The sequence below is a fragment of the Saccostrea echinata genome, unplaced genomic scaffold (genome assembly GCF_033153115.1).
Source record: "Saccostrea echinata isolate AGI-Se365-2 ecotype Australia unplaced genomic scaffold, CSIRO_AGI_Sech_v1 ptg000054l, whole genome shotgun sequence".
Lineage (NCBI taxonomy): Eukaryota > Metazoa > Mollusca > Bivalvia > Ostreida > Ostreidae > Saccostrea > Saccostrea echinata.
In genome coordinates this window covers 7,115,736-7,187,824 of record NW_026889803.1, presented here as the reverse complement: position 1 = coordinate 7,187,824, position 72,089 = coordinate 7,115,736, and the positions used below count along the sequence as shown (strand labels likewise).

General features: G+C 31.2%; 1 protein-coding gene across 1 annotated transcript; it reads right to left on the bottom strand.

The window, feature by feature from the left end:
• Positions 1-20,902: 20,902 nt before the first annotated feature.
• Positions 20,903-29,455, bottom strand: LOC133206419 (D-glucuronyl C5-epimerase-like). The gene is made up of 7 exons (XM_061342401.1): positions 29,341-29,455; positions 24,485-24,573; positions 23,925-24,054; positions 23,597-23,807; positions 23,257-23,434; positions 22,869-23,111; positions 20,903-22,656 (listed from the first exon to the last, which is right to left on the bottom strand). The coding sequence occupies exons 3-7, from the start codon at positions 24,038-24,040 to the stop codon at positions 21,623-21,625; spliced, it is 1,782 nt and encodes a 593-aa protein (XP_061198385.1). The 5' UTR covers positions 24,041-24,054; positions 24,485-24,573; positions 29,341-29,455; the 3' UTR covers positions 20,903-21,622.
• Positions 29,456-72,089: the final 42,634 nt, after the last annotated feature.

Sequence of the window (72,089 nt, the reverse complement as noted above, 5' to 3'; positions counted from 1 at the left end):
AGTGTTCGTGAGTATCTTTTAGTTAAATATGATTTAAAAAAAGTATATAAAAAGTGGATACTGGAAATCTCTATAAGATACCAAATAAATAACTAATAAAATCATGATAGCATCTCATTTTCTTAGAGTAGACCCTTTTTTTTTCAATTTCCTGATTTTAATGATAAGTATCTGCTTTAGTATCTTTATATTTTACATCGAAATTAAATTAAATTTTATTCTATTCCTTAATATGTTGTATAACTAACAGAACATAATGACTACAGCATGCAGGACAAATTCATCTAGTCTTCAAGGTCTAAATAGTTACATAAACGTCAAGGAAGTCAAGTTCAGTTTTTGTTGAAGATTGAAAAGCTTATTTTGCCATGAACTATAGCTAACTCTTTATCTCCTTTAAAAGCTGATACTTAAAGTGCATTTTTATATGTGGTACTTGACTTCTTAATCTGATATAGTACCAGAGATGTTTTCATAACTTAAAGAGTAGAGTGGATAAGAACCAATTTCAGTATTAACTGCTTAATTTTCATGCTTTTCTAAGATAAACAATTATTCAGATCTGAAAGTGTAGAAAAAGTAATTGGACATGTTTCATTCATACAAGTAAAGAGTAAATAACCTCCTCATATACATTAGGCAAAACATTTTCTTTTCACCACAATTATAAAACGCGGAACTTTAAATGTACTATCAATGAAATTCTCCTTTGACCAGTGCACATGACTTTATTTCAAAATTGAAATTTATTTTCTAATAAACACAGGAAGCAAACAAGCATTGTGAGAGTATTGTAATAGCAATACTAGTCCCCTATCGGCAAATGTAATCTGGTTCCCGTTAAAAATTGAAAATGCCATAATTCTATCAAAAATCAATTATACGGAACGAAATGCAAACTTGATCTATAACTCATCAAGGTAAAGTCTCATACCAAAAATCAGTTCAATATCTGCAAGCGTTTAGAAAAAAAATTGCAGAAAACCATGAAAAATTGAAAAGGTTGTAATTCCGTTAAAAATCATTGAAGCGGAACGAAATGCAAACTTGTAACTCATTAAGATACACTCACATACCAAAAATCAGCTCAATATCTGCAGGCGTTTAGAAAAAAAAGTACGGAAAACCAAGTGGGACAGACTGACAAACAGACAGAGGGACAGACAGACAGAGGGACAGACAGCTAGACAGCTAGACGGACAGAATCAGAGGAAACCTATAGTCCCCTCCGGTTTCACCGGTAGGGGACTTATAACCTTATTTAAGCCAATATACATGATTTAGGCAGGATTGTTTTTAAAATGTCTCCTCTATAATTAAGAGTCACGCCATTTATTTAAAAGATTTATTGAGACTGAATATCATATCGCATTATGCTTCAGAGAGTTGGCATAGGGCACCTCTATAACTTTTATCATTGAGGTTTTCACATCAAAATGGCGTACACTTTTCCCCCGCAACATAAACACTTATAAGGATATTGAATATTCTATACAAGATATGAATTATTCATTTTGAGATTTTCTTGAACAATTAGATAAATAATAAAGAGGGTAATAAGATTTTTTATCAATCTTGTTAACATAAAATTCCTATATAAAGGCATTGTTGATGGAGTTTTTTGAAATATATATATATTGCAGTTCATAGACTTTGATTCATAAAACTAAGTTTTTGAGTTCTCATATAACAGCCATTTTTAAGTTATCACATATTCTAAAATGATAAAAACACTTCTCGACCATATCCATTTTCTCTTTATTTAAAAAGTATAGAGAATTTACTTTTCCGTTGGTAAAAATCATTCACTAAAAATGATTGTAATGTTCACCCGTTATATTTTCTTATACTTTCTCATAAGGTCTATTTCTTTCCTTGAAATTTTCTTCAGAATCAGAAAACAATCATTGACTTTTCACATTACAAATTGACATATGGGTAGGGTCACTTGTATTTCTTTTATTACAATCATTCTTTATTGTTGATGTTTGTATATTATACATGTAGGATTTTTTTTCGTGCAAGGCTTATGTTGGCGGTTTCACAAAGTATTGTACGTACATTTATGAATACATACAAATAGATATGTTTTATTGCATATCAATTTAAATATTTAAACTTCTCGTGAATAGGATCAGTGGGGAAAAAATGGTATCATATACCTGCATGAATATTACACTTTTCTTTTTTTACCAGAAGAAATTACCAAACAGTAGGATGAAGTCAGCAGTCATACATCTATCAGGGGTTAAAATTAGGCCAGGTGTGATAAGCCAAAAATTAAGATTTTTTTAGGATCAATCTGAATATGGAATTTCAGATGATTAAAAATCAATGTATCAATCAACTGACACTTGATCCTTGACCTGATTTTTGTATGTCACCTGTGATTACTTATCTTCGACGTCCTTTGATATGAGATTATACTGTATCGGGCTTGAGTGAAGATTTTGAAAGACTTCCTAAGATTTTTTTTAGGTTGCAAATAAGACACCGTTAATGCAAGCTATAAATAATGTATTGATAAATTTCTAAGGCACACACTGTATTTTAAAACATTTAACAAAAACTTATCAAAGTGTATTTTAGACCAGGTGTGTATCAGCCAATACTAAAATGTAAAGGTGAAATCTAGAGCAATACTAGCATCTATTGCTAAAGGCGCGCGCTGGACGTTATGCTGTTTAAAGATCATTTTCTTTAATAGAATAAAAAGTCGAAACTCCTTTTCCCACCCAATGCAGGTTATCTTTTCAATTTTGGAGACAAGGGCATACTTTGTCCTTTATCAACAGAGGGAGGTTTGTTGTTGGAGATGTTAAAGAGGTTCCTTATTTTTGTCAGTTATTGGTCTTTGTAAAGGAAATTTGAATATTCATGCAATGTAATGTCTGAAATTTGACACTTTCGATTGACATATTGTAATTTTTTTTGTCAAATGCAGCAGGTGTTTGAAAGAGCAAGTGAAGATATTTTTCAGCTATTTTTGCGTATTCCTTCTTCTTTCATATCTGAATCAGAATCAATATCACTAATTCATGATCTATGTTAGCTAACAGTGTAAAATTTAACAGAATATTTACAGAATTCTCGTAATGGTCGAGTATAACGCGGATGAAAAGATAACATTTTAAAAAGAATCTAGCTTTTGGGGGAGTTGAACTTATTTTCAGTCTTCTTTGGCCATCACGATCAAGAAAATCACTGCAAATATGCAAATACTTTTTAATAGTTGCTATAAAAAGTGCAAGGAAAAAAAAAAATTCTTGTTTACAAGATCTATTTACAAATTATTTTAATAGTTACTATAAAAGTTACAATTTCATTCATTGTAATCTTTATGTTCACTTTCTCTCTTTCTAAAGATTGAAATACATATACTTGTAAAATTGTTAATTCGTATGTAAATTAGATCTCCAGAAAATTTTCTCGGTTTTGAAAAGCATTTCAACTTATGAATGTAAATTTTCACATCATGCATGCATTTTTTTAAACAATGAAATATGGAGATAACGAACAGTATTCAAGCTCACAGTCCACCTATACAATACAAATAGGGAGCAGAGCAAACACGGACCTCCAAAAGCATCAGTGGTGGGTTCAGGTGCCATGGAGAAGTAAGCATCCCCTGTCGACCGGTCACACCCACAGTGTTCTCCTTGTTCAGGTAAAAACCCCTAGAAATTTAATAGTGTAAATAATCAAAACGAATTTCATTGTCTGAAGATTGCAAAACACTTCAACTCTGAATATCAAAGGAAGAATGTTCCAGCACTTATTCCGGTAGGTTCGCAATGCTTCACAAGAGTTTTACCTTGAGAATACTGATTAGAATTTTAAAAAATTCAACTCAATATGAAAAAAAACTTTGGAGGAATAAAAACCCTCAAACCAATTAGGTACGTATTAATAATACCAGAATAAAGGAAGCTTTGGAAAGACTGTCTAAGATGGTGCCCAAATAAAGATTTTGATAAAAAAAGTTTTTAATTGACATATGAATCATAGTAAATTACTTACGTGCTATTGTCGCCATTTATTAAAGTTTTCAGATATATTTCAGATATAAATGTCGAAATATTCTATGTTAAAATCATCAACATGATAACAGTTGTCAAACAAAATAATCTGACATTTATTTGCTAATGAAATTGATTTCAATATGTGCCGAAATGGTGCAAGGTGACCTCAGCGCATCTTGAACAATATTCAGACACATTTTATTTTTAACTTCTGGGAATATTTTTAAAATTTTATTTTTAAAATAAAAGAAATATTAATTTTGATTTACACATTAAATAAAACGAGGTTGATGACCTTAACAATGGTTTTTGACAATGATAAATGTTTGCTGCAGCAGACCCTGAACTTTGTAAATGTCTCTCACTCCATTTAGAACGTGTCGACCTGGGTGTTCTTCTAAGATCCCTGTTTCTTCAGATCGCCATCTAAAAAAGGTATTCAAATATGTGTACCATAAAGCTAAAAAGTAAATATTCTTTTTTTTTTTTAGAATAATGATTCATCCACGAAGTTTTGTGTTTTAATGTGTTCTTGATCAAGGAAAAGATATATGAATTAACTTAATGGCTTTGCACCACGACGACACAGTTTTGTGGACACGACATTGCTTTCACAGTATTTGTTGCAATTTTGTGAGGAGTGCAAAGATTTTCTATATAAGAAAGTAAAAGTGCCAAGTATATAAAACAAATAGCGATCTTTAGATTTACTTTCTTAGGACTTTTTGATAGTTTTTTTTTTTAAATTTTTTAAAAGTGTCAAGTATTTCATACGAAAGCCGGATAGGCTCATTTTTGACAAGATAGAAAAAAAAATTAACTCCTTATAACGGGATAGTTATCTCGTTATAACGAGATAGTTGTCTCGTTATAACGAGTTAGTCATCTCGTTATAAAGAGTTAGTATCTCGTTATAACGAGATAATTATCGCGTTATAACGAGTTATCTCGTTATAACGAGTTAGTATCTCGTTATAACGAGTTAGTTATCTCGTTATAACGAGACAGTTTTCTCGTTATTTCGAGACTTACTAGCAATAAAGGAATAAAAATGGCTGCAGTTTTAAATGCCATTGAATTTTTAAAAAGTAATTATCAGTCAAATTTAACTTGAACAATTGATAAATTTAAAATTTAAAATTTAAATTTAATTTGCTCTGGGGTTTACTTATGATTAAATCTTGAACTATCTCGCTGTCAATAATCATAGCAACTCTAAGGCGAACACATTTACACATTTTCGTGAACTCCTCCTCAAATTGTTGCATTTTCTTAAAATAATATTGCCAAACATACTTGCTTCAAACTTTGGCAATTTATTTATGACAACTATTTCTGATGAATGACACCATTTCGATATGTTTTGGACGACTTATACACTTTCATATATCAATTTCTATACCGCTAAAATTAAATATCAGAAACAATATAAGTGCAACATATCGTTTATGCAACATATAATATATACATGTACAATTACAGTGTTATACATATGTTACTTCTGAGAAATGTTTTGAAGAAGGGGAATGGTGAGACATCAGCAGTTAGATCATAGGCGTAGTAATAGAGGGGCTTATGTCCACACCACCACTTTTGAAAAGGGGGCGGTCAAGAGTATCTTTGTGCCCCTTCCTCCATATTTTTTTTTTACCTGAGTAAATATCTCCCGAAAATAATGGCGAATACTCGTAGTTGTACGGAAGCCCATTTAGGACCTATCAAAAAATATTTTTGAATTTGATATAACGATTTGTCGAATTCGTTATAACGAATTTAATTCGTTATAACAGTTTCTTTGAATTCGTTATAATGAATTTAATCTGTTATAAAAAAAAATTGTTGAATTCGTTATAACGAATTCAAAAATTTGTTATAACGAATTAAATTCGTTAAAACGAATTCTGAAACTTGTTATAACGAATTAAATTCGTTAAAACGAATTCTGAAACTTGTTATAACGAATTAAATTCGTAAAAACGAATTCTCTAATTTGTTATAACGATTTAAATTCGTTAAAACGAATTCGACAAATCGTTATATCGAATCGAAACATATTTTTCTATAGGCCCCGATTGTTGAATTTGATTTAACGAATTTAATTCGATATAACGAATTGTAGAATTCGTTATAACGAATTATATTTGTTATAACAAATTTTAGAATTCGTTTAAACGAATTTAATTCGTTATAACAAATTGTTGAATTCGTTATAACGAATTCAATAAATTTATTATAACAGATTAAATTCGTTATAACGAATTCAAAAAAAAATGTTATGACGAATTCAATTCGTTATAACAAATTCGACAATTCGTTATATCGAAATCAAAAATACTTTTTGATAGGTCCTAAATGGGCTTCCGTATAGTTGGAATATCAAATCTATTTTTTTTTCCTTTTTACTCGTCAAATATTTTACTTGGTTTACCCCCCCCCCCCCCCCCTTGAACATTGTGACTTAGCTTATGCAGATTGTCCACGATATTGAGGAATAGTGAAGCAAAAATGATATTACATCCTTTTTAAGTAATAAGACGTAAAATCTGATCTGCTGATATTGACATTTTATCTAATATTCTGTCATGATTCACTGTTTATATTTTTTGCGGGGGTGGGGGGGGGGGGTTCCAAGTTGTGAGGATTCACGGAGACCTATTTGAGATTCACGTCTATTTGGCGGATCCTATGTTTACCACATAGTGTCAGAACGTCAAACCAGAGTTTACAAAACAAAAAAAGTTTACAGAGTTTACAAAGCCAGTTCACTTTTATAATCTTTTTACTCAGGATTGATCAATGAATAGGCCTAATACTACATATGTACATGTATATTATCAATTCAACATTGAAGCAATGTCGTTAATTATTTTCCTTATCACAATATTTATTATGTATACTTTACAAGCATATAATTTTTATTTCAAAAGAGATTGATGATTTTTTTTTGGGGGGGGGGGGGTAATAAATAGAGGATATTCAATGTTTTGTAGTTGATATGGAATTTATTTCACAAGTGGGACAGGATTTTTTTTTTATATTTTCATAAGTGCGAAGCATGAGTGAAAATATCAAAAATCGTGTCTCAACATACAATACACATTTCTTGGCATAATTTATGCTTGAAATACACCTTAATTAATGCTTATCATATTGTAAACTTTCATTCTATACCCAAAAAGGATCACATGTCAACTGTTTTTACTAATGCTGACCTTCACCTTTTATTGTGGCTTCCGTAGAATAAAGAGCTCCAAAAGTTTTTTTTATTCTACCACATTGATAATAACGCAAAAAATACATATTGTACATAAGATTCCATGCCAAATTGGTAAATTAAAATGTTTCTTTCTTTTAATAAACAGAAGAAATATATAAATTATTAAGTGATTAGTACAGTATTAGTTCTTGATATTCATCATATTTATTATTGAGAGGAAGGAGTGATTGATGATAAAAACAACGTGAATTTAGTTTTTTGTCAGACATTGAATTTTGATCTTGCCCCTTTAAAACGATAAAATTGAACTGGTATTCCTTGTTAACAGACAAGGAATTATCAAAATATGATCGTTAAAGCCTAACAAATGGTTTCATATCCACATGATTTATTCGGAATATTTAAAATAACGGGATTATTTCTATGCATTTTTTATTGCGACAAATATTACACAAACATCATAATTTTAACAAAATCAAGAAAGCTTGAACAGGGCAGTTAAATCAGCCAGAGTATATCATTTTTTTCTGATCTCCTTGTACAAGTTGACAAAATTTTGATGTTATATACATTCCATTTGAAGATGACACTAATTCTATTTTGCAATTTTAAGGTATAACACAACAACATGAGGCGGTCACAAGTTTCCGTATATTTGTCTTCGGTCTTTCCAATAAACAATACTAATCAAAGGCATAACAAAAAAAACTAGTATGCTGTTCCATAAAATCTTTATCACGCACACTTCAAACAAATTTGATCGACTTGCTTCTTTATATTTCCTATAAATAATGGTCTATTCTTTACTTAGATATATCAACTTTTCTCAATTTTACTCAATTTTTATCTCGTTATAACGAGATAATTATCTCGTTATAACGAGATAACTAACTCGTTATAACGAGATACCAACTCGTTATGACGAGATACTAACTCGTTATAACGAGATAACTAACTCGTTATAATGAGATAACTAACTCGTAATAACGAGATAACTAACTCGTTATAACGAGATACTAACTCGTTATAACGAGATACTAACTCGTTATAACGAGATAACTAACTCGTTATAATGAGATAACTAACTCGTAATAACGAGATAACTAACTCGTTATAACGGGATAAATAACTCGTTATAGCGAGATAACTAACTCGTTATAACGAGATAATTATCTCGTTATAACGAGATAACTAACTCGTTATAACGAAATACTAACTCGTTATATCGAGATACTAACTCGTTATAACGAGATACTAACTCGTTATTATGAGATAATTATCTCGTTATAACGAGTTAAATATTTTTTTTGTTTTGTCAAAAATGAGCCTTTCCGGCTTTCGTAATTTCAGCTATTCTGTAGTGAAACACATATTTTAGATAGTAGATATATTTTGGTGTTTCGATCGTAGTTGACCACACATGTCTATGAAGGTCATTAAATACTTGATATCAAAGTGAATACAAGTTCAAAATAAATACTTATTTTTGGATTAATATGGAAAAACAGGTTACTTTGATGGCTGAGTGTACAGCTACCTCAAATATGGTATTCTATTTGTCTAACATAATTCATTTGAAAAATGTATTTTTGAGAACCAGATTTTAAGGATTTAACTTCAACTATGTCAATAAGCTGACAACTTTGAAAATATTCCATTTATTTATTAAATTTGGCATGTTTAAACGTTACACCCTATTTCAGTTTCCATTAGTACAGGGTGTTTCATAAAATATGTTACATTTTGAATCTTCAATTTGACAAACACAAGAAAAAGATACAGACAAGTGATTTTATCAATTTGATACATGTATCCATAAGATTCATTATGTACAATTACCAACTAAAATATTAAACACTGGACAAAATCTCAAACATTAATGAAAATTGGCAAAATTTCTAATTTACGTCATTTTTGTAACGTTAAATTTCACAACGTAAAAAGCCCACATAACATTACATTGTTCTAAATGATCTCCACTATTTCAACTACAAATGAAAATTGCTTCTTGAAATTTGTATAACCTTGTCACACATTTTTGCTTAGAGACTTCTCATTTGAAGTTTTACGATCTTTTTGAGTTCATTCAGTATCTCTGGTCTAGGACTGTAGATCCTGTTCCTTAAGAACCCCTACAGAAAAAAAGGCCCAAAGATTGAGATTGACAAATGTTGAGGTCAAACTCTTTCCTTTGGGTATGACATTATTGAAAATTTGTACGCTAATAACTTCATATCATATTTCAAAGTCCAATATATGCTGGAAATGCTGATATTGCCAGCATAAATTTCTAAAACATCCATCTGACACTTCTCAGGAGTTTGCTAAATTAAGAGTCTCTACTTCACCAATTAAATCTTCGGCTCTTGAAGTCCGTAGGCTTTCTGAAGCACCGTGTCATTTATCGCATTTTGCCCGTCCCTGTCCTTTAGCCTTCTTACTAGCCTTCTGAATAGCATCCTAGAAAGCTTCCATTCTTTTGGAATATTTCCTTCTTCTACAACTTCTGAATGAATGTTGACGACATGTATTGAAAAAAAATTGCTTTACAATTCAGCAATATGTTGAAAAGTTAAGTCCATTTCGAAAAATATTCAAATTATGACATTGGTATTTATGTCACAATTAATCAGTGTAATACCATGATATCTATGACTTTTTCTCATGGAACAAAAATGCAGAATTTGATGTTTAAAATGATATATATTTTGTACTAGAAATATGATAGGTAAGAAAAATAATTAGATTTAAAAATGTAACATATATTATGAAACACCCTGTATATACACTTGAAATTCTAATTTTAAACATCTTTCAAATGATATTTTTATTTTAAAAATGTTCAGAAATATTCAGAAAAGTATCATGTTGGATAATAATTAAGCATTCAAAACTCGCTGTCAAGCATAAAAAAGAAAATGATAATCCCGATATTGCGTGAATACTGACAATATTTTGTGAAAATATTCATAAGATAATGTCACAGCAAGTGATAATGACCAGGTCAATTTCAAAATGGCTAGATTGTCTGTTGAAGTAAACCAATTTTATTGGCTGGCTATATTTGTATTTGTAAATGAAAATGAACACAGAAAGGAAAAGAAATTGCAAAACTGTTCTTTAAATTGCAAACGCGTAAAATTCATGAAAATGAACTCAATGTTATCATGCACTTTTACTACATTACTCCTCCAAGGCACCTGATTCCACCTTTGATGTTTTTTGAGGTCCGTGTTTGCTCTGCTCCCGATTTGTATTGTTTTAATGGACTTTTGAGCTTGATTACTAGCTGTTCGTTATCTAGAGCAAACGCTTTTACTACTGCGCCATCCGGGCGACCATATGAAAAAGGTGAAGATAACGAACATTGATCGATCTCAAAAAATCTATAAACAATACAATTCTGTGAAGAAGGCATGAAACACGGACCCCTGGAAATTCCAGAGGTGGGATCAGGCGCTTAAGAGGAGTAAGCATCCCCTCTTGACCGATCACATCCGCCGTATTGATCAGGTAGACGGAACATTCCGTGGTCAAATTCAGTATAAAAATTAAGGCCTTACAATTGGTATGTAACAAGTCAGCCAAAATACGACCAATTATATTTGCTAACAAGGGCATTATAACGACCATAGAATTTACGAAATGCAGACTTTAAACGAGGTTATTGAAATCCCTGTAATGTCAACTTATCTGTCAGTAGCCTGCCTCGGTTTAAAAATTGATCGTACTCGGAGCAAGGTCTTGAGTATCCAATAAGTTGGGAGATGTAAACACCATATGCAGGTGATAGTGGGATATTACTACATAAATAAGGAAAGTTGACTGTGGAAAAATTGAAGTCATCTCGTTTGTCATACAATTTAGTTGTTAGTTGGCCCTTATCATCTATAGACATTAAAACATCCAAATATGAAACAGATGTTGCAGACTCTGTGGTCTTTTATTTCAAGTTCACTGGGATATATCGTATCGAATTATGAATGAAAGTAACTATTGTAAATTGATAATGCATCGTCGATATATCTTAATGTCGAGTTGAAGGCCATAGCATGTTTTCTTCTTCTCATGTGGAAGCTTTTGAATAAATTCTGCTTCATACGATTATCAAAAAAAACATCATACCAATTGTAAGGTCATTGTTTTATACTAAATTTGACTACAAATTACTCCGTATATCTCATCAATACATTGGGCTTACGGCAGATGCATGTAACCAGTCGACAGAGGATGTTTGCTCCTCCTAAAATGTAATGGCTTTACACTATATCAATCTTACAGGAACAGATTAAACCAGGATTTGCACACAAAGTATGCTTCCTATGCTTCGGTTTACAATAAATGTATTTCTGTAAACTTTTCTTCATTTTCTATTTACCACTTATTACATCTGGTATATTAGGAATTACTGGATTTTGATATCAACAGTATTCTTTGAAGAAAAAAAACCCACCCTAAACGAGACATTTATACATGTTACTTATTGCAAATTGGATGTATCTGTGCAACTGTAGATTACAAGTACATGTATTATCATAATTTATATGCTAAATTAACCAAACAGCAGGGGCTTTTTAAAGTTCATCAATTTAAATGATAACTGTCGGGTATTTTTTTCCAAATATTTCCAGACAATGAAAAATAAAAAAAAAATGTTTGGCAGTTTAATTTGTGTCGCTTGCTGTGCCAGACAATGTAAGAATTGTACAAACCTGCTTGATGTGAGCAACTGCTAATTCTTGTTAACATCCATCAAATCAGACCAGCAATTGAAAAATTGAATTTTTTAGTACTGAATGTGGGCTTAAAAACAATCAAGTTTTGCGATAAAAAAAAATGTAAAAAGAAAATTGTAAACTGATAAAGAAGCCAGCAGACAATGTTCCTACATATGACGTAGGTGCAGCTGGCATCCGGCTACCGTCACAGCTTGTCATAAAAGAATTTAAAGAAAGTTAGAGGAACTTTACAAAAAAAGGACAAAAGTGTGTCATGCCTTGTTCATCATTCAAATAATACTTTTAACACTATCTAAAAATACATGCTAAAGATATATTGAAACTGCCTGCCATTGTAAAAATTATGGATCTTTCAGTTCCTTTTTCACATGTCAACTCGTAACTTTTTCAGATAAAAAATGTTTTACACTGAACCAGAAAAAATGCAACTGTAATTTAAAAAAAATGACAAAAGTAAATTACCGATAAATAACATGAGTAATATTTAATTATATTATTATTTTAAAACGCCAAATAAAAGTAAATTGCTTCAGTCATGAAGGATTTTCAGTCTTTTCAAGTTTAGGTATACGGAAGTCGGAGTCAAACGCTATAAGTCTAAGTCTAGTGTTGTTTTCTTCTTCGGTTGATTTTACAAGATAACTTTTACACATGAAAACATGTACTGGCCAAAACAAATTTTTTGGAGCTTTTTTTTATTTAAGGCATCTACATTCCTTCGTTATTTTCTGAAGTCCCTCTTTAAAATTTAGTCCCGACGTATAAGTCTTTGATATCCACTCTAAGACATCGTAAAAATTATTCTTGACACTGTGTCCATACATGTTTATGCCTGGTCTGTCTATAACTATTCAAACGAAACTAAAATGTTAGATATCTTTTTTTAAAAAAATAAAAAGAACATGAAACTCTATGTCACACTGTTTACCATATGAATATTATTTTTCTAACTATTTTTTCTTTTATTTTACAACATAGTTTCATCATATGAATATATACCCATGTATTTATTTTGTTTCGTGATAATTAGTTCAATATGGACAATATTTATTGATGTTATTATTAATATTAATGAATCAGATAATTATTATTCTATGACTACATCTGATGTGCGAAAAAGGACAACATGACTTTCATTTACCCCCACCAAAAAAATCATTGCCTTAAATGGTCCTTTAATAAAGATGCAGTGTGTTTGCATATGAAGTTTCAAAAGCAGGCACAAAACCTCACAAAATATATTTGTCGATCAGTTTTGTTATGAAAGGAAATTACGGTCGGTCGTATAAATGATGGCAATACATCTCGTCCTTTTTTTTCGACGAACCATTCATTAGGATCCCTTTTTACTTCAAATGATGTTATCACTGTAGATGAATGATGCATCATCCACGTCGTGCAAAGAGAAAAGAAATCAACCAAGTGGTTTAAGATGGTGGTATCGATTATGATTATCGCACTAAACGACAGGAGAACTCTGAAAGGTGTGAAGATGTTTTGGTTGATATCCAAGGTACTGAATAACTGACAAACTAAATTGGTAACATTTTGGGTAATATTGAAACATTCATATTACAGAGAAATATTTCAAACGGATTTTAATGTAGGCATGCCCAGTAAATTTATTTAAGAAAACCTGTTACAACATTGCAAACACCTTTATCATACCTAAAATCATTACTATTAGACCTTATTCATAGATTCAGGAAATGAGGTATTCTTGCAATGTGTGGTCCGGAATCCCAATGTCACGTGTATCTGATTTAGATAATTACAGAAAACTGTTGAATACATTTGTCACATAGTCCTCATATTGTTTTTTTTTCCTCCTTGGATCTGATATCTGCCAGAAAAAAAAGATTTGGGATACATGAGGACATTTCAGAGATAAAAACTCCTTTTTTGCAGATAACCATGGAACAATGATGACATCTATTTTTAACTATGAACAGAAGCAAGAACTACATCATCGCCTTTATTTAGAGATATTCCTCTTTCAAAAAACCTAATACTTGAAATTGGAACATGAAAATGTATTAGCCTAGTTTTAGATCTAGTTTAAATTACATATTGTTTTGGTCAATTGTAACTGAACATGCAAATCTGAGCTTTAATGTGTATAATGTAATTTTAAAAGTGTGTTAATATCTTGTTTACAACATGTATAAATGATTATGTTTTTATATTTAGGAGAAAAAGGGGCCTCCTTCACTTCTTGTATTTTTCCTGTTTACGCATACATGAACATTCTATCATTATGAAACAAAGTTTTTAAAAAAAAAATAATAACTTTTATGAATTTTTCCCCCAAATCTACTCTGCAGTTAATAGATAAGCCCTTATTTTGAATACATGTACATGTATTACTTTTTAAAAACTACTTAGATCTTAATTTTTTTCACAGAACCAATCTTTTTTTTTTCTTATTTAGTAGGTGCCATACATAATACAGTAAGGTGATATTTATAGGGTTTTTTTTTGTTTTTGTTTTTTCTCATAAAGTCATTATTACAGTGTTATAAATATTCCGTGTATAGTATATTAAAAGAATCTTCTATACACATATTAAAGAATAAGCAATCAAATCTTTATATCCATATTGGCTTTTTTTTAATTTGCTTCAATATACATGTATACATTTAATAATTCTACAAATACGGGGGGGGGGGGGGGGGAGTGTGATCCCTCCCCCCCCCCGAACTGCACATGCTCTTCTTTTTTTCCCAAGCGGGGGACACAAATTCTCTGAATTAGCTTCTTTTTTTTGTTTGCTTGAACTCTCAAAGGATGAATAATATCACATCAATATTGCGATTTATTTAAGAATCTTTTTTTCATTCTAATTAATGTATGTTGGAAAAATAACAAAATCAAATGTTAAAAGCCGTTATGTCCAAAAAGAAAGTAAATGATAGTTTTTTTTTTTAATGGTAGTATGAAACTACCGTATGTTGGAATGCAAATTCTTATTCAATCGACACAAATTTTCTTTTATCCATTGTAGTAAATATCTTCGAAATTATATTTTCAGATCAGAAGCGTATACAATGAAATTAATAATTATATCAAAAGCCTTCAATTCATCCCTTGAATGGAACTTCAATAACATTCTATAACCCCAAAACGTGCGGAATTTGCCTTGAATCAATTAAGCACTTGTACGTATGTCAGGAATTATTTTAAAAATTTTCTAACATATTTCCTACAGTTTTTTCAAAATAATAATGTCTATGTCGAGTTTTTCAATGTTATTCCCCAAAATTTATATCTTGATTCATTACAGCGCTATCCCACGTAAAACGTAAAGCTATCACGGCGGGTGTGACCGGTCGGCAGGGGATGCTCAATCCTCCATGGCACCTAACCCCACCTCTGATATTTTTGGTGGTCTGTTTTGCTCTGCTCCCTATTTGTATTGTTTTAATGGACTTTGAGCTTGAATACCGTTCCTTACTACGTATTTCATTAATGTGTTAGAGAGTTTACGAAACTTTTCCCAGAGAAGACAATGACAATGAATCAGATGATCAGTATATTATTTTCTAGCACACAGATGACAGAGTTATATCTATGAAACCAATAGGTTTTATAGAGGATATTCACAGGACATGCTGAGCATTGTTTCATTAGCTCTCTGAGATTTGATTCATGTTAATCGACAAAAGAGAAAATGTCAACCAATTAAAGTCAAAGTAATCTCTGGAATTTTTTCTTAGTTTGTGATATTTTGGTTAACTACAGTAATCATTTTGATTGCATTTCACTTTGCAAAATCTAAATATTTTGATCTATACAATCCATTTACATGTTATTCTTTTCTTTTGATAATCCATAAAAATACAATGATGCTGCACTCTTCATTCAAAAATACGATATTTTTACCCTGGTAATTCTGTACTAGTTAAGCTAATTGTAAATGCAATTTCCATTATCAAAGATCTCTAGTTTGAGTGTATTTAACCAGGGTGTTAGGATACAGAAGTTTGTTCATTGCCAAAATCGGCCGATAGATTTTGAGACAATAATATTCTTCCTACTCATCGTATAGTTTTTTTCCTTGTCTATTTATCTCTTTTTCAAGAAAAGATGTTTCTGGGGTCCTTGTTTGCTCTGCTCTCAAATTGAATTACTTAATTGGATTTTTGAGTATGATGTCTATTCGTTACCTTCACATTTCATATTCAAGTTGCAAACATTCTCAAATAAAGACATTTGTATAAGTTATTGAATTTTATGGAATAAGGTAACGCTGTAGCGCTAGTATTCAAAGGATACAGAAAACTCCAGAAATTAAACCTTAAAAATATTACATCAAAGCTTTCATTGGATACTTTTTTTTATATTTGTAACATGCAATTGAAACATTACGAGATACAAACTGTCAAATATCAAAAAGCAAACGATCTGTAACAGGATCTCTGCAAAAGTCAGTTTATCTTCTTTGAATTAACGTTATATTTATAATAATCAATGTATTCAAAAACATTCAGCAATAAGTGTGCTTGATCATGAATATCATGATTTCCATAAGAATTATACAATCATCCGTTTTGCCTAAGAAGGTACATATTGAACAAGAAATGATATTTTTCATTCGATCTGATGTTTACAAAACAAAATCATTGCATGACTAAGAGTCAACACCATGAAAATTAAGTAACAAGAACATATTCTACACTGAAAACAACTTTCTGCACCTGTGACCAACAGAGAAGAAGTGTTGCACAGTGAAATTACTTAAATTACATGTAGAGTCACCTGTCAACGTAACTTGATAATATCTCTTAAAATGATACCTTCTGATGCCTATATTATGTACATTTTGATAAAAAAAAATCCCAGTAGCATACTGTACTTAATAAATGTAAAATATAATAGGAAAAAATAAAATATTTTGGGAGTACTTTAAAGGAACATATCACATCCATAAAACCTGATATACACCACATTCGAACAATTGAATTTCATACTATTAAAACGGTATACAGGGACATAAATGTAATTTTTTTACACTGTGTTTATGTCCTTTATATTTTTATTTGTGCGGTGTGATTTTGCAACATTCATGACCCCTCGTATATCATTGTGTATACATTACTTCCTATAAAGACACAGCTGTTATGTGGCGTACACATTTTTGACACGTTTTCCATCTTCCTTCTCACACCGGGTTCTGTGGCATTTCCCTTGCACATTATAAGCGTGTTTAACACGTCTGAAAATACCAGCTACCTACTAAAATCTGCTTCTTGCTGGCAAAAAATCGAAACCCAGCTGATCATGCAGAAAATTAGAAGTGGCATATGTTGGCGGTAATATTCAGTAATGAACTGTGCTCCCTGGTACGATGGTGATATTGATGACAAGGAATTAGTGAGGAGTCCAGACCACACAGTGCAGCAATGTTAGTTACCTTAGATGAACCTTAATATAAATAAACTGTTCTGTGTGAAAAAAGATACCTTAATAAATGATAAGTTTCCCTAGAAATATCATTAAATTATGGATGCGAGTTTTTTTTTTTCTACGATTCGCAAGATTTGTAATATGAAAAGTCAAAATATTCCTTATCTTTGCAATTTAAAAAAATTTCGTTGCATTTAGGAATAAAATAGTGAACAAAACAATTTGCATATACAGTTTGGGTTCAAAAGTGTAAGAATCAGAAAACATGACATTTGCTATCAAATATTTAGAGTTAAGAATATATATTCGGAAAAGTCTCTTTATCAGTAACGCGATATCCACGTATATCTGTGTCAAAATAACAAAGTAACAAATTATCTTAAAAGTAAAACATTCTAAAAGCAAAATATTTCTTATCTTTGCAATATAATGAAATTTCGTTGCATTTAGGAATAAAATAGTGAATAGTATAATTAACGTATACAATTTGGGTTAAAAAGTGTAAGAATAAGAAAATTTGACATTTTCTATTAAAGTCAGGATTCATATTTCGGAAAAGTGTCTTTATCAGTTATGTCATATCAGTTATGCCATATCCATATATATCTGTATGTCAAAGTTTCAAAATATAAGTAACAAATCATTTTAAAATTTAAAGAGTTATATATGTAGGTTAATGGGAAAGTGAAAGTAAGCATGAGCAAAGATATACATAAAGTCGACCTAAACTGAACCTGCAGAACTGCAGCGTTATGGTTTTATATTTTAGTCTCTGACCATAATCACGAATGTGACAATTCGTACAAATACTCTGACTTCATTCAGACCTGTTTTAATTTGTTCCCTTTGTAGTAAAGCCATCGGGCAATAAAGAGCTACCATTTAAGGATCATTTTCAAAGTTTCTTAGAGAAATTTGTTTCATTTGAGTGAAAATCCATCATATTTTATGAAATTAATGTGCAGAAAACAGAAAGTTTTTTTTTAAAATCGGTTTTGTATTTTGATTATTTGAATACGGACAGGTTCATTTACAACGTTACAAGAATATCTTGAAATAATCAGTTGGTAAGGTACTTTGTACATCTGTTGTAAGATATGTGATGTATCACCTTAAAGTTATTTCCGAACAATAATACACATTGCAAATACTAACTGAATGTCAGTCTATTTAAAAATGAATTTTTTACCTAGTAAATGGTAAAGATTGCCGCCAACTGTGAGCATTATCTAAGTTGTCAATTTTCGGAGGATTAAAAAACAATATTTTAAAATATCGACACGTCCTGTCCCTTTTCTAGTACACCTGTTCGTGAATTCCTTCACATTCTGACAGAGCCCGCATTACTTCGTTATTATCATACTTTAATGTCCTGATGTTTCTGTAACGTGAGGGAGGATAAGGTCAAACCATATATAATAAACATACATTAATTTCGAGATCACAGCAAAGTCCTGTGTTGTGAAATGTAACTAAGAAAGGGTCTGTGGTGGTGGTGGTGGGTCATTTTTTCGATACTTTATAATATAAATTCCATAACTTTGAAAATCTCGGTGGATTTTTAATACCATTTACTAGAACTAACAAATCGTGTTAACTATAAATTACGCACTGTTAAATGTATGATTCCAGCAAACTTAGCAGTCCACTCAAATCCTAGTAAGCATGAAAGTGGATTACAACAACAAAACCACAACCATGTTTTTTAAACATTATTTTCATATCATACACCCAGCTTTAGATGATAAAATATTCCCAGTGTCAGTATAATCTATGACAAAGTGTACCTCATTCAAACTATTTGAGAATAAATGCCTGCATGAAACGGTAAGAACTTTTTTACCACTATGACCTTGAAACTGCTTTGAGCTTTTGACATACAATTTATTTATCAATTCACATCCAATTACAGTTATTGTGCACCTGAATTGTATTTTTTCTGCTATGGTTTTAAAAACTCAAGTTATGGTGCAGAGACACTCAATTTCTTGGATTTTAGTTCATTTCAAGCCATTTGTCCTTGACCTTTTGCAATGGACATTTTTCTTTCTGCTTTTTATATTGTTAACCACATATCAAAACTGGTTTTCAAACGAATGTAAAATACTCAAGTTTTTGGAAGAAAACTGACTGGTAACACCTCTTACCCCTGTCTGAGATTTCAAAAAAATCATCACTTCGTATCCTTGATAACATGAAAACAAAATATGAATACTTAATATTTCTATGCAATAAATATTAGAATGGTCTATGAACTTTGATATCAAGAATATTTTTTTCAATTGTCAGCAAAATTTTATACTAGGCTTTTCAAAAGATTCTCAAACCTTTTAATTTTTTCCCCCTGAAAAAAATACATGGAAAGGGAGACTATTTTTTTTCTATCTTTAGGAATTTTTCATGCACATGAAATTATCTTTAATATCATAAAATTATAATTTGTAATAAGTGTAATTTGACAACAAGATTGATTAAGTCATATATGATTAAATAAAAAGTTCAATTGGTCGGAAAAGAGAATTTTTCATAAAATGCCAGGATTTCATGGTAATCAATAACCATATTTTACCGTTTTATTGTGAACATTAGTTTCATTTCTCTAAATAAGAATCATTAAAATCCAACACCTAGCATGCCACACTCCCCATATAAGAGTTTTAATGCTTACAGAAAATAGCTATTCAAGAGACACTGTGACGTAAAAACGGGGGAAAAATTGGCAAAAATAGAATTTTTGCATGACACATGCAAACGTTGTTAAATTCTTGAAAGTATTAGGTTTCAGAAAATTACAGATTTCAGAACCTAAACATCTACTTTTATGGAGAAAAACGTATTTTTTGTCTGTCCCATGACGTGTCCCATGACGAACATACATGTATTGCTTTACTTCCTTCATATTGTAGGCATGCCCAGAAAAGTTAAAGAAATTACCATGGTCTCAAGTCCCAAGACATAAATGTTCGTTAACCATGGATTTTGATACAATCTTCAAAAAGATTCTCTGAACATATTCCTTACTTTTGCATACTCAGTTCATTGTTGTTTATAAGTTTTACGCTAAAAATAAAATTTGCGTGACCTTGACATGGACGATAACAACAATACGGTAGAACGTCCTTTGTTTTTCTGGTACTTATCTTGCTTTACAGTGCAGCTAAGTTGTCAAAAATACCGTTCATTTTTTTCATAAATTCTTCGCTTATCTTAAAAGAAACACATTTTTTCGACTCATTTTATAACTTTAAATACTGAATTGTGACTTGACATTGCTTACATCAGTTCTGAAACTTGAATACATTGGGAATAGGTACAGCGGGTAATATATATAATATACATGTACGATATTTTTCAAATCACTATCATTTTTCTTGAGAAAAAAATTATGACAAGAGTTACACTTAAATAGGAATACCTTATATCTACCGATTGTTTTAAAGATTAGAAAAAAAGATGTTCTCAAATTCTTTATAATGTGCATTATTAGAAGCAAACAATCTTAAATGAAGAAGAAAGAATTAAAGGTTTCATTGTTTTATTTGTAATAACATAAACCACAGGGAGACAAAGTATTGCAATAGAATTAAAAAACAGGAAAAATATCGTCTTACACGAAAACATTTTGCTGACACTTTCATAACAGATACGTTGCATTAGTTCTCGTGAAACTCATATTTAACAGCATAAGAATAACGCACAAATATGGAATGTAACATGTAAGAAAAGTTTTAACTACGCCAACTCTCATTGAAAATTTACTTTATATTATGTACAAAAATATCAAAACAAAGCACCATAAAAATAACCTTCATAATGCTGGCAGGGTTTGATGCAAACTAAAATATTGAAACTGTTTGAAATGTTCATCATTTCCTGCAAAATTAAATCAGAAGTTGTCGATATTGCTAAAAACAGATCTCGATAAAAAAAAAAATGACAGCCTCCCATGCAATGAGAGGACGATCAGTCTTCAAATTGCAAAATGGATCTTTACATATTGTCAATTTGAACAAGTTTAGGCCAGATATGAATAACAAAACAGAAATTCTTTTAAAAAAAAACCGGATTCAATTCTATTTTTATTAACTTTCTTACTTATATTGCTAAATTGTCATTAATTATTCAGTAAATAATAATAGAAAGTTTCGGTGTATGAACAATAAAAGTGCAGTTAAGTTCAGGTTGAAATTAAAATTTCCAACAACAAAAAAGTAACATGTATATTGATCTTTCAGTTTCTAATTGTGAGGGGCAAGTTTCCCTTTCATGTACCCTTTCCATCGTTCAAGAGTGTTTTGAAAAAGTGGATCATTGTCTAATTCAATCAGTATGTATAACTGTTTGATATGAACTTTATGATAATCCCATCTAGCACGATTTGGTGCAAGACCTGTAGTGATATGTCGAAGGTCATAAAACGTCCCTGTACCAGAATCAAATATGAGAAGCATTGCTTTCAACGTCCTCATCCCATTTTCAAACAACTCAGCTGCTTTTTCTTTAATCCTACCGACTGCTATTTCTTTAAGGTCATATAGACCGAGTAAAGAGTAGATAAATCCATTGAGCACAAAACTACTAGGAGTAGTAGGGTATTCTTCATACCAATAAAATTTGTTTAAAAATTTTGCTAAAACGCCACCTTGAGAACTTGGAATTTCAAAAATATCCAGCGCTCTACCCGCTGCATCTAAGTAAGTCCGATCTTTGGAGGCCACATATGCACGTACAAGAAGAGAAATTGCCTGTCCTTGACCCATTGCAGAATACCACCCTGGCTCTAATTCCATGACTTCTGGAATCAGTTTACGTGTCACTTTTACTGGCCAGCCACCCTTGGAATCTTGATGCCGTACAAAATAATTTGCAGCATCAAAAAACAAATCCTTGTGTGCATGACTATGAAGGGTCACATTGTCCATTATGCCATGACCACGAACACAAATAGCTGCAATGTGGGCTGCATTTTTTATTTTGCTACTTCGATTTTTCGAATATTGTAATGTTAATCCTTTTTGAAAATCTACCATTACTTGTCTCGTTAAGTGAATCCATTTTCCTTTTTTATGCAACCCAATTCCATAATAAATGTCTTTGCCGTTTATTTTAATTATGCTATCACTAAGCACGTAATGAATATTGAACAAATTTCCATCTCCTGTCTGAATTAATACTGTCACACTTCCATTATTTATAAACATAATATCCATTGATAATGTCGACATCCTTTCTTTTTCTGTGGAAATACTGATTCCGGGATTTTTCAAGTTTGCTGAAAATATATATGTATATGTAAAACAAATTGCTGCTTAAGCCTGCATTTTGCGTTTTTGTGCTGCATATACAATTTAGTAATACATAAAAGATATGTCCACATGTAAATAAAAGTTGAAACAAGATTTCTAAGAATTATTTTACTCTGGATGAAAAGAGTTTAAATGCATCATCCATATTCATAGGAGGAAAGTTCTGTGATATACGTACTTGATGTCCTGAATTCCACTACACCATTATCCACCGAAGTTCTGTCGTCCATCCTGCTGCGGATCTCAGATTTGCGATCAGGAAGCAACCAGTCTGATATATCAGTTTGTTCTCCATCCTCTAAAACTTTTATTTTCGGTCTTGATTGTGTTAGGTATTTGCTATAGTGACTTAAACCGTACTGTGCTATCTGTATGGGGTAATAGTGACCTTTCCGCTCCCATTGTGTTGATATAGGAACACCTAGAATGAAGATTCAATCGATTCTGAAAAATGTTTCTCCTTTTTCTTGCTACATTTTTAAAATGCCATTCAATTTTAGTTATTCATAATTAGTGTGAAAATAGTAAAGTGGTTAGTTATCTATATTATATTTTTGCTTTTCTACCTTCCACGCCAGAGACACATTTGACCCTATTTCTGTCTTCTACGCTATATTGATCAAACGACATGAAAACACCACTGGGGTTGTACTTAAGTTGAGGACCAGAGGGAAAATCGTCTTGGTAGCTGTGATGGAATGAAAACCTCTCGTATCCATCTGAGGTTTCAATCGAGCCGTAAACCTGTATTTATAAAATATTTTTATCTTGAATAGATTTTCTATATGATCCTCTAGTTTTTTTCCCCGTAACTTATCTATATTATAAGCTGACGCCTTAAAAGAACATCAATGCCCTGAGTTAATGCTGATATACTTTGCTTCGAATATACTTCATAATTCATACCTCAAAATATTTCTGAATGAAGGAAAACGGCATGTAAACATCTTTCCCCTCTTTTCTTCCCATTATGGAGTAGTCTCCATTGATGACACACTCAAGTTCTTCATATTTGATTGGCTTGTTCCTTTCCACGTGATTGTAGGCCTGGGCTACCCTGGGCTGAAACCCCACAGAAGCTTCAAACTCATTGACGATTTGTGACGACACTTCTTTCCTTTGAAATCCACAAAAAATAATTAATAATAAGACAGGATATTCTATATCGCAAGAATAGTTTTGCGTTAACTTTATATTTTTCTATCATGTTCCTAAATTCCTCTGGACTTTTTACCTGTAAATGCTATCGTCTTCCCTAGTAATATCACATCTTCCAATGTTGTATACTGTAAGAAGAAGAGGGAAGATACCCACACATAGTATAAGAACCTTCAGGTTCGTACGGTACATGTGTAGAATAAAACCTGAAAAAAAGTTTCTTTATAAATTGAATAAGTACTAACATGTACAAGTTATAAAGTGTTCAAAATCAATTAATATCTTTACCCATCAGTATTGTAGTGGAATCTAAACGATGCAATAATCAAATGGATGGTGCAAATTATGCATGTACATCTTTAACCGAAACAAAATGCAAAAGGTAAGTATCATTTTTTCCAAACATTTCAAGAGAAACAATCATGATTTCATATGAGTGAAATATCTTGCAAAAACTGGCACAAGGGGAAAAAATGGCAAAACATTTTGAAATACGAAACAAGCAAAATTGCTACCAATCATCGAACAATATATTCATCTTTCAGAAGATACTCTACATATATATCTAGGATAACAATCCGTCGCTTTGTTATTGCCAAGTCTATTCATAATTATTTGTTTATTGTTAAGACTAACCTGACAAATAGTGACATCAAAGCTAGAATCAGTGGCTATCTAAAGCAATGAGAGGACGACAAGTCTTCATTCATCATTCTTGCGCTCACCTACAAAATAATATTGCAATGAAACAATTTCCTTATTAATTTTCTCTGCTTATATTTCATTTTTTACTTCCGAAAGAATACATATTCTGTAATGGTCATTTGCATGAGAAAACGAAGGGGAAAAAATTCAGTATCGAAGAAAAAATGAAACATTGTCAGCATCGAAGGGGTATTTTAAAAAAAATGATGAAGGTATAATGCGCAAAATGACCCCGAACATAACAATGATCAGACGTTCATTTTAGAAATTAAATTGATGCGGAAAATAATGTTCTGCGTAACCTTATACCTTTATCTGTTTAAAGTTAATTTGAGAGTTAACTACAAACTTTACAATACACGGCTAGCAAAATAAAAGGAGGCTTTTAGTCATGAAACGGACTGTAACCAGAGATAATTTTACCGCTAAATTTCTGAGTACAACACACGCAGTATTTCATGAATGAGCACCTCCCTGGACATTTTACAGGGAATGTTCTAAATAAAGTTCGGTAAGTATTATATTCATCAACAATTTAAATCAATTAGAACATCATAAATGATATCTGACAAAGTCCATTAAGGATACCTTTAAGGAATTCCCTACAGCGTGTGTTAAACGAGTCACTCCTTCCTGATAGAATTTAAAAGTCACGCTTAAATTTCCCAAACCACGTACAACAAAGGGTGTGGGAACAGAGGGGTTATACAGATTTGGAAGAAATAATGTCGGATGTTTTCAGCTGTTAATCGTAAACAGCTGACAACTTTAGACAAGTCTAGTATAATGATAACAAGAGGAATAAATGTAAATCTTAATTCTTTTTTACAACTTTAAAAAAACTTCAAGTTCAGAATATTTAGGAAATAACATTTTTACGACTGACCTAAGTCGATAAAAAAAAACTGTTCCTTCGCCAAGCTCTCGGCACTTTGAAGTGAAATTTGCGGGTCCTTCGGATGAGACCTTAAAAACCGAGGCCCCGTGTCACGGTAGGCGTTGGCACGATAAAAAAACCCTCACTGCTCGATGGCCCTGAGTGCCGAGTAAAGATCTAAATTAGTAGCCCTTCACCGGTATATGGTGACGTCTCTATATGAGTGAAAAATTCCCGAACGGAACGTAAAACAACATACAAACAATCAATCAATCGAAAATATGTATTTCCTATTCAATAATTTTGTCATTCCTATTCGATAATTTTGTCATTCTTATTCGATAATTGCTAGTAAATGATTTTTGTCATAATACCAAGAATGCAATTATTGAACATCGCATAGTAATGATAAAATTATCGAATAAAAATAACAACATTATCGAATAGAAATCGTATGTTTTCGAATAGAAATAACGTTAATTGCAAATAAATCGCATAATTATCGAATAAGAATGACAAAATTGTGGAATGGGAATGACAAAGTTATCGAATGGGAATGACATATTTTCGAATAGGAATTACATATAAATGATATACTTTGGAATAGGAATCATATTTTTAAGTATCCTTTAAAATATCACAAGAATTGTATCACTTGAAGTTTAAAAAAATCCCATAAAATTCTTATTGGTATTTCATACATAAACATGTTTCCGAGATTACATTAAATGATCTTTCCCTCATCCAAATGATGGTTACCTGTATGGTCATATATATAGCCCCTATCTACTGTAAACTCTTAGCATGAGAGTGGTATAAACTTAACCAATCAGATTTGAGTTCCCATCTGCAGCCCTTTTTTTCTCATAGAAAGGACAGGTTTGCAAGCAGGTTTCAAGTACGAATTTACAGTTTGTAAAAGATTAAAAAGTCTCATAATAAAACACCTTTATGCTTCATAATCTCCGGGTTTAAAAATTTATAAGGTATCTGCATGTTTCGTGGTATGCAGAGCATACAATATATATACCTTTTATTAACAGTTCACTTTTGGTTGCGGAGGTCGTTAATAACAGATGGACATTCAGTCAACATGAAGGTGACAGGATATGTTGTGCATTGTAGCTTGAGTATTGTGTGGAATTTGAAGCTATAGGGAAAATATGTGAAATAAACTATCTGTAAGGGCATGCAGATGTTTGTGCACATCTGCACAGAATATTTGCACTGAATGAGCAAGGCACACTTAGCCCATATAATTAGATAAATATGACAATGCTATCCTTTATATCAACAATGAAAAGAGCGAAATAGTATAGCCACCTGTTGTATTTGATAATTTTGGAGCTTAATACAAATATTTACAAATTATCATAAACCAATAGTAGATAATTTTACTGTGTAAAGACATGTGTTTTATCTCCAACACCACTTTATAACCTACTGATAAATGTCAATTATCTGAAACATGGTATGGACAAATGGTCTTGTAGAAAACTTTTGTTTCTCTTTTTTTCTTTAGGTAGGTTAAGACACATTATTGTAAAGGATATAATGAAATGATAAGGCAGTTCAGTTTTAAATTCCTATCATAGGTATTTAAACTATCATCGATGTTTACTCAATTTCAAAACTCGATAGTAGGTATTATTACGGAACTTGTAAATTTATCTGTGTGAGTGTTGTTTTAATTTAATTGTTATGTTTTAGTTATGGTTCGCATATGTGGGCTTACAATGATTGATAGAAATTCACATGATAATTGTAATTTCAAAATGAAAACATGTCAAATCCATTTGTTCAATTGATGGTTCCATTGTGAACACACATTTCGTCAGAAAGCATAATGCATAGCTTTTTATAAAGGAAAGTGACGATTATGTGCATATAGGTTTATATTGGAATGACTTACAGCTGGAAATTTTAATGACAGTTTTATTGTGTATCATTTTATATCTTTTCTAGTTGCTCTAAAATTCTGATTACATTGGACACAATTGAACTCAAAGATGGAGCAGTCAGGTTAAATTTGTATATTCTGTTTAAGAATACAAGCATCGACCTGTTCAATTAATTGCATGTAAAGAAATTCAGTGTACACTTTTTATTTATTCGACAATCTGAAAATACGACCAATGTTATATGCTTTTACATAGTGTATTCAAACAAAGAAAATTCTGTGTATTTTTCAGGAGTTAATCCTATAAATAAAAGTTTATTTATCACCTTAAGCTGCTTGATAAACATCAAAGGGTAGTTAGTTTTTGACCCACAACGGTCCAACAAAATTTGACTATAAATAGTGACAAAGCTATGATAACGGCTTAATTCTCATCATCAGGTCATTTACTGTTATCCCTTGTTCAATGAATGGGTGCCAGTGATATTCATCAACAGATATTTCTACGTTTTTTGGGAATGTTAGTCTTTCTTTTAACCCATTCAAACAAACAACTCCATAAAGTAACTTACCAAACTAATAATTAGCCAATGTCTTATATTTCCAAGGTCCTTTCAACAGTTTGATCATATGAATGCAGAGCAAATAAGAATGAACAGTGCATACTTAAACATCTGTTTCGGAATATTTTTTTTCTATCTTAGATCATTCTATACAGTCTAATGTGGTATAATACTTGAAAGAAAATATGTCGAAAAGTAAGCTTTTCACTTACAATATCATTTCATTACTTTAGGAATGATTTAAACATTGGAAGAAACATATTAGGGATTTAAAAATGACCTGAGATAAGTTACGCAACCTGTGTGAGGTTTTCCCTATAAAATAGAAATCAATAGATCAAAACGTATTCAGGTTAAAACCTTGTTCCTTGGTCCTGTTTTTAAAAGTTAAGTAAGATATAGGACAAATGTAGGGAAGCACTTTGCAAATTAGTCTGATTCGATGAAAAGGAAATATCACTAAAATGTTTAATTGGTATGTATTAATTCACAATCTCAACCCCCCCCCCCCCCCCAAAAAAATGGTTTTTTTTTTTTTTTTTTTTTTTTTTGCATAGGTAAATCTTACGATGATTAAAAGAAGATAAAATCGGAAATGATAAAAGCAACGAAGAACTAATCAGCTGTTATACCTAATCTCATCTATTAAGCAACGCCTCCTTCAATCAACGCATTCAAGAGTGATATGTTGATTTGTAACTTTTATGAATGAATGATTCATTCTAAATTATAGCTTTTTAATTAGCTCACGGACGTTTAATTACTTGCTGAAAAATTTTTTATGATTTACGAACATTATATCTGTGTAAAACATTTTAAATGGCACACTGGTGACACATTACCATTATATAGTTAAAATAAAAAAGGATATACATTAGACATTCTGATTCTAAGCATAGATATTAGTCGAGATTGCAGCACGTGTAAGGTGCTATGACTATATCTACTTTATTACAAATAATAATGCTTCCTAATTACACTTTTCCTCATTTGATTAAATTGCTTTGACGATTAAAGAATGTCATAAAGTGTCTTAGTATAAAGTGAAAAGGCTATTTTCCATAGAAAATTGTATTGTTTGTTATCTTCTTCTCTTCTACAGTTTTTAAAAGTTGAAGACATCTCTCATAGAGCATGTACATTCCGAATGGAGATCTTTCAAAGAAAATAATTCATTTTTTAATTCGACTTTTAATCGCTTATTTAAAATAATTAATAAACAAAGGAAAGCTGTGAAGAAACTTGAATACTCTTTCCTAGTATTCTAAAATTTATAAAACATGAAATGTCACCATCCAGGAACCTAACTTTAATAGCTGTGAATTGTAATTAAAATTTTACTGCATGGTATGCAACATTATTGCACCGTAAACTATGAGCCAGTATAAATTCTGCCTGATTTTGTTAACATCCTGTTTACATGTAAAACACAGCCACGATAACTTACCTACATGTGGAGGATTTGAGAGAGCTTTAAATACTTTAAATATCCATTCCACTGAATAAAACAACTGCTTCACCAATATCACACATAAATTAACCTGAAAATTAATCTGAAAATCTACAACATATTCTCCTTGAAAAACTATCGATATGTTGATCCTCTGGCAATCACGTACCGACTGTGCACCAAACACCTCCCCTGTATATATTTACCTTTTTATGTTGTGAACAGACCAACCTTTTAGGTCGCCCTATCAGCATTGGCCAAGCGTGGAAACCTCTGCGGCAGGCTTCACTGAACGATGGCTCTCGAGTCTGAAGTTGAATGTATTGAGATACCTGAGACATCATGTAACTGTGTAAAAGGTGGTAAGACATTAGGGGTAATATATTCATTCAAATCTGGTAAAGGTTTTAATTCCTTGAATGTAAACACAATAAGGATGAGGGACGCTAAGCAAAAAAATGATTTGGTATAAAATCTGAATTCAATAATTGCATCTCACCAAAAGATATAATTGCAATTAAACAACTATACCAATTAAAAAAAATGTTTGTGTGATTAGGGATGTTTGAAATCAGACATAAAGATTTAAAGGAACAAAATACTAATGTTTAAGATATACACAGTGCCTTATATTTAATATAGTAGTAATTTAGTAGAAATTACCTAAAACTAGAAAAGTAGAAATGATACGTGATCTGCGACAGTAGAATGAAATATGGAGATAACGAACAGTATTTAAGCAAAACAAAAATAATTTTCAAATTTCTAGAATTTCATTCCTTGAATTTTCCTTTTGTAAGGGAACATAATAAATGTAAGGTATAACAATGTACTTAAATTGAAATGTAAATATTTAATTTCTAATATAAAATTTGAATACTTTTTAAGAACTTTACAATATTATCAGATGATGTTGAGATTTACTATTTGTTTTTTTGTTTTGTTTTGTTTTGTTTTGTTTTTTTTTTTTTTTTTTTTTTTTTTTTTTTTTTTTGAAAAAAGGTGTCTTCAAATAAACTTTTTTTGTTAAAATCTGGGGGGAAATTCTCATAGAAATGGTTGGTGTCTTTTTGCCAATGTTAGGGGTAATCATATCCCTAGCAGATGCTACCTGGACAAAGACAAGTAACTTACTCACAGCTCATGTCTCGTGACAACAGATCAAAGAAGCCTGTTGTCAGTTTAGAGCTGCCCTCGTGCTGCTTGGATCGGCAGCCTTAACAATTAACCACGCGACAAAAGCGGGAAGGTCCAAGGAGCGACCCAGAGGAAACATTCCTGACATGTCAACCATTGGTCACAGAGGCAACAGGTCACAATAGTTGTAATTTCTTAAAATAACAACAACAATGCACAAATACAATTGACCTGGCGCAGAGCAGATTTTAGGTACAGAATAATTTCCTGTCTCTATGTCTTGAACCCTAAACAGCCCAGATAGAATCATAGTGATGTTACATCTTACAACTTATAGCGAAACGCTTTGGATCATATTTCTCTTTTAGGCATTAACATGTCTATAACAAACAAGTAAGGTTTTGTTCAAGACATTCTTCCTGTCCCTGATGAATGAATACATAGCATTGTGTAACATATTAATCTGCAATTTGATATTGTGAAAGATAAGCACTTTTAAAAAAAATATGCTTGCTTTTTTATGAATATGAAGAAATATTGTTAGTCTTTGTTTTCATGTAGGTAGAATAATATATTTCGTGTATGATTTTATTTACATGAATGTTGTACGTTAACTGAATGAATTCTACCCTCAAAATGTTATCTTCGTTGCGATGCACTAAAAATCTCTTTCAATTGTCTTTATTATTCTTGGCGCCTTTTTTTCTATGCTGGAAATGTAATCGCATACTTTTCACATATTTTTTTCTAATAAAAATAGCATAAACTTCTTACATAATTAAAACAATCTTTCACACCCTATACAAAATGAGTCATGGGCTCTCCTTAACCTCACCTATTACATAAGGCATAGTTCTTGTTATATATTTTACTCATAGTCACACAGATGTATCACATATCGGAAAGCAAACTTAATATTCGATTGTGAAGAGACCATTCAAAATCAGGTTCGTTTTTTTTTTATATCAAGTATAGTATACTTATCATTTGCAAGTATCACCTTTTGTTATATAATTTCAGGATATGTTACCTACGCATGCATGAACGGTTCAATAAGATGAATCCAATTGTTACAAAAACTGAATCCCACACACTGTAGGATAAAGAAGTTTTATAACAGTACCTGTTAACGCTCAATAGAACGATCAAACCGAACACACAAAGTATGACTGTATTCCTTGTATGAAATCTTAAAGATGCCATGTTTAGTTTTACCTACATCATGTTATAATTTAATAAATTTGTATACATGCACAAAATGAAACAAACTGTTTGATTGTTTTTATCTTTGACGATATGATTCTTCCTTTTTGTATTTTAAGAAAAAAAATGAAGCATTGTATAAAATACTATTCTTAAGAGAAGGTAACAAGTTACTGAGGATGGAGTTATTAATCTTTACATGCACACAACCTTGCTGTACAGTCTGTATAGATATCTGTCTACGTCAATAAGGATGAAAGAAAAAATATGCTTTTTTTCTAATGGCGTTTTACATAAATGTAGCATGAAACTCAGAAGAATGTTATGTTCAAAATTCTCTCAGTAATTTTGTTTTACTTTCTGAGAATACAGTTCTAATAAGAAATACAGAGCTCTTTTAACTGGTATTTGATAAATAACTTTTTAGGAGATAAGATGTAAAAAAAAATCTTTAAGTGTCGCTTAAAGACCATCTTGTCGCAAGTTTCTATTATGTATACTATGTTATTTAACTTTAATTAGCTGTTACGGTTGTATATTTCTTCCTTTTTATTACATGTACCATATACTACACCCTTCTTTGGAACGAAAAAGTGACAATTGGGGGGGATAAAGGAAATACATCGCTTACCTGATCAATGCAGAGGACATGAGGAGGATCTGACCAGTCACCATGGGATGCTTACTCCTCCTTAGCACATAATCCCACCTCTGGTGTGTACATTGCCTGTTTTCTTATTGTTTGTAGGATATATTAGATAGAACACTGCTCCACGCCATCACCTTTTTGTCATATTGTTCATTAGTCAGCCGACGGGATGACTAGTTACGGTGGGATGAAACTGCAAGTGCGCTTGCGTAATTTGGAATTCTGGGAAAAAGATTTACACGACTTGTTCTAAAGAAACTCGTACTATTTGCTCCAACCGGAGGGCGTGCTTCTTCACGCACACTCTAGACCTCGATCTATTTATAGACTGCATTGTGCTTCGTTGTTCTCGGTGAAAAATTAAAGACATAGATTGTTCTTAGTGGGAAATTTGTACTGTTTTATATACTTCTATGAAAATATTTCAGTGCTTCTTATAAAAGATAAGAAGTTTATATATGTAGAGCACATTTAACACTTGATTATATATCCTCAATCGCCGTTGCAAGTCAAGGATTTGTGACTGTGTGTATTCCCCTGGATGTCTGATGCAAGACTCCCTCGATCAATTGCATAAGACATGTACGGGTCGAAATTCACACAATAATCCACTTGCCACAAAGGTCTCAAAACAGTGAAAAATGATGAAAGTTATGAAAATATTAGAAGACTACTGTATGACAGTAAATTCTTATAATTTACATGATGATAGACGTGTAAGTGCCGCTTGTGCGCGCCGAAAGGTGAGATAATGACCACATAAAACTGCGATAGTTGAGAGAAACTGCGCAGATTTAGACAGCCCCCCCCCCCACGGGAAAGAGTGAGAGAGATTGAATCCAGTATGTTAATCTAGTTTTGCTTTGATGCTAGACATCATTAGTTACATTTTTGGGTATACGTACTGCATGTATAAAAATATTTTGAATTTCCAGTTTGAATTGTTTTCCATGGCTTTCACTACCTTATTCTGGAAGCAATTCTTTTCTTTTTTAATAACACTAAAATGGATGCTTAAACTAAGAAATTGATTTAAAACTACATGCATTATGCCCCCCCCCCCCATCATGCATTGCCTGGAACCTGCACGATTAAAAACTTTTATTTGTTAATAATTAAAACAAGCTAACCCAAAGTCTACCTTCTTTTTTTGTATCATAATCTATATCATTTATAGAATTTAACAATGAAAATGAAAATGTACGAGGGTTGTGAAAAACGCGAACTTTTTAAATATTTCATAAACTATCTGACCAAAATTATTCATTTTTGGCATAAAGTTGGAAAATTATATTTTTGTAATTTTGGCTAAATATAATAAGGTTTCAATGCCATTTGCATTTTTAAACATCGTTTAAAGGGTGTTAAATATCGGTGGCCGGCGCACGGCAATTTCTTGACATTCAAAAATAGCATTGACAGCAATGTTTTCTTTACTACCAGGCTATACGGATATATAATGTGACAAAAATTATATCCTTAGAAACTTTATGATCTAGAGTACTCGTGTGTAAAAAAAATCAATACTCTGACTTCATAATTAATAACAAAAATATGACGTTATATTCACAAACACTATTAATTAGATATTGCCAAAAACGGCGATGTCGAGCAGTAATGCGGCGCACCAAATTATCACTCTGTGTTGTGTGGAGCGGGGTTTGACTCCTGTTCATAAGGAAAAAGAGCTGGGAACGAGGGAACGACACAAATGCATGTATCGATCACAGGTTCGTACATAGTAAAAGAGGTTCATATATGAATGAACTGGTTATCCGATGGAAGAAGAGTTTGGTTGACCAACAAAAAGGACGATAAACTGAAAAGGCTAGAGCTGGACGTCATGCATGGAGACCACAGTTAAGTATTCGAGCAGTTAGTTTTATGATCGGGGTTGGGAAATTGTTTATTAAAAGAATTTATTCCTTGATTTATTCTTAACTGCAGTACACGTGTGAAATGGATAACTCGGTAACTAAAAGAAAATAAAATGCACTATCGAATTTATGCATGAACGATTTTTTAAAGACGCACTATTCCTGAACAAATTCAAAAACTCCAAGAATTACGTTTTGACGTCGTCGTTGTTGCACCGGCAGCTGTTTTGAATGATTCCTTTACCAAAGAAAAAAATGTTATTTAAGGATATTATTTACTGAAATTTCTGTGAATTATTTCAAAAATGTTGATTTTAATGCATGCCAATTTTTAACTTTAAAATATTAGTGAAACAAAAAATATTGAAAATGTTTGCGTTTTTTTTTTTTGGGACAACCCTCGTATACATCTGTCAACGTTCAATGACTGGGCTCTTACTGGCTTTGTTCATTTCTGTGACGAACTTTCTCTGACGTCCGCGCCCAAGAGAAATTAATTGGAGGTCATCATAATGATCACGATGTAGTCTAACTAAAATTTATTCCATGCTTTATTATTTATTATGTACAACATTGCGAATTTAATGTAGATTACAATGACTTTTAAGAATCACAACATGGTGAATAAAACAAGTCATATACCATCACAAAGCATGAAAGAAACTTTCTATATTCCAGTGGCTGACTCTCAGCTTTTTTTAAAAAGCTAACCTTGTTATATACTTCTGTTGAAACTAGCGAAATAATTCAGGTAACCTTCAAACCCTGACCATTCTTATCATGGTATGTATCTAGTTAACTTGAAATATATGTTTGGAAATTTAAAAGCAAGTTAGAATCTTATTTGAATTTATCTTTTTGCATACAAAATCAATACATAACTTTTCTTTTGAAAGTCTGCATTGCATCTAGTTAATTCAACAATTATCTGAAATCAGGCGTAATTCATGTTGGAATTTCACTTACTTAAAATTACATGCAGAACAGGTACGTGTATTTGTAATCCTGTCTGCGATAAGAATAACAAGCCAAGACATAGACAAGAAGGAAACGTGGTGTATATCATACCCAAGAAAAAATATTTAAATTCTTTATCAAGTTAAGATATTAAAGTAGTAGAGAGTTGATTCTCTGGGGGACAAGATTTTAAATTTGTGCTTTAGAAGAGATTATATTGGTGTTAATATCGTTATATGTGTGAGTTTTAATAGTGCAGTAGAAACATCAAGAAATAATTGATAAGCATTCATCGTTACTAATATAAATTGTCGATTAAAGAACAATACTGTAGTTTGCAGTATTAAAACCTAATCATTTTGTTACAAAATGTTAATTATTTAAAGAATTATATAATATTCCAATCACTTATAACTTATAAAGGACACAAGAAATTTATTTAAATTATTAAAAAAATAACTTAATTAGCTCCTCCTTGAACTATGGTATCTTTACATTCCTCACGAATAATGAAAACAGAACATTAACATTTACAAGCGATGAAATTGAAGATAGCAAACAGAAATTATTCTCAAAAGTCTAATAAAGCAATACAAATTGTGAGAAGAGCAAACATGAACCTCTGAAAACAGAGTGCCTCTTGTCATGATCGAGAAAACGAAAAACTCCGAGTAGTCAATACAGTGTGAAAATAATGGCCTAAAAGTTTGCATGAAACACATCAGTCAACATTCTACTCAAAGACAGATTGTATATTCAGACAAGATCATTGTGTCGACCATTAAATATGCGAAACAAGAATTTTGATGTCCTTGTATCATTAACTCATTCGTCAGTAGCATGCCTCAATTAAAAAGTATTTGTACATAGAACATACCATTGTATATCGAATCAACTGCGAGACATAAATGATATATGATAGTGATAATGGTATTTTGATACATAAATAAGAAAAGTTGACAATAGAAAGGTTGAAGTCATCACGTTTATCAGAAAGTTTTGTTATTCGTTTGCCATCAATGTCTTTTTCTAATAAAACATCCAAAAATGAGACAGATGTATCAGACTCTGTGGTGACTTTTATTTCGAGTTCCATGAAATACACTTAATCATCGTAAGAATGAAACTTAAAATTGTTATTTGATAAAAGTCTTCGATATCTAAATGTTGAATTCAAGGTCACAACAAGAGACTTCTTCTTTTCAAAAAGTATTTTTAAATAAATTTTGCTCCATAAAGATCTGCTAATAACGGGGCACTATTAAAACCCCTGGAATTTTGAACCTGGTCTCCAAAGATTACAAAGATATTATCATTGAGAAACTCTAGCATCTTTTTAATATCAAACTCGGAGTATTTGTGTAGAATCAGAATGTTTTTAACAAAATTAATTTACAGATGACTAATAACAATATGAACAAACTAACGAATTCCATTTTCGTTAACAAAACAGTTGTCTATGTTATCAAAAAGCATGGTCTTTAATTTAGCAAGGGGAATGGCTGTATAAAGTGTTGAAAAGTCGTTCATTCTGATGCTATTGATCATGGTAAAATTTTATGATTTCAAGTTTTCTAAAATATCCACGGAGTTTTAAAGTATCCAAATCTGATTAACACCACTTTCAAATATGTTGTTTGTATAGTACTCTTAAAATTTCTCCTTCAATGCTGTGAATATTTTCGTAAGAAGTAAAGAAAGAGTAGTACAAGGTAGTACATCTAATCGAACACGCTATGTATCTTTATTTATAATGAATTTTTTTTTAAGTTTAGGAATCCAGTGTGGGTATGGTAATTTAAATTCAATTTGGTTGTTGGGAATATTACAATCTTTAAAACTGATATAGAGTTTTGAAGAACTTTATCCTCAGTCTTTAGAAAAATGATTTAATACACTGTATGTGTATAAATTGGATTATCACTTGTAGAATTAAATCCAAGTTCTTGAAGAATGCAATTGTAGTAATAAGCATTATAAACAAAGACTTTTTACCTGCTTTGTCAGAGGGACCAGTGCATACTGATCATGTAATCTTTAAATTAAGTTTACTTAAGACAGAAGAAGATAGTTTTCATATTGCCCCTCACAGGTTTAACACAAAATTTCAACATTCACCTTGTACTTTTAATCCATTCTGACAAGGTGTCAAGTTCTTTCTCATAATTTACCCATCGCATGGCATAATCTTCGACAGAACCTTTTTGTATTTAAGAATATTGCTAATGTTTACTGAGTCAAGTCCTTTGTTTTAGTTTAAGGCACAGACTGATCGCATTTCTTGAGAATTTTAGTCTTTCGTAAAATGTTGCGGCTTGAAAAGCCTACCTTAACACAAATTTACTATAGTTAACTATAGTGAACACTTTGATACTTTGATTTACTATGAAACTTTACTCTGGAACTTTTTATAAAATCTCTTAAATTCGACAACAGTTATGTAAAATTTGGAAATAAAATGTAAATATACAAATAATGCTTCCATTTGATATAAAAAAAAATGTGTATATATAAAATGAAGAACAAAAAATATAACAATCTGAAATCCATAGTAAAAATACTTTGATTTACTATAGTAAAAAAAAATTTGATACTATAGTTAACTATAGTATTTTTTGTTAGGGTATGATTGGCAACATCCATAACCACAGAATCCATTCTGTATTATGTTATTGAAGAATCCAGGTATGGACGTTCTTCAGCCTTTTCATATTTACCATATAAAACTTTCAAAGGAACAGAATAAAGTTTGATGCGGATGTGATGAAGACCTAACTATTTATTGACGTAAGGATTGATTGATTGTTTGTATATTGTTTAACATCTCATTCGAGAATTTTTCACTCATATAGAGACGTCACCGTGTGCCGGTGAAGGGCTTCAAATTTAGACCTATACTCGGCACTCAGGGCCATTGAGCAGTGAGGGTTCTTTATCGTGCCAACTCCCATCGTGACACGGGACCTACGTTTTTAAGGTCATACCCGAAAGACCCGTGACTTTCACTTCTAATGCCGGGCGCTTGGCGAAGGAACAGTCCCTACCTATGTTTACGTCTTAGGTTTGACGCGACGAGAATCGAACCCGGGCCTCCCGATCACGAAGCGAACGCCCTACCACTAGACTACCGTGACCTGTCTATTGAAGAAGTGATTCAGAAGAGACATCATGCATATTAGGTTTACCGTAAGACTGATGTCCATGCTAAAGCTTACGTCTTTGCGCTTTGTTAAAAAGTCCAATCACATTCACGTTCCTACACTGTTTGAAAGAATACTACTGATAATGTCATTGCAACAAGTAGCTTATCCAGTATTATTCTTCCTGCCTACGGAAAGGTGTACTGAGGGATGTGATATTAGTATGATTAATGTTTCTGAGAACTTTTTTTGACAAAATTGAATGCTCCTGGGAATTAAAATGCTTGTAAAGAAGCTGTTGACATCCGTTATTAATATGAAATTTATGCCTAGATATTGATATTCATTTATTTAGTGAACCTTTGGTTTAACGACAATAGGAGGCAACAAAAGGTACGTCTTATTCCGTAGACAACATTAGAAGATTAGCAGGTCAAGTTTTGGTATAGAAACTTTTCCCAGTGAGATTACTAGTAAATAGACATTTGGTAATCAGAATACGTTTTGCTGTTTTTACAGAACATTTAGAGAAAGAAAACATAAATTCGAAAACGACTTATCAAATATGTCTCTTAATGAAACTTCAAAAACAATTATTTTTTATGCATTCTTGGATTGTTGGAAATGACTTTCATTCAAATTACTGCTTTCGATGCAACTAGATTAGGAAAATGAAGCTTCCTTGTTTTTATTAATATTATCTGTCTACAAAGACCAAAAATGTCTCATGTATCCTTAATATACACGTTAACACCACTATGATGTCCTTTCATCATGTCTCTGTTTTATTTTTAACTATCAATCAGTCTCTGGGGGAAAAATTAACATCTAATATATATAATCAACATATTTTAAATTCAATGACAATTAACATAATTTGATAGATAATGAACTAATCATCGAACTGTTTGTATGAGCGCATTTCATTTTACTAAGGAATCAAAATTCAAAAACTCTCAGATATTTACACTGATGCACTCCAAATTTTTCTGAAATGAAGAAGGAATTTCATTTATTTGCTGAAATAATTATTCACCCATTTATAATAGGAAAACTTTACAATAGGTATCGCATCGGAATTTTCATTTTTCTTTGCGAACTTTAATACACAATATTCTTTTTTATCATGTTGTTTCTTTTATTCTTCATGATTTGTGGTTATATTTTATAAAAATGGCTGTGATAATTCTATCACAGATAACATCTCCTTTGTAATGCTTTTCAAAAAAATACACAAGCACTTACATGTCTTTGCTATACCTGAATTAAAAGGTGTCAATAAAATGACAAAGAAGAATCTAAAGTTTTGTCTCCCGGGGTGTAAATTTCGCATTCCTTTCCCCCATTGTGAGATCTGCACAAAAAAGATGAATTATTTAGCATTATGTACCTCCAAATGAAGTTTGCATGTTTACAATGTGAAATGCTTGATTGTATTCCTAAACCATGATAAAATTGTGATCGCCCATATTTAAGTTCTTTATATGTTGAGTCTGAGTAAGTTAGAGTTAAATAACTGAACTGGAAAATCCCGTCTGATTTCTGAATAGACTGGGCAGTAATTTATATAAGTGGCTTGAATGAAATCAAATACATTCAAACGATAGAAGATGAGTTATGATTTATGTTACTTGATACCTTTTAGATTTGGAAAAGATAAATACGAGACATCGTGTGGATGAGCACCCAGTTGTTTTCTATTGAAGATCAAGCAATTGTTCGCATGCTGGCCTGAAATGAACCAGTCAGATGACTGTCGTCTAGTTTAGTTGTCCTGCTAAGAAGGTTCTTCTCTAAGCTATTTTTATCAAACATCAAACTGTGTACATACTCAGTAACTAATTTGGATTAAATTTACACTGCAGACACCACTTTTTTATACATGAGAAATTCTATCATTCCCAATTAAAGTAATCTGTCAACTATCAAGTATTTTCTACAATTGGATTCGTTTTACTAGGAAATTTATTATAAGCTTATGATTAATATTATGTTGAGTGTTCAGCTTATACTTGACTGTAACAATAAAAAATTAAGAGATTCAAAACATACTTAGGTCTTACAATGTGTGTGTCATTAGGTGTACGAGTTCATCTTCTAAGTGTAAACACACAAACGTATATTTGTACTAATTAACAAACCCTTAAACCATGTACATCTTTATAACTCTATATAAGTTTAAATACCCGTAAAACATACACATTTTACTCCACAAAATGTACCATCAAGTAAAGACCCCCGCGCTCACTTTGCCCTCGTTTACAGATATCAGATAAATATTGAATTGCCATTTATACATGTTATAAAAGACACGCTGAGCCAATGTACAAACTGCCACGTGCCAAAAGTAAGGATTTATTCAGCATACAAACGCTTTGTAAACAAAAAGCGCCAGTCAACATTCTTCCTTGCAATATGTTGTCCATGTATTTTCAAACATACAATATGCAGAATGCTGAACTAAATCGAGATTGTAGAAACCCTTGTAACATCAAGTTATTTGTCAATAGCCTTCCTTCAAATTAGATATTGTTCGCTTCCAAACATACTCTTGATCTTTTTCAGAATGGGGATGGTTGTATTATTGTGGAGAAGTTGGTTTGCTTTGATTTGCTTGATTTTGGAATGGTTTTGTGTTTTTAAATTTGCTAGGAGTTCTTTAGAGTTTTGAATTAGTTAACCAGAATTCTAGAATATATAGTAACTCAATATTTCTGAAGTTTCTATTTCATTGTTATTTACATTTTCTGAGTAAGAAAAATAGAGGATAGGTAATTATATACTGGATCCCGCTATATATCTTTGTTTTTGAGGATATTTAAGTAACGGGATCCACCAGTGTCTTAGAAAATCATAGTTTCAAAATATGTACTATAGTAAATTTAGGTTTTTGAAGTCAGCTAGAGTATTTTTAGGGTGTACAACTTAGTTATTTGAAAAATATGTTTCAAGTTAAGACACAACTTAAAATTAATTTGCTCGATGTAAAGTCTGATGTCGCAAACTAAGCGCAATCAATTATAAGTATTATGACAAATCTTTTTTATCAACTCGGTCTACAGGTTTCATCAGAAACACCAAACTATTTCCCGCTTATGCACAAAATTTGGCTAAACATACTTGATGTGAAAATTTGACTGCAAGACCAACAGCTATCTTTCCAACCATAAATAAATATTATCATAACAGCATTAATTCCCTCAAATTAAGATTTTAAGACATTTGTGAAATGATACGTAGAAAATTTACAATAAGATATGCGACGTATTTGAGGGGCAATAAGCTTCGAGACAAGGAATGAAACAGACATGCAATAGTGAAATTTGATAAATTACTGCATAATTTAAATGAAAAGGTAAATCAAGCTAAGAATGTTAATTTTAATTTTTCTTTATAGTTTTTATTTCTATCTTTCTCAGTGTGAAAATAATTCAAATAATGCGAGCATCTTTCCACCAAAAACTATTTGTTGTACATGTAAATAACCATTCATCTTCTAATGAACGTTGTAAAAACTTCAAAATTCTTCTTTTTTTATCGTGACCATGCAAAATAAAGCTCATTGATGAATGAACTGATGTGCATTATTTCTAGTAACTTCATGTATTTTTCAAGTTACAAATAACTCACCTCCACCTTAAAAATAGATATTTTTTCTTCAGAGTACGTCTATCAATTACCGATTGCCTAACATGTCAGAGGTTGAAATCAGGTAAACATTTCCAGGACATAAACGTCACAATGGCAATATAAATAACAATTTTACCCATTTATAATTGTGACTCTGTAGACTTGAAATTGATGCTTTAACGGGAATCTCTTTCTAAGCTAAGAATCACTTGGAATCTCCATAAGCCCTCAAAATTTAATTATCGATTTAGACGTTATCCAGGATTACAGACTACTGGTTGCAAATTAGCGTGTTAACAATTAAAATCATTTCTAATTTTACGCTTAATATGCATGAAGAGAAAAATTGCAAAAGTATTTAGTCCTTCAAAATTGTAATTCAATTAACTATTTTAAAAGCCTGAGGGCAATATTTTTTCTTGGGGAAAATTTGGAAATGTTATTTCAGTTTGTGTCAAGCAAACTTCAAACTTAATGTTTTGAATGTTTTTGTATTCATTATCCAGACTATCAGTATATACAATACTAGATGAAATCCCGCGCAAGCGCGGGGAATTGAATCTATACTACTACCGACAGAAAATATTTTGTAGTTTCTACTGACAGCCTACAGGCTTATACAGTAGCAGGAAGAAATACTTTGTTCAAAATCTCGTTTGAAGTAAATGTACGCCCCCCCCCCCCCTTGTAAAAACTTGAAAATTAACAATTTCATTAATTGACGTTTATTGTGAAACCTGTTATACTATGTTATGGATATTGTACTTCAGATGCTCTTATTTCATTTCCGTCAAGAATAAAATCACTGAATCTGCACATTTTACTGCTAAATTGATTTGGGGGGAGGGGGGTCAAAATTCACAGGTACTTGGGTCTTGGTTTATAAATATTTTTATACCTTACTGATATGTAAATAATGTACTATACTTTTTTACATATCAATAAGGTACGTACATATTTATAAACCAAGAATCAAGTACCCGTGTAAAATTAGCTTTTAACGCCCTATAAATAGGCCGAGTATTTGATACAAAAGACTGTTTTCAAAAAAAAAAAAAAAAAAAAAAAAAAAAAAAAAAATTAAATGTATTGATTAAAGCACAAAATGTTACATCTTTAATTGTTTTTGAACAATACCTTATTTATTAATTTTCTCTTTACATGTAAGCAAGTTTATTACGAAGTACAAATTGTACTTCGGGTTCGTTGCCACGACGCTCTCAGTAAGGAATATATACAAATTTTACCGATAAATTTATTAGGAAAACCTACTACATACATGTATATATATGTAATGGTCTTTCGATATATAAATATATTCACAACTTATAGTGTTATCAATGATTTACCATTATTTCAATGACCATTCACACAAAAGCTTTTTTTAGCTATAAGCGCCTCGTTTTTGTTTTTTTTTTGCATCGGGCTCGATGCTATATGATGTTCTAGAAGCTTCCGTCAATATTAAGATCGGTGAATGACGAAATTAATTTGCATATTTCCCTTTTTAATCGGTTATCACAACTTATTTCTTTTATATTATTTAAATCAAGTTTTGATTGAATAATTCAATGATGACGTTTTATGAAATAAATAAACGATTGCTTGTTGTCAGTTTCATTAAAAATTGCCAGTAACTTAGATCCGCCAACCGGAAACGCCACCATACTCACGTTTTTGCTATTTCATGGCTGTTTATAGAAAATAAAAGTAGACTTTTAATTTAATGTACGATTCTTACTATGCGAGTGAAATCTAAATATAGTTTACGGACATCATCTTGTATCTAGTGTATTGTTAGAGGAGTAAGTAAGAACTCTAGTTCACCCGTTTCGGAGTTTATTTGCAAAATTTATTAATTTATAAGTATAGATGTTGTTCTTGTTGGCATTTGCTTCCATTATTTAGATATACACCATACTTAATGTCCAAAATATTTTAATCATATCTGATGGCTCGAAGTCTCTTCAAGGGGAATCTATATTTATTAGATACATGTACATTTAATATTTTACCTTTGTAAATGCATTTATTTATATGCTACATATGTAAGGATACAAAAACAGGTCAGCTCATAACGGAGCACAGTTAGTAACCATGGAAAATCCAACAGATTTTTAGAAGACTTGGTCTCCAAAGATTACATAGCTATTGACAATGAGAAACTCAGACTTCCTTTTAATATCAATATTTACACAAACGGTATTATTTTTGTTAACGTTACAAAATTAAAATGAAAAAGGGTGTATTGATAACTTAAGTTTCAGCTCTTTTTCATTTTATTGATTTGTTTCACAGTTTTATACTTAAGGTACAGATTGATTAATCAGAGACCTCCGTATAGAAAAGGTCTTTTCCTGTGGTCTTCATTTCGACATTTAGATATACTGAAACAGTTTTGTGAGGCATTTAGGTACATATTAATTATATGTACAGTCTGTTTCTGTCAACTAAAATATCGCATAAATGTCATCTTTCATTATGATTGAAAATATAGATTATATGATGTATTTTTAAGCAGTTGTGTAGCCATAACTTTTTTCAAATGTCGTCATAAAAGATGGCCATAAATATTATGGTATTTTTATTAAATAATAGGAACTTTATTGTTTATACTCTAGCAACACTATTCCATTCTCATCTTACTTCATTATCCAGAGAGCTTTGTTATAAGTTTTGTTTGTTAATAAAGAAAATATTGGTTAAGTGTAAAAAAAAAAATATTGAGGTATTTTCCGACAATTACTAAACTCTAAAAAAAATGTACGTAATTTACTAAGTTATTTGAAAGTGAATAATAACACTGCAGTAATATCCAGCAGTAAAGATTTTCAAAGGTTTAATGCATAAAGAAATCTGCTTTACACTTGGACCAGAACATAAGGAACACAAATTTTGGCAAAGGAATAATTAACTTCTCAATCAAATTTTGCAGGCAGTTTTTCTCTGTCCAGAAGTAAGAAAAAAGGTCATTTGGGGGGGGTGGGGGGTGGAGGGGGGGTTCGTCAAAGCAAATAATTATCGAATCTCTATTCAGGTTCAAATCAGTTATCATGGATATTTGATGTTTTATATATTTGGCTCACTTAAGCCCTAGGCGACGCACAAAAGACGAGGAGCGTAGACAGAAGGAACAAATTGCAAAAAGGACTTAAGTTATTTAATGGAAATACAGTGATATTTCACACGATAGAATTCATCTCCAAGGAAATTTATTTCACCTAAGATGTGAGTTTCATACCATAAAATGCAAAATAATTAACCAAAAAAAGACAAATTTTAAAGCATTTCATATCTGCTAAAATTTCTCTCTTCTGATTCCACGAAAAAAATAAGAATCCGGACCATCATTAGTCTTATAAAGGATAATTCGAAATATGTGCCAGATTAATAACAGCTATATTTTCAACAGGCTTGGTTATCTTAAAAAAATATTAATTTAGTCATAATTATAGGCAAGCAACTGTGTCTTTAAAATACAAAATGATCCTAAAATCATTTGTGAAAAGAAATGTTACCACCAGTGTATAAATGTTGAATGACAAATATTATATAAACTCTCACTCAGAGTCAAAACACACCTCCTTCTAAATATGAGATGCACCATACAATCTGAAGAGAATGATAGGTATCCATTTGTTAAAGATATCATGCATAATACTCAGATAGCATGTCTCTCCTATGAGAAAGTCATAATATTCTACACATCATCAGATATTTCAGTTGCATATCACCTCAAAGTAAAAACAGATCTCTGCTTTTAAGTAGAAAAACAAACCACAAACTGTTGCTGAAATGTTCTTTATAGTTGTATGTCTATTTTTTTTTTTTTACATAGGACCTCTTTACTAAAGTGGCAAAGGCCAAAAAAGTAACAATATATTTGTTTCACCTAGTTTAGTGTTAAAAAATTAGAACTTCAAACAATTGTGCACTGTAATGACATGTATGAAGAAAACATATTAGTTCTGCACATGAAAGAAGCACATGTTTTTATTTAATCAGTCAGTAAGGTTTAACATGAAATATAACGTTAAGAGTTTGTAACATACTAGTTAATCTTCATTGTTTAACTATGAGAATACAAGAAAACACAACACACAAATGTGAGTATTGAATTAAAAATTGTTTCTAAATTCAACAAAAAGTTCTATTTTTTGTTTTTCGAAAAAAGAAGGATTCGAATAAATCATGCGTGATCGCTATGAAATGGAGAAATAATCGGTATATCTTTTGAGTGGTTATTTGTTGTTCGTAAAATATGTTGTTTTTATTTTGCGGAATTCGATATCAAATCCTATGAATATGCCACCAGTGAAAAGGTTATAATGTTTTGGGTTTGTCTATAGATAGCGAAGATACACACAGAATACCGCCTTTGATCTTGATATGCTCTTGCATCATTTTCTCTGTGTATGGAAGGCATCAAATACCAGTGAATATACAAAATGAACAATGGCTCAGAATTGGATAAACAATCTCAAATTTATTTAGGATAACAAAGGTGTCGATAAAATGTCACTGTCCAGCAGCTTGTAAACGCTCGGGTTGATACGTGGATCATTGCTTAGGTTAGATGAAACCTTAGATTACCCCGACCTACATCATAGCGCAGACAAGTCAAATTTTAAAGCATTTCATATCTGCTAAAATTTCTCTCTTCTGATTCCACGAAAAAAATAAGAATCCGGACCATCATTAGTCTTATAAAGGATAATTCGAAATATGTGCCAGATTAATAACAGCTATATTTTCAACAGGCTTGGTTATCTTAAAAAAATATTAATTTAGTCATAATTATAGGCAAGCAACTGTGTCTTTAAAATACAAAATGATCCTAAAATCATTTGTGAAAAGAAATGTTACCACCAGTGTATAAATGTTGAATGACAAATATTATATAAACTCTCACTCAGAGTCAAAACACACCTCCTTCTAAATATGAGATGCACCATACAATCTGAAGAGAATGATAGGTATCCATTTGTTAAAGATATCATGCATAATACTCAGATAGCATGTCTCTCCTATGAGAAAGTCATAATATTCTACACATCATCAGATATTTCAGTTGCATATCACCTCAAAGTAAAAACAGATCTCTGCTTTTAAGTAGAAAAACAAACCACAAACTGTTGCTGAAATGTTCTTTATAGTTGTATGTCTATTTTTTTTTTTTTTTACATAGGACCTCTTTACTAAAGTGGCAAAGGCCAAAAAAGTAACAATATATTTGTTTCACCTAGTTTAGTGTTAAAAAATTAGAACTTCAAACAATTGTGCACTGTAATGACATGTATGAAGAAAACATATTAGTTCTGCACATGAAAGAAGCACATGTTTTTATTTAATCAGTCAGTAAGGTTTAACATGAAATATAACGTTAAGAGTTTGTAACATACTAGTTAATCTTCATTGTTTAACTATGAGAATACAAGAAAACACAACACACAAATGTGAGTATTGAATTAAAAATTGTTTCTAAATTCAACAAAAAGTTCTATTTTTTGTTTTTCGAAAAAAGAAGGATTCGAATAAATCATGCGTGATCGCTATGAAATGGAGAAATAATCGGTATATCTTTTGAGTGGTTATTTGTTGTTCGTAAAATATGTTGTTTTTATTTTGCGGAATTCGATATCAAATCCTATGAATATGCCACCAGTGAAAAGGTTATAATGTTTTGGGTTTGTCTATAGATAGCGAAGATACACACAGAATACCGCCTTTGATCTTGATATGCTCTTGCATCATTTTCTCTGTGTATGGAAGGCATCAAATACCAGTGAATATACAAAATGAACAATGGCTCAGAATTGGATAAACAATCTCAAATTTATTTAGGATAACAAAGGTGTCGATAAAATGTCACTGTCCAGCAGCTTGTAAACGCTCGGGTTGATACGTGGATCATTGCTTAGGTTAGATGAAACCTTAGATTACCCCGACCTACATCATAGCGCAGACAAGTATTGTCGAATGACAAAAAAGCACTTCCAACATTTTTGTACAAAAACGTCAAAAAGCAGAGATGTGTAATCATCCATAATACAATATTCACGTTAATTCAAATTTAGATAAACAGACTAAAATACCCGTCGGTCAAAACTAATAGAAATATTTTTGTAAGAATAATGTTCCTTATTTTTTATATAAATTGACAAAAATATTATCATTCTTTTGGAGTGTGATTAATCATTAAGCTCGGTATTTTATTTCTATACTTTAATGATACTGTTGAGTACCAAATGATTTGGTACACATTTTGGTACGTGTTTTATGTGACAGCTTGATAATATTCTATATACCAGGCTTACTTTCAGAATATATATCTCCATTTTTAAGGCTTGTTTTTAATGAGATTGATAGTAAAATGAACGTACTTTCTGGAGTGAGATACACCTTAGTCAGAAATATAATTTATCATCCGCAAGGACAGTTAAAAGAAAAAGTCGTGAGACGATTTCATGTTTGTAGTAAACATGCATGGAAAGAAATTCTGATGTAATCTAGCAGTTTCTTTAATGTAAATCAAATATGAACTTTAAAGAACACGTTTTTTTTTTCAAAATGGGTCAAACTATTGAAAACAGTGTATTTTTGCAAATTATTAATTAAATTCTGATTTTAAAAAACAACAGAATCAATTTTAGTTCTATTAAACTATGTAATTTTTATCACATAGCTCATACAGCTCAAGGATTAAGAAAGCATGACTTTTAAAATGTATGAACGAGAAAAGAAAAACAATTAACTTATCTACATGTTTCAGGAAGTATGACTAGAATTAATTTTTCCATTCTACTGTTATTTACTGTACGTGTACGTAAATTGGTATGAAACACGTTAGTCAAAATATGACCCATTGATAGGTTAAATTTGATAACAAGGTCATTATAAGGACCATAGAATTTACGAAATGCTGACTTAAAACGAGATTTTTGAAATCCTTGTGACATCAACTTATCTGTCAGCAGTTTGACCCGGATTAAAAAAAATGATCGCAGCATGCTCTTGAGTGTCGAGTAATTTGGAAGACGTAAACACCATATGCAGGTGATTTTCTTAAATAAATACGTTGTAAAGAAAGTTGACGATGGAAAAGGTGAAGTAAGCTCGTTTGTCTTAAGCTTCTTTGGCAGTTGGACCTCTTAAGTCAGTAAAACATTCAAATATGAAGCAGATATGGCAGACTTTGTGGTATCGTTTATTTTGAGTTCACTGGGATATATCGAGTCGACATTTGATTGGAAGTAGATATTGTTTATTGATAAACCGATACATCTGAATGTGGAGTTGAAGGCCGCAGCAAGTGTTTTCTTCTTCTCATGTACATGTAGAAGTTTTTGAAAAAAGAAAAACTGCTTCATAAGAATATAAAAACAGGTCGGCTAATAAGGGAGTATAATAAGTATTTATCGGAATTCCAACAGTTTGTTAATAGACCTGGTCTCCGAAGACAACATAAATGTTGTCAATGAGGAACTCCAGCATCCTTTTAATATCAACTTCAGAGTAATTGAGTGTAGAATCAGAGTGATTGATTGATTATATGTTGTTTTATGTTCCGTTCGAGAATTTTTCACTCATATAGAGACGTCACCATATACCGGTGAAGAACTTCAAATTTAGACCTGTAGTTGGCACTCAAGACCATTGAGCAGTGAGGGTTCTTTATCTTGTCAACGCGTACCGTGACACAGGACCTCGGTTTTTTAAGGTCTCATCCGAAAGACCCGTAACTTTCACTTCAAAATACCGAGCGCTTGGCGAAGGGACAATTGCGGCCTATTTTTATCGACTTCGGTCAGTCGCGGTCGTGATTCGATCTTCCGATCGCGGAGCGAGTGCTTTACCGATTGAGCTACTGTGAAGTTAGAATCAGAGTGATTCTTAATAAAATGGTTGTAGAAAGTCGTATTTTGATGTTACTGACTTTTGAAAAAAAATGAAATTCAATTTCTTTTTTTAAGTTTTTGAGATTCCACATCTGATTTACACCACTTTTAGAATATGCTGTAGCACAGTCCGTCTGAAGTTTCTCTTTTACAACAGTTAATATTTTTTGTGAAAAAAAGATGGGGGTTTGGTAGAGCATTTGCTGGACCCGTCAATGTATCTTTGTTTAAAAGGATTTTTATGAAGTTTAGGAATATAGTATAGAAAGTGTAGATCAAACTAACTTTGGTTGACTGGAATGTTAAAAGTATGAAACTAAAGAATGAAATCTGATTTTGAAGACTGAAATATGGAGATTCATCCTTAGAAAGTGAACTGTGGGTATAAGCTGGATTTCCAGATGTAGAATTAAAACCAAGTTCCTCTTTAATACAGTTATAATAATGAGCCTTACATACAAAGACGCTATTGTTACAAGCCTTGTCTGCTGGAATCATATTTTCATGTAGTCTTTTTAATTCTTTTATCACCTCCAATTTAGTGAAAATGGAAGGATAGATGGTTTGCATATTGCCTTTTAAGTTTCTATAGCATTCTTGAATATATTTCTAAAACACTAAAAAAAATCCATTCTGACAAAGTGGAGTATATTAATTTTTTTAATTAACAATGCTCAAAGAAGGTTCTAATTAGTCAAAGATATATCTGAAGAATCAAGAACATATTTTGATGAAAGATCAACTTAACACCACATTCAGGTGTCTATTTAGGGGGAGAAGGTGTGAGGACATCGCCAAGGGCTGAACAAAGAAGGGTTGAATTAATAGTTTCGAGTGATTGATATATCGATATTCAATCTCTTAAAAACCAATCATTTGAGAAAGTCCAAAAGTCAAACCTTATTTTCAGCTTGCAACACCTGCCGTCATGTTACCCCATTATTTGACAGCCGGCTGTGACCTGATATGTTCCTTTCTATTCGAAGGTCGATGGACAAGAAATGGCAAGTGAAACATTAAAGTGTTTAAATTGTGTATGAACAGCAAAGTTATATACATAAATAGTACATCTATCCTTTTAATATAATATAAAATATCATTCAGGTGTAAGAATAACTTTTCAAAATATTTAAAGAAAGATTGATTATACAAACTGCCTTTCAACAATTACAGCTGAAACTTATACAGCATCGTCATTCCCCTGAATTTGTCTGCCCTCCTCCATCGCCGTGGGATTCATGGGCACTTCCTTTCGCGGGCAGTGGTTACATCACCTTTTTCAACACTGATTCCCGCCTACTACTAAAACGTCTCTTTTTACAATATTTATTAGAAATGCTCCATTCCTTAAAAAAGGTCTCAGTAAAACTATGAGAGAAAAGTATGGCATTAATGTCAATTAATGTCAATTAATGTCAATTAATGTCAATTAATGTCATACTTTTCTCCCATAGTTTTACTGATATAATAAAAACTACTTCCTGGAAACACTGAAACTTAGAACAACTTTCTTGTAAAACATTCTGATTGTTTACTTCCCTTCAAGTTCTCTATCCTGAATATGTAAGAATTATAGCAGTACTTGGTACTAGTTGCCTTATTTATCATTACCTAAGTCTATTCTTTTATAATCTTTAACTTCTGTAGACACCCTACTTGATTACTCGATCCGTTTTTGCTTTAAAGAAAAAAATAATATCAATAGGATGTCTTCATAAATATTTCAGTGATGATATAGTCCAGATGTTAAGCAATAATACTTTGATATGACCCTTTTAAATCAGAAACAGTCCCTATCTCTTTTCTAGGGAATTCTATCTTACGATCTATAATTGTGAGTTAATCAATGATCAAATATAACAGTAATCCCGTTCTTGACGACGCGACAGTTCGCTATCTTTCTGTCAATCTAGTTAACATTTGCATATACACACAAAAGAAATTGTTCTTCTTGAATGTTGCTAACAAATAAAAATCTGCATCAGTTCATCTGACGATACAATATTTACGGTAAATAAGATGAAAAAATATTTTTTTTTTCTTATATAAAGTAGTAAATTTTACATAAATAAACAAAAGAAGGATTTGATTTAGAAAAGAGTCTTACGATAATACAAAATGGTAGTCTCTTCACATTTAATGATTAATAAATGTTTTGTTTAGAATACCGCAAGTTATTCTTTCAATTTAAAACATAAATTTCAAGTACGTTTGTCATAGGGTCAATGGAAACATCTGTTGACATATGCGTTATACTTATTTTTGGAAAAGCAGGTGCATTTCTTTCATTTGATTTATTCGACCATTTATATTGCAGTTCACATGTCATGTTCTTCCATATTTAGTTTTAGAATTGATTCTGTGCTTTTAATAAAACTTACTTTCTTTTATGGTTTAACCTTACATGGTGTATTTTATGTTAAGGCTCTTTGAAAAAAAAAAGGTTAATGTGTTTCTCAACATATATCACTGTAACAGATATATTATGCAACCTTTTTTTTCAAATGTGTTACAAGTAAACAGTTTTCATGGATATTCCTTCTTGTTATGTTAAGAACAGTTATAAAAGTCATTCTTGCGTTTTGTGACAATCAGCGCTGATCCTTACTAAAAACAATATTCATCTGACTGTCTTTGAATTATTTTAATTAGTTCCGGAGTCAATGAGAATGTGCAGGAACAATTACATGCTAAACATTTACCGTTAAAATCACCGAAAAAATCACATTTTCCCTCCTTCTTTTAAAGGACACTATCACTTTAACTAACCCCTACCATACGTATAGAAAAACGAGAGCAAAGGTACATTCGAAGGATTGATTTGGGGAAAAAAAGATTAATGTTCTTGCAAATTTTAAATCTACATTGATACATGTAGCTAAGAAACCCAACAAAATGAAATTAAATGAAATCAATAGAAGGCTCTGCTGAGATAAAACATGTTGATAGATACATTGAGAAAAATACATTAAATATGAGATTGATTTATTTTAAATTTGTGAAGACAATGCCAAAACAGGTATAGAAGGCAGAGACATGCAGCAGCTGTTTGCAATCAAAAGTATAATAATTCAGTTAAAACCTCTGCTGATTCTGTTTCACTACTCAGCTTACAAAACAATGATAGGAATGAAAAACCGCCTATTGTACATTGTAAACTTATGATGCAAGAAAACTCTAGATAAAATGACAGAGACTATTAACCAAAATGAAATTTGTGATACAGTGGTGTAGAATGGAGTTAAGTTGATAATTTATTGAACATGCACCAGATCATTTAAAAATATTCTTTACTCTTGAAGAAACAAAGTTCATTCAGTGTCATGACACACAAAATTATTTTGATTAATGTTACATAAAAACGGTTTTTGGAATTTTAAAAGACCCTGAGGTTTATCTTTTAAATTAACAGCATCAAAATATTTTAATAAATTCATGTATATTACCACTGTCATTAAAAATTAAGATATTGTAACAAGCTTGATAAAAGTATTTTTGTGTTTTTTGAGTTGTTACAAAAGTTTTCACGAGTTTGTGCCTAAATGCGGTAAAACCACCACTTATAAGGCATAAAAACTTCAGAAACCCCTATATTGCGTACATAACGACATTATCATGTATGCTCATTCATAAAACCGTGTCACATCAAGGCATGTTGACCAGATGATTAATTTCAGAATCATTCAATGGGACAAAAGTTATTTTCAGAGACAGTCTGAGAGTTGTCGTGTTATATCTGTAGAGTACATAAATCAAAGGAAAATACTGTTCGTTTAAAATTGTTTTGAAAGGTCGGAAGTGATTCTTAAAGTAAAAGGACTGGAATCTTTGCTTTTTTCATAAATGTGTAACATCGACCTCAAACTATGATTACGAATGCAAGCCAAATTTTAATATAATTATTTTTATATATATGTGTAGATATAAGTAGCTAAACAACACTAAGCATATTGCATTTGCCCTGATATATATCAATTACACATGTATGTCAAAAATATTGTATCTGCGACTGTTGCTAATTAACTAAAGACACTATCCAATATCATTTGTACTTTGTTTTTTCAACCTCTTCAATAAGATAGAAAAATTAATCCGTGTATGGTTTCTCCATTCAGCATCATATATTTTATTTTATTTTATGTACCATAATACTGTATAAATGCATTTTATATGTTAAAGAGTGTCGCTTTTTGTTTAATTTCTCGACAAGATCGGAGGATCGATGTACTTTTTCTCATTTTGCAATCAAAGTCAATTTCATAAAGATCTGTTTTAGTATTTTTGCGCCAAATAATCAGACCTTCTTATATAATAAATGCCCTATCCATTGTAATCTCCCTTTTGTCAATAAGGTTCTCATATCGTCTGTGTTTGCTTTTTCATGGAGTTCCGCATTGGTAATTTTATTTCGCCTGAAAATCCTCATGATCTTTCTGAGGCATCCATTGTAAAAACTAGAAAGTGCTTGCTACTTAGTTACTAAATACTACGGGAAAATCTTTGATATTAAAACAACGTAATTGTTTTTAAATGCATGCACAAAACTTTTCCTTATCTTTAATGTAAAAAATAGCCAAAAGAGACAAAGCTTCAATACTAGCTATAGTATCTTGTAGAGTTATATTTTGAAACTTGATTATTTTTGTAGATTATTTTTCCAAAATACTTTATTTTGGGGGTTGGGGTGTCAATTATTCAACAAAGCTTTTGAAATTACTATTTAAACCGTCTGGCAATTTGTAAGCATTGTAACTTACAGTGTATATGTATTCTTTTCTTTTTAATCCGCTGTTCATTCCACATTTTTTGTCCATTTCCTAAAATTCTTCCAAAAAGCCCAGTTAAAAGGAGAAGAAACAAACTGATACACATTTGTTTCAAATGTCCATTAATATATTTGTCAAGCAGGACGACAATTCATTGAGTATTTATGTCCAATTTAATCTGTATTGTCCAACAATCAATATAAATCACCATTCATTGCTATAACTATACTGGACTTTCAGCAGTGTTAGAAATGAAATTCCATATTTATTTATATTAGAGATGGCAATTTTTAACCAGTCAACCGATTACTCCGTCGGAACGATGGTAATCCGTTAGAAAATCAATAATGGGTTAGTCGAAAAAATAAAATATACGTAAAGTGGAAAAATTTTCTTAAAAATTGATTCTTGAAAAAGAAATCTCTGCTTAAATGTTGATAACTGAGCGCTTTCAAATATCTAGTAAAGCTGATTTGGAGGTACATGTAATTATGGCTCTCCGGATTTAGACGCAGAACTGTAACACTCTTGTTGAGAAAATTCGGATAGACAAATCAGAGAGCTACAGATCCAAGCATTGTAAAAATCTTCGATTTACGGCGACGCTTTTTTTATCTTCAATTCTATTATGCCTTCTTCAAATCAACTGTACCTATATCCAAATGAATTAAAGATAGGTATAATTGAATTGAACCTCTCTTCAATTCTTTTGGAGATAGAACAGTTGATTTGATTGATTGATTGATTGATTGATTGATTGATTGTATGTTGTTTTACGTCCCATTCGAGAATTTTTCACTCATATAGAGACGTCACCATATACCGGTGGAGGGCTTCAAATTTTGACCTCTACTCGGCACTGAGGGACATTGAGCAGTGAGGGATCCTTATCGTGCCAACGCCCGCCGTAAAACGGGGCCTCGGTTTTTAAGGTCTCATCCGAAAGACCCGCAACTTTCACTTCAAAGTGTCGAGCGCATGGCGAAGGAACAGTTGCTACCCATTTTTTATCGACTTAGGTCAGTCGCGGCCGAGATTCGAACTCACGACCTCCCGATCACGGAGCGATCGCTCTACCGACTGAGCTACCGTGAACGGTAAGTTGATTTGAAGATAGGTTCCATTATTTTAATACAATATGTTAATTTTGTTTTCCATAAAGATGAGGGTATACATGTATTTGTTTGCTTTATATATACTTACCTTTATGTTAAGAGCATACCCTAACAAAAAAAATACTAAGGTTAACTATAGTTTACTATAGTTAACTAAAGTTAACTATAGTAATAACTTTGACACTTTGAAAACTATAGTTAACTATAGTGATAACTTTGACACTTTGATTTACTATAGTGATAACTTTGACACTTTGATTTACTATAGTTATAACTTTGAAAACTTTGAAAAACTATAGTGATCACTATGAAAACTTTGATTTACTATGGTAAAAACTTTGATTTACTATATTGATAACTTTGAAAACTTTGATTTACTATAGTGATAACTTTGAAAACTTTGATTTACTATAGTGATAACTTTGACACTATAGTGATCACTTTGAAAACTTTGATTCACTATAGTGATCACTATGACACTATAGTGATCACTCTGAAAACTTTGAATTTACCATAGTGATAACTTTGAATTACTATAGTTAACTATAGTTTACTATAGTATTTTTTTGTTAGGGTATGATGCTTCAGAAATGTTTATTTTTATTGTAACTTCCTTTTTCCCTTCAGTACGTTTATGGGAAATCTCCCTATTATATGTTTCACATATTACACAAATCCAAATACATTTTAAGTGATAAATCATTTAAATATTAATAAAAACATGCTTTTTCCTCCTAAAGTACTGACTGATATCCACTTATCCACTTCCAGATTCTTTAACGATGATCATGCTGCACAATTGTATATATCATTTTGTTTTATTGCATTATAGTTTCTTTCACATCAACTAAATATTGTGATTTTAAAAATGCTATTTTTATTCAAACATTAATCAGGGGAAAAAATCTTCTAGAGTATTTGTGGTATAATGGTATCATGTTCATACTTTCAATCAAAACTGAAGATTTCTGTAACTTTATATCTGTTGTCCATAGTTTTATGAATACATGTACATGTAAGTCTTCATTCGGGGTGATAGTGAAACCCAAGAAACTTCATTTTATTCAATTTCGACATACACGTTCAGCTGTGCTTTGAATAACAAGGTCTTTAAAAAAATAGTGTCGAATGTAGGTTCATTTTAACATTATGAAATGTATTATTCAAATAGATCGGGTATCAATGTTTTTAGATTTTAATTACCTGAATTTAACCACCCTTTTATAATCCCTGTCTGACAAGAAAATTTCTCGTGTGAAATTTTGAAAAAGTGACATTTCATGAATATATGCATACCAAAAAGAATGATTCCGCTTTTAAAAAAAACAATATTTTAACATATGTCCAAGTTAAATATATTACAGCATTTAAGAGGTAAAATAAAATAATAATCAATACCTGTCAAAGTGGAAGATTGTAATCGAATTCAAAAAATGGAAGTTACATAATTTTAAAGCTAATTTTTCAACTTATTCATTCCCTGTCACGTGTCCTTCAATAAAATCTGCGACTAGAATCTTCAATTAAAAGTTGTCTGTTATCTGTGTGGGAAATCTCTGAAGAAATATTAGCATTATTTTTAGATTATAAAAAACATAAAGATTACAGATTCGAATAAAAGTTTTTTCAGATATGAAAATCAGTTTATATTTTTTATCGCAGTAAGAGAACGAGACCCTGGACCAGGTCGCTGAAAATGAAATATTATGAACTTTTTACATAAAATTTTAATCGAAGTTTTAAAAATAAGATCCCGAACTGTAGATAATCAGGTGAACAAAGAATATTGTTAACATTTTTAATTTCTCTCTCTCTCTCTCAATAGTACATTGTACATTCATTTACATTCCACACAATATAACAAGCTAATAGTTTCTTACATTTTCAACAGTGGAATACTGTAATTTATTTATTGAATAAAAGCAATATCCATTTATTGAATAAAAGCAATATTCTGTCACAGTGTGAGAAAATATCAGAAGTGCGAAAAAAATACTCGATTCTCCTTCCCTTCACGAAGAATGTTATTAAAAATACTCCCTGGCCTGTTATAAGATAGAGAGAATAAATAAATCATTCTGACAAAGACTAGTCTAAAAACGCAAAAGTTTCTCCAAATGTATTGTTGAATTCCATGCTTACAATGTTTTCAATCTCACAATCGCTATGATGTCCCCCCTCAACTATGAAGTCATAGCCTGTGGCACTGTGTTACGAAAAGACAGAAGCAAATGGAAAATCAAAGAAAATATAATAAACAGAAAATTCAATGTTTTGTAGTTGGATGTGAAATTTATTTCATTTGTGTGACAGGATTTTTTTTATTTTCTTCCACTTGTAAATTAAATTTCATATCAAACTACAAATCATTGAAAATCCTCTATATCTTTTATCTAAATAAAAAAAAAAACGATGGATAAGTTCCCGATATTCCTTCTCTTCTATTTATTACATTAATATTTACTCTTTTTTTATTTATTATAAAGTCCTTTTTGATACTCGATTGATTGATTGATTTTACGTTGTTTTACGTCCCAATCAAGAATTTTCTTCTTTCTATTTAGTCATATAGAGACGCCACCATATACCGATGAAGGGCTTCAATTTTTTTTTTATTCTTTCCCGTAATTTAGGACAATGACAACTTTAACTCAGCACTGCCAAACTTGTGTACATTGTTCACATTTAAGTTTTGATACATGTGATACATCATTTCCTTACATTCTCGTTTTGCAATTTGTAACTATGACATAAGTGTCAATATCTGAAGAAAGAGATACTTAGACTGAGTTGTCTATTAAAACATGCATTTCTACTCAACACCTGGTAAACAACACACAGTGATATTGCACACATATTAACATTAAACGTCTTGTTATATCTTGTCGATGCCAAAATTTTCCTTTTACAGATTATGAACAAATACATCATCCTGCTAAGTTATGATTTGACTTTTATATTATTTATTAAATTAGGGGATGGTCAATTGGAACACTAATATTCTCTAGGATGTTGAAACTTTCAGACATATTTCATGAATCACTTAAATATGTACTTTTATTGAGTCAAGTATTTCCTGTTTTGTATGTCCTTCTTAACTGACATCTTAACAAGACGATTAACATGACAACCTGACCGCTGAAAATATCTTTTTTCTGTTGACTGATTTTGAAATTAATTATCTGGTCAACATGACTTGATGTGACACGAAGTTTTTGAATGAGTCTACATGAAATCGTCATTACTGACGCAATACTAAAATCACCGATGTTTTAATGTCTTAAATGTGATGGTTTTACAGCTTACCAGTCACCAAACTTATGTAAAATGTTCAATATCGTACATTATATCAAATTTATTCATCTGATCATTTTCTTTTTGATCATCTTTTTTTCTCAGTTAATTTAAATTTTGCTTTTAGCGTAACAGAAGAATGACTTAATGGAATGATCCCAATCATAGCAAAATGTATTGAGGCTAAGAATAACTGAAGTAAAATTGGTAACTTAGGGTTTTTCTATCACACAGAGTATTATTTTGGATAAAATATTTTTATTATATACTGAATATGTTTTGTCGACACGAGAACAATGACAAAAAATTAAGGATCTTATAGAAGTTATAGAAGTTTAAGAACTATCAAAACAGAAATAAAATTTACAAAAATATGGAGAGTAGACAAAAAACTTTTTTTTTTGGCCAATTAACTTAAAATTCAAGAATATTATTTCAATACGTATGTTTTTACCTACCAATAAACATAAAACTCAATAGAACACCAAATATTTTATATCTAATACATCTTGTCTTTTTTGATTGATTACTTTTCTTCCTATAGATGTGATCTTGAATTCTCTAGACGGTAATTATTTTTACAAATATTCGAGATACAGTTTTCAACAACAAATTGAATTAGAGAGAAACCTTCTATGTGTGTCTGAAATCAAACATTGGCAAGCTTTTTCAGATCTGAAAATCTACCATATGTACCGAGGGATTACTTGATCTAGTGAAAAATCCAAAGCTATAAATTAAACAGAAGTATTTGGCGGGGAAAAAAAATAAGTAGAGAAAGGGGGATCTGTTTTGTATACTGCCAGAATTGGTCCCATGGGAAATAAAAAAAGTTACAAATACTATGTAGTTAAATGTGGGCAAAACCATACTGTTCAACAATTTATATCTTCTCAATGTAATTTAGAAATTCCACGCCCTATGGGAATAACCTATTTGCAAAACGTTTTCTTCTTACAAAACGTTTTGAAGGAATGAGATGTTGGTACGCTTTTTTAGTGAAAATACGCTTTTCAAAGCGAAAGTTCTTCTACCGTTTTCTATTTACAAACATAACTCCAGCTAATTCATGAATTATAAAGATAACGAACCGTATTCAATCTCGAAAGCCCATTGAAACGATACAAATTTGGAGTAGAGCAAACACTGATCTCAAAATTTAGAGGTGGGATCAGGTGCATATACATTATATACAATCATATGCATTTATATATCCCCTAAACATATGAAATAAAAGTATACCATTAAACAGTATAATTTAGAAAATTATTCCTATTCTATACGATGAAACAGTATGTAGTGTTTATACAATGAAGGGTTGAATTCTTGGAATTCGAAGTTTGTAGGAAAGGAAAAGCATACATTTACTCACTATCCGCTTCTAGTATGCAAATGAACGACAGTGTTTTGTCAAATAAACTTTGCTTCTGACACTTAGTGAATTTTTTCTTTAAATGTTTTCTTCATAGAATTTTTATAATTTTATTTCAACCAAACAAAGCCATATCGGTTTCAGTTTTACAAAATATTTGATCAGTCATGCTTCTTTGTAATATTTTTGATAAACAAATTTTCATTTGTGTGTGGAATAGGGAAAATACTATTCGGATTCTCTGATGCTATTGTAGGATCCAATTTTTTTTTCTTCATATAATGCTTACGTTTTACATCTAAACGTATCTTTCTTGCTCTGTTCACTAGAACGTGTAATCCTTGTAAAAATATAATCTCGATAACATTTTGTTCAGTAATTCAATATTAGACTTGTATAAAATCTACCACTTTCAAAGTAATATAATAAAGTTTTTAATATATCCGTGAATAATAATTTAAGAAAAAAACACTCAAGCGAGGTACCAACTTGGATCGTGATATGACTCGAACAACACGCTCTGTGTATACAAATGATATCAAATATCAGTATAAGATTAATAAAAACACAACTAACAATGGTTCTGAAACGAATAAAACATCTCCAATATGTTTATAATATCTAGAATATCAATGAAAGGTGACTACCCAACACTTATTGATGTTGCTCGAGTTACACTGGTTTGATAGCTGAAGCCATAGTCGATCCCCACCCGCAAGAAAAAGTGAACAGAGAGACTTTTTCAGATATAGTGACATTTCTAAACAAACCTTTAACTTTCTGAGGCCATATTATTTTAAAAAAAAAAACAAATTTTCATAACATATCAAAAGTTTTGTGGTACCCTCTCTTTAAAAATATTGGCATCAATCGATAATAATACTAACGGATAGGAGTTTACATTATCAAGGGCATGGGTACGTTCTATGGATGGATGAATATCTATCGTTGCCGTTCCATTTAAAATCGACACTTGAATCTTTTTTTTATTATAAAAGTAGTTGATGATTATCCGGAGGAATTGGTATTTATACTGGGACATCTTGAATTCATTTGCCTGAGGCAAATGGATGATCTTCAATTGTGAGACATGTTGACATAGTTCTAATATTAATTTCAAAACAGGTCCTCAGTGTAAAATATTGAACCTTCCATCAATAAATTGACAGTTGCATAAAAGAACCATACTTTGACCCTGGAATATGCTTTGTTGTCCTCAAGAAAAGCAAATGAAATATATACACGTTTTTCTGCACAAGACGGTTTAATATTTTTGATGATGAACGAATAAACATAATTAAATTTTAAAAGATAATGTAAAACTGATAAATATAAAGGTCATATCGCAGCAAATAAAAAAAAATTACATTGTTTTAAGCGTTGAAAATATTAGTTTTTCCGTTAAAATTGCTTTGAAGTGTAATGTACACGTTTATTAATGATAACAATGTAACCTTTGATAACATGCTTCAATCACAAAGGCATAGAATTCGACATTCAAACTAGTAATATATCAGAAAAATAATTACATTGATACAGGGTCAATGGGCTTTGTTAAGATTATAGAAAGAGAACTTCTCAGCATGCCTCAACAGATTCTTTATAGAATATTCCAATCATCAACAATAAATTTATTTCCCCTATCTCTTTAGAGAGCTAAATATATATTCATTCTTACTCGCTTCATATATGGATAGGGACTTAGATGGTAAAACAAATTTCCGGATTTGGACATATTTATGATGATCTGGAAATCCAGTGATGAATGTGTAGGTCAATAAGATTTGAAATTACCATAGATCAAAGGTAATGAGATACTTAAATAAGATACTTTTCAGTGCAACATATTAATAATGTCAGCATGTGGGCACGTGATAGGATTAGACACCATGATATTTTAACTGCAAGTTCTTCTGCTTGGCAACGAACGCACGTACCGATTTGCCAAAAAAGAATACAAAGAGAGAAAAGCATACAGTACGACTTTGTGTGGCTTTAATGTGTGGCTTTAATCAGGACTTCACAAGCACTTTTAATCATTCATATGTCTTTTGTCAAAAAGTTAATGAATACACAGTACTCAACTTTTTAAAATGATAAAAAGACAACTGGAACAAAAACAAAAAAGAGCTTTTTATGCGATCCCCTTTATAAAATCTCTCTCTCTCTCTCTCTCTCTCTCTCTTGTCGCACTTCTTGGTAAAAATAACCACCTGGCGGATGAATTCCTTAGAAAGACCAATAATAAAGAAGATTTGGATCCTCTTTAAATCCTAGAAAACAAAATTCTCTCTATTGACAAAGAGCATTCTTTACCTTTACCATTGTGTATCTAGTTTTCAGTATGTAGACTATTATTTTTAAAATACCTTGTCATTATCTAGAGTGGGTGATCTCTGAAAAATGGTAGATACAGCACGCCCCCATGGCAATGGAAGCTTCATTGCTTTGAATATTTGCAAGAGATGTGAATTTTTTCCTGACGTAAGAACAGCTGATAGGAAGTGGTCGAGAAAGGTGACGTTTCTCCTTGTAATATAGTGACTATCTAGAAGTAAAACAACAAATGTCTTTGTGATTGTACATGTTCTTTGAATAAATGACTAGGTGTTCTCTCAAGAAATAAAATTTCTTTTTTAAAAAAAATGACAAGAGATAGGAATTTGAAGTTAAACTAAAAAAATCTCGATTTAGAGAACATTTTCGGAGAAACAAAAAAGTAAGCTAATTCAAAGATGAATTCTTAAACTGACGATCTTTTATTAAAAAAACAATTGCTCTGTACACAACAAAGGGAGTACATGTACTTGCATATAATTTTATTGATTTGTGCCGATCATATTTCAAATCACCTGAGTTATCTGTAAAAATGAACTTGTGATGTCATGAACTGCTTTGTTTAGCATCTAGCCAATTCATGTATTTTTAAAGGAGTTCTTTTATCACAAGAACCCTTTTGCCTTTCACATAGAAGTGTACCAAATGAAACATTGCTATTGTTGAATTATTACACATACACATAAAACAACAATCAGCCATTTTTTCCCATACTTCTTGCATGAAAATATTAAAAATTAAAACCTTATCCCTTTTAAAGGAAAGTAAAATAAACTTAAAACTCTCAATCGTGTTGCGTAGAAAGTAGCACTTAAAGTTTTAAAAGTAAAAAATCTTACCAAACCTAACCTTACTGCTACTTTCGTTCTAGAAATGAAATACATATAGAAAGCCTATTTTGTACACCGTGTAACATGTAAATTACAAAATAATTGTACCAAAAACATCTTTTTAAAATATTGAACATCGTAAATAAAAAAAAATTACAAAAATTCTAACAACAAACAGTTTGTTGTGGCCAGTGTACACAAATGATTTCTTTTGGCGAATGCCATGAAGGAGTCAATTTTGAGAGACAGCAGAAGATAGTCAAAAATTCACCCCAGACAATTCTTTCGTCCTCTTTAAAAGAATTTGGAATGCTGGAAAATATTAAAAATCTACTCTTAAATCTACACCACATAATCAAATATTTTATTCTTTCTTTAACATTAAAACAAAAAAGTTTCAGTTTTTGAATATTCAATTCTTCGTCATTGATTTGAATATTTCTAATTGTATTATGCATTATGATCATGATGATTTAGATACATTAAAGAAATTGCATCTTTCAGCTTTTCACTTTTCTTGCGAATTGTCTCTGGTGATTAGAGAGAATAATGGCCTGATTCGATGCATATAGAAATTCAGATCAAATCAACACATTCCTTATACAATGGGAACATTTGTTTGCAAATGCATCTCTTAATTTGGTTCCAACAGTATTAATTCATTTCTCTATCAACATTGAAATTAACCACTCGTGTTCTTTATTTTGATTTTTTTTCACTTGCAATTAATGATGAATTTCATGCTTAGATGATTTTTATAAGAGAAGATTAACAGTCCTCTGATATCAATCATTTAAAAGGCAAATATTTTCACAGACAATATGTACATGTACGTGTGATTTTTCTAATTAAGGTAGAGGACTGTTTTAATTGTATGCTATGTATAAATGTAACAGAAAATCATAAAATAAAAAATACACAAAACCTGTGTCATTTTTGATACTGTTTTTCATCACATCTCATTATCTTTGAATGTATCAATATAATTCAGATTCTAAAGAAAAGTCCTATTTCGATTATACGAATATGCATACAAATTGCCTATCACTGCTTTCAATGATTTTCAGACATAATGTATACATATAAAAGTATACCTTTAAATTTATTTCAAGAATATGCATATGTATTCCAAATTAATACGAGAACACGTGAATATTGAAAGTTAATCATAAGCAACTGCAAGAAGCCTATCTGTAAAAAAAAAAAATAATAAAGCCAAGATTTTACTAAAGAACAGTATTTAAAGAGACAGTTAAGTACAAGTAATTTTTAGAAAATATTAACTTCCGCATTGGTTGGCAAATTCAAACCATAGATTTTGTTCTGGATATATTAGTTTTTCTATACCTGCAACATTTAATCACTACATTATGTAATTTTTTATCATGGCCTTCTCAAATAAATGAAATAATAAATACCACTGGCGTATTTCTTGTCAAGCAGAGCAGGTTCTGTGAGACTATCCTGATTTTTATGTTTGAATATTAAACAAAATTTAATGGCTGCCAGATTGATGTAAAAGTTTTACTACCGGCTTTGCAATTTGTTGTGTGTTTAAAAGATAACCCAACATGAATAATTCATACGTCCTAAGCGATATGTGCTAAATTCTTTTAATATGTAGGCTTGTTTTTGAAAAGCAATAAATTGTCTGTTACAGAATTATCAATAAGTTGACGACAAAAATCCAGAAATGGTGTCTTATGTTAACTTAATCGAGTGTATTATGTAGAATTTTTAGTGCTCATAAAACTTACGATTTTTTTAACCTGTATGATAACAAAGTTTCACTTGAAACCATTTACATGAAACTTCGCTTCAGCCTATAAAGAAGGATATTGGATTCTCCTGTGAATTGTGCAAAAATTTATTAGGTAATACATGAAGGCAACTAAACAATTCAGCTTTGGCACTGACTTGATAGCCGATAAGATAATGCAACTCCATTGTGAAAAGAAAAAACCCTCCTAGCTATATTATAATGATGTGAAAGTTTTCCAGACATACGGTTTCATCTACTCTTACAGTCAGTTTGTTTTGTTAAGAAATAAATTTGTTACACAGTAAATAACTAAACACTGTAATGTTTTTTTTTATAGAAATGTAATATATTGATATCTGCGAAATATTTTGACTCTTTTGCAAGTAAGCCCTGATGGAGAATCTACTTGTACCAATGATTATTCGAATGTCAGAGGCACTAAATACAATATTGAGGTGCTTTTAGAGAGATTGCAATTGTTACGAGAGCGTTTCCACTGATTACATAGTTACAGTATCAACAAGATATGTTTGTGAAACACTGATGCCCCCGTATGGCAGCTTATGGCGAAGGTTAAAGTTTCTCAAATGCAAGTCAAAATCCAGGCCAAAAGATAAAAAAATGTTTTATTTGAAAGCCCTAGCTGCAACTGTTCAAAAGTTATGGCGAAGGTTCAAGTTTTTTAAAAAGTAAGCAAAACGTCAAGGTCAAGGTCAAAGTTGGTGGTATCCAAAGGAAGGTCTTGTCACAAGGATTACATATGTGAAGTATGAAAGCTCTAGCACCAACCATTCAAAAATTATGGCCAAGGTTAAAGTTTTTCAAAAGTAGGTCAAACTCCTATGTCAAGGTCAAAGGGTCAAAGTGGTTGGTATCCAAAGGAAGGTGATGTCACAAGGATTACATATGTGAAGTATGAAAGCCCTAGCATCAGCCATTCAAAAGTTATGGCCAAGGTTAAAGTTTTTGAAACGTAGGTCAAACTCCTAGGTCAAGGTCAAAAGGTCAAAGTTGTTGGTATCCAAAGGAAGGCCTTGTCACAAAGAATACACATGTGAAGTTTGAAACCCCAAGCATCAACTCTTCAGAAGTTATGGCCAAGGCTAAATTCTCAGAAAATTTTGCAAAAGTGGGTCAAACTCCAAGGTCAAGGTCAAAAGGTCAAATATGATGGTACCCAAAGAAAGGTCTTGTCACAAGAAATACACATGTGAAATATGAAAGTCATAGCTCCAACCAATCAAAAGTTATAGGCAAGGTTAAAGTTGACAACAGACAAACAGATAAACAGACAAACAGACAGACAGGACAAAAACAATATACCCCCGGAATCTTTCGATCCAGGGGCATAATAAAAAGTGTATGGAATTGAATGAACCTTTGCAGTGATTTTTCTCATTGAATAGGAACGTTCAAATACAGAAACTTCAAAGTTAAAATAGGTAACATTCTTTTTGTTATATTCACTTTTCAACTGATGTAAATCAGTGTGTTTCTCTTTTTATCTTTTAAATGAGTCTGTTAAGATATTTTTATATATTTTTTATTCAACGGTTCTCCGTTGGTAACTATTAAACATGCACATGAGATGCTTAAATTGATTTATGATAAGATAAAAATCAAACTCGCATTATATTGTTCAATGTAGCAACATAAACAAAACAAAGCATCTAGGCAAATATGTTGTTCTCATCAATATATTTAAAATAATTTTGGAACGCAAATAGCGTATGTCGATGGAAAGCTATTTCACAAAATGGTTCGCTTTCAAAACATAACAATGCAATTTATTATCAATTATTCTAAATAGTTAGATTGATTGATTATTGTTGTTTTACTCCATATTTCAGTCATATTTCGGCGGATGAATAGTTAGAAGAAACAAGAGAATTAAAATCACATAAAAAACTTAAAATTAGTCTATTCAGTTAATTCTCAGTTTTTTATGTGATTTAAATTTTCTTGTTTCTTCTAACTATTCACCCGCCGAAATATGGAGTAAAACAACAATAATCAATCAATCTAACTATTCAGAATAATGGCCCAGAAGTAGCCCGTTAAATTACTGAATTTTATGGTCAATTTGTCAAATACCTTGTTTTTCTCCATGTTTAGGAATTTGGTTGTTAACAACATAATTTAATATTAGAAAGCACATAATTTAGAACAACGTCAATTCTCCAAAATAATCTTTTGAAAATTCAACGCGTGCTTCATAGTCCTTCTAACAAAAGAAAACCCAAGCGAAGCATAAAGTGTAATGGCACAATAACGCAGTAAATATTTGAACAATTGAGATTTATTTTGTAATTGGTGACGTTTATATCCACCAAATGCCTACCTGATTTCACCCCTCAGTCAGAGATAATTGGTAATTGAAAGACGTACTCTGAAGAAATTCAGATAACCTTAAACAGAAGGCGAGGCTTTTGTTGTGTAGAAAAGCTTCAAATTACAGTAGACAGAACACACACGTGCCGAATAATTAGCCCTTGCTCCTCGATCTGTACCTGACTGTAAATCATCACAATAAAAGAATGACTTGTACCAAAATCAACAATGTATATTGGTGTTTTAAAATACACATACAATGTGCCATTTAATTGAATGAGTAATGATGGAATAATTTTCAAAACAGTTTAATAATTTTCATGTTGAGATAAAATTTTCACAATTTGAAGGAATTTTAATAAGGACGAATTAAAGATTCTTGACTTTTAAATTATACTCGAGTTGTAAATCAAACGTAGATTCTCAGTAAACTCCTAAGATCTTTTAGAAATTTGTAATCGTTGATTTTTTTTCCTAAATGTATTTTGGTAGCATTGAATATAATGATAGAGAACAGTAATCAAACTCAAAAATCCAATTTAATAATACAAAGTGGGAGCAGAAAAAAACTCGGACCCTTGGAAATGCCAGAGATGGCATCTGGTGCCATGGAGAAGTAAGCATCCCATGTCAAATTGTCACGGTCACTTTGTCTTGATTAGGTAAACGGAGTAATCTCACAATCAGTATGAAAACAATGGCCTAAAAATTTGTATTTATAATGTGCATCAACATTCGATCTAATTACAGGTTGCATTTTACAAACAAGGTCATTGTAACAATCTAGAATTTGCAAATGGTTTAAACGAGATTGTTGAAATCCCTGTAACTTCAATCTATTTTTCAGTAGCCTGCTTCGATTTAGAAATTGATTGTATGCAAGACACGTTCTATATCGCATTAAAGTATACGAATTTGAAACAAAAGGTGTCAGACTCTGTTGTGCCTTTTATTTCAAGTTTAGTGAAATATTTCGAATCAAAGAATAAATGAAAGTAAAAATTTTTAATAGATAAAACTTCATCAGTATATCTATATGTTGAATTGAAGGCCACAGCAGGACACTTCTTCTTTTCGTGTAGAAGTTTTTGAATAAATTCTGATTCATAAGAATACAACTATGCTTCATTAGAATAATAAGTACCTTAGAAACTCCCAACAGATTTTTGGAAGATCTGTTGTGCAAAGTCTACGAAGATAGTTTTTTTTTCAATCAGAAATTCCTGAATTTTATTTTTTTGCTTCAGAATAGGGAAGAATCATATTGTTTTTTCGACAAAATAATTTTATGGGTGACTTATCACATAGATATCTGTATAATCAAATAATGGGTTTTTTTTTTTCAAATTATTATGCGGAATGGTTATATAAAGTGTAAAGAGGTCATATATTTTAATATTTGTCAAAGGTTTTGTTATTTCAAATTTTCTAAAGGTTTCTTGAAGTTTTTTTAGTATCTATAATTGATAAACACTACTTCTCGAATATGTTGTCGCACGGAACTGATCAGCAAGTTTTTTTCCTTCACTGCAGTGAATATTTCATAAGAAATGAAGAGAAAGACTTTGTAGAACATTTACTAGACCCTGCAATGTACGGCTATTCAGCACTTCATAGAACCATTCCTCACTATAGCTTGTGATTTTACTCTGATCCAACACACAAGTACTCTGAAGCTGATATTAATAAGATGCTGTAGTTCCTCATTGACATTATGCACAGTAAATGTAGTCTCTATAGACCAGGTCTTCCAACATTCTGTACCTTGCTGTGGCCTTCAATTCGATATTTAGACACATCGAAGCGTTTTTTAAATCAATTTATAATATTTTCTTACATTTACATCTCGACTCAATATTTTCCAGTGAACATGAAATAAAAGACATCATGCTCAGTGTCTGCTTTATCTTTTTCATATCTTGATGTTTTACTGAATATGCTAAGCAGACGTAGATGACAATCTTACCATTAAACTTTTTGACAAATAGGATGACCTAAGGATTTCCATTGTCTACTTCCAATATTTGTGCAGTAATATTCCATTATCCCTGCTTATTATATTCATGCCTCCTAACTGATTCGAGACGCAAGAACATGTTCTGTGAACAATCTTATTTTTAAACCGAGGGAATACTGACGAAAAAAAAATGATGCTATAGAGCATTCAACAGTCCTATTTTAAAGTAAGCATTTCGTTTGCAGATAAAACCTATCGTTGGGTCAAATTTGATTGTCATGTTTCATAACAATTGTAAGGCCATTTTTTAACTTATTTTGACCACTATATATTACTCAATTAACCTGATCAATAGATAGTGGTCAGAGCGGGAGTGATCGTTCGATTGTGGATGCTTACTCCTCTTTGACACCTGATCCCACCTCTGTTGTTTCCAGGGGAAGTGTTTTTCTCTATATACAATTTGTATTGGATGATCGCTGTTTGTTATCTTCGTCTTTTTATTTCAGCTTAGTTGATTTTTTAATATCTTTATTTTAATAATTAAAAGTTTGAACCAAAAGTAGAAAATTAAACTTTTATGCGTGTTATCTGAAACATCATTTCTTATTTGATACCTACCAGAGGAAGAATTTTTTGGCCTTCAAATAAAAATCAATTATTATATCATAAAAATACACAAGGAAACATTCAATGTCGTTCTACAAGCACAAAACAATGCGCTTAATTGTACCAATGACTTTTAAGTTTAGAAACTGTCAGGGAACCACGGAAACCAGACCACAAAGATGTGTCGAATGAATGATTTCCAAATTTACTTTATTTTGGAATCAAGAACAGACTTTTTTTCTTATCGCTGGATATCCTTGATTGCATTTTCCGTTGTCCTAACATTCAAATGAATCAGTCTATGTTGTATAAGGAACCGCAAAAATACCTATCAATCAATTTATTATTATTACAGTATTTGTGGTCTGTGCATTTAAACGTTTCCAAAATCATCAGGACCAGTCTTTTTTAACTCATCTTTTTTTAATACAGTCGCTTCTAATATGTCTATGAGTATATATACATACATCTGAACGTTTTGTGCATCGATATTGAACAGGTTCTTTATAAAGCGAGATATCACAACTTTAAACTTTCTGAACACTTCCAACTTCAAGCGACCGGACCATGCTTTTTCGAACTTGCAAAAGTCATCACAGCTATTGAATTATTTACTTTAATGGACTAATGCTAAAGTACTTAGAACAAAAAATACTTTTCTTTTCTTTTAGATTAACGTTCTCAATACTTTAAAAATGTCAGGAATTCAAACATTACATTTATAAGATTATTACTAGGCATTTGGATATTCACGGTGTTTCCAACGTCTTAAACTTTTGTAATTTTTATCCCCTTTGAGATTTCAAGTGCACATTTCTGTTCAACCAGATATTCGGTGTACGCAGAAATTGTCACGAATTTCAGATATCGTTGCATTGAATGCAAGGCAAGATTTTCTTCTCACACCGAAGTACACATTAATTCTCAAGTATATTAAACACTTCAGACAGATGCCAAATATTTTTCAGGCTTAAATGGGGCCTTGTATGGGCAAAACTTTTAGGTATATTAAATATTCATTGCTTCGTTTATCAAACGTTGATTATGCACGAAATCACTAATTCTCTTATTTAGTAACACCGAAAACGTTTCTGATTGGAATGATTTGTCACTTTATTCAATATTCTAACAATCTTAAAGGCTTAGTAGTGATAGATATATAATGAAATGAACAAATGAAACAGACAAATTGTTGATAAGAAAAGATAGCGTTCTCAATTATTAATTATTTATGCTTGTTAGATGTAATAAAAAGTTATTTACTACAGGGTATGGTAAAATACTTTCCTTGTATGCATAACATTTTTTATGTAGATACATTATATTATATTATTTTTAAACATTTCTGAGAATTCTGTTGACACTTTCATTGGTTTATGAAATATTTATATTAAAACCATTTCATGAAGTACAGGTTAAATTATGATACTGAAAGCAAATCACACACTGATAATCTAACATTTAAACCTTGGTGTGCCATTTTTTATTTTTTTATTTTCAATAACATAATATACCCTGGCCTGTGATGTTATGTTTTATTCTATGGGCGGGGTTCATTCTTCATGTATCATTTCAATTCTTCAATTGACAGTTCTTAATTGCTGTACTGTACCCAGTGGACTGCTACCTTAGACAGATAACAAAATTTGAAATTAAATCACCTTGTTTATTAAGGCAGGGTTTGGGTAAAATAATAGCTAAACAATGTTTTCCAATTGTAGAAAAGTTCTTGTACAAGGTTTTTTTGATTATCATAATCTCATCGTGATTTGGTGTCCGCGTATCACTTCAAGAATTTGTACTTGTTTTTCTCCTGTGGGTGCCATGTGTCTAGCTAGAAATCTAGCATACGAAATCTAACATTACGTAATATGTAAGAACT

Coding starts and splice junctions, on each gene's coding strand:
- LOC133206419 (XM_061342401.1), bottom strand. CDS start 24,040: ATGTACCGTACGAACCTGAAGGTTCTTATACTATGTGTGGGTATCTTC. Junction 23,112..23,256: donor ATGTGTCTCTGGCGTGGAAG/GTAGAAAAGCAA, acceptor TCTTCATTCTAG/GTGTTCCTATATCAACACAA. Junction 22,657..22,868: donor AGTGGAATTCAGGACATCAA/GTACGTATATCA, acceptor ATATATTTTCAG/CAAACTTGAAAAATCCCGGA.